Source organism: Capsicum annuum, chromosome 8 (genome assembly GCF_002878395.1).
Source record: "Capsicum annuum cultivar UCD-10X-F1 chromosome 8, UCD10Xv1.1, whole genome shotgun sequence".
Taxonomy (NCBI): Eukaryota; Viridiplantae; Streptophyta; class Magnoliopsida; order Solanales; family Solanaceae; genus Capsicum; species Capsicum annuum.
The window spans coordinates 58,945,563-59,017,651 of NC_061118.1; the positions used below are offsets into that span (position 1 = coordinate 58,945,563).

General features: G+C 35.6%; 1 protein-coding gene across 1 annotated transcript; it reads right to left on the reverse strand.

The window, feature by feature from the left end:
- Window positions 1–7,219: 7,219 nt before the first annotated feature.
- On the reverse strand, window positions 7,220–29,701 carry LOC124886596. The gene is made up of 3 exons (XM_047395431.1): window positions 29,039–29,701; window positions 11,501–11,633; window positions 7,220–7,410 (listed from the first exon to the last, which is right to left on the reverse strand). The coding sequence occupies exons 1-3, from the start codon at window positions 29,699–29,701 to the stop codon at window positions 7,220–7,222; spliced, it is 987 nt and encodes a 328-aa protein (XP_047251387.1).
- Between the last annotated feature and the right edge of the window lie 42,388 nt (window positions 29,702–72,089).

Consider the following 72,089-nt stretch of genomic DNA (forward strand, 5'->3'; position numbering starts at 1 on the left):
TCAGTGTCCTATTGGAAACAATAAAGACTTTAATAAAGGAAATTGGTTCTAAAAAACAAATAGAATGCCCGATAATCAAGCTATCGGTTCCAGCAAGTCATGGAGAAGATCTACAAGTGAAAATAAGCAGGAACACAAAAAATGACCTAAAGGGTCATTATAATATCCACTTCTACGAAACTTTCATCCCTAAAAGTTAATGATGAGCAAAAAAATACTTGAAGTCTTGAACAAATGAGGATACTGGGCTTGCATCTCGATCCTGATATCCCAACTGTCCTCCTCCATCGGGTTGTTCTTCCACTGAATCTTTTCTACAAGAATTTCCCTAGTATGTAGCCATCTTACATAACTAGCCTAAATAAGCATGGGCTCCTCCACAAAGGTCAATTGCTCATCTAACTGGAATAAATCCCATCTAAGTACATGAGATAGATCTGGAGTATACTTTTACAACATAGAGACATGGAAAATTGGATGAACAACAACAAACTCTAGAAGTAAAGCTAACTCATAGGCCACCTTACCAACTACATAAAGAATCTTAAAAGGACCAATATAGCGAGGGCTAAGCTTACTTTTCCTTCAAAATCTCATCACACCTCTCATAGGTGAAAAAAAAAAGAACACATAATCACCAACTCCAAATCTCAAGACACAGAGCCTACGGTAGCTATAGGCCTTCTGCCTACTCTAGATTGCTCTCAGCCTATCCTGAATTATCCTTACTCTATCTAATGAGTCCTATATAAAATCTATACCACGGGTTCTCACCTTGGAAGTCTTAAACTATCCTATTAGATAACGACATATCCTACCATATTAAGCCTTATAAGGAGATATCTCAATGGTCGAATAAGAAGTGTTATTATAGGACAACTCTTCCACTCCTAAGTGTTGATCCCAATGTCCTCCAAAATCCATAACATAGGCTTAGAGCATATACTCAAGAACCTGAATAGTCTGCTTAAATTAATTATCTATCTATGGATGAAAGGTTGCACTCAAATCCACTCGAGTACCCAACGCCTCCTATAATGCTCTCCAAAATCTCAAAGTAAATATAGAACCATGGTCTGATATGATAGAAATAGGCATTTCATGCAAATGAACTATCTCTCAAACATAAATTTGGGCTAATCTCTTAGCACTAAAGGTCATCTGAATAGGAATGAAATACGCTGACTTGGTCAAATAATCCATAATAACCCAAATACCATCATGACCACGGGAAGTATGAGGAAAACCACTAATTATTTGCATGGTAATCCTTTCCTATTTCCTCTTGGGAATAGGTAACCGTTTAGTCAATCCACCTAGATGTTGATGCTCGGCCTTAACCTACTGACTATATAGACAACAAGCTACAAAGTCTGCCATATCTCTCTTGATCTCACTCTACAGTAAAGTTGCCTCAAATACCTGTATATATTTGTTGTACCAGGATGAATGGAATATCTTGAATTTTGAACCTCATGGATAATTGACTGAATTAAGTCATCAAGTTGGAGAACACAAATACGACCCTGAAACCTTAAACTACCCTTAAAATCGACTATGTGTCTTCCTGACTCACTACTAGTCACTTGATCAAGAATAAAACACAAATTTATATTCTCATACAAACGATCACAATATTCTAAAATAGGAGGGATGATCTGAGGTTCTTTAATGTACCTTAGTGTTGTTATCCTAGCTTATTTAGCCTTATTTTGAGGGCAACTTGTGTGCTTAATGTGTTAAAGATGATATAAATAAGAATCTAAGTGTTTATATATTTTATAACAATGTTCATGGTGTCTTTCAAACAATTTTGTACTTAAATTTGTCACTTAGTGTTCAAAAGTGAAAACTAGTGTTACTAGCTTGAACTAGGTATTTGTCTAGTTGATCTCAATGGATTCTATTGTGTTTGATATGTTTATAATGGTATTATTGTGTCATTATATTTTTAAAGATTTGTTTATAATGTTCAAGGTTTAATGGAATCAAGCCAAGAGTCAAAACAATAAGTTAAATATCAACGTTGGCAAGCCCAGTTATAGCTTGAGTTTCTAGTTCACCATTCTTTATATTATGTTATTTTGAGCTCTAATCTGTGGTGTTTGATGATATATGATACTTGGTGATTTGATTATGATTATATATGAATGATATAAACGCTTTAAATTAAGTGAAAACAATACCACAAGTCTAGGAATGGATCAACAGAAGCACAAGACACAACTTCACAAAAAATGGGCACTTTGGATGTCACCAGTACAAGTAGGACCTTGACAAGGGTTGTGGGGTGCATGCTATACATTGGAAGATTACTAAGGACCCAATTTAGTGTTCCATCATTACGATCCCATTTTGAGACCCCATCCTGGCAGAATGACCCCTGCGACGCGCCCCTTGTCCCAGAAGGCAAAAAGCCTTATTCTATGAATAGAACACTTGAACTTATTGTTATTAACCTTGGACATATCTAATATTTAGAGAGGGGATTGTCAACACTTATTTTAGGGTTTATATATCTTTACTTTAACTTTTTGATGTATTATATCATGTATTAAAGAATCTTGATTATGGTTATGTCTATTAGTGGCTAAATGCCCCATTTTCGGGGTTACGACCAAGAACATGGTTACTTTTGCTTTGAATTGAGTTTTTTTGGGATTTATTATCAGAGTAGGTTGTTTTTTTTATCCCTTTTTAACAATTTAAAGGAGTATCTAACATTATAAAATATATATTATTGGCCTTGTTATCTCGAGATAGGGAATAAGATGATAAAACATAGGGATAAATAGATTAAGGTTCTTATTTTCTTATGAAATAAGGAATTTTAATTAGCCTCCAATATTGGTATATACCTATAAGCCTTACTTGGTTCACTATGGGGTAAAATATAAATGGGTTTAGCTTAGTTATCACATCCCGCTCGACGATGTAGTTGTGGGTCTAAGTTAGATAGGTCATTAGAGGTCGGGAGATAATGATCATAAAATCAACCTCTTGAATCAACAACCATGATAAGTAATCTAATGAACGAGGTTCAATAGTGTAGTATGATTGTTCATATTTCTTTAACCCTGGGCTTTCATACATTTATTTTCCAAAGTCTTTACTTTACCGCATTAGTTACTTTACTTTAAGCTCATAAACTTTATAAACACTTTTATTTATGTTTGCTCTAGTTTAATCTTAATAGTTAAACCAGAATTGGATAGTTGTTTAACACAAGTCTCTAAGGGATGGATATTTGGCTTATTCAAGGCCACTGTATTACTTAGTGAGACTACATACACTTGTGTGTACGCTTGGGCATAATCAAGTTTTTTGTGTCATTGTCGGGGACTAGTAAATATACAACTATCTTGTTTTCATTTTATCTATATTGAGTTGTACATAGCTTAGTAATTTCTCTTTTTAGTTTCTTTTACTTTTTTCTCTCTCTCTTCTTGATGTGTTAGATAGGATAGATGGTTTTCAAGTGATGATGATTTTTATTTTTTTTGTGGGGGACCCCATCGATTGGCTTTTTGTCCAGATTTTGATAGAAGTGCATGGATAGGACATTCACAATATGAGGTGGATATTTTCCTATCTGTGTAGCAGACTACAAGTTGGTGTACAATTTGTGGTAATATAGTCTTTGTGCAGCTATGTGTTCTGTCAATCCCAATTCAGAAATCTTTGTGGGATATGCTCAAAGGCCATATTATGTCAACACCCACAATCAAACATGGCAGACTCCTCAACCAATTCAATCATGGAACCACCAGAAACAATAATTTTAGCAGTAGAGGGTTCAAGAAAATAAGGCCACGACTCAAACTAGAAATATGGAAGAGATGCTGAAATAAATTTTAGAATCTTATGTAGAGTTGGCAAAAGACATGAAGAACCAATAGGTGTCTACAAAACAGTTGGAGAATCAGCTGGGGCAGATGTAGCATGAAGAAAATACCAGGACTCAAGGTGGTTTTCCAAGTGACACTAAACCTTCTAACCAAGTAGTGGAAATCACTTTGAGGAATGATAAAGTGCTGAATGAAGAACCTCTAAAGACAACTAAGGAGGTATATCAAGAGTTGACTCTCCAACCAGATACAAACAAAGTTACTGATAATTCAAGAAAGTTTGAGTACTCAAACACTAAAATTGCTGAACTGGTGAAGGAGATACCACCACTACCATCTCCACAGAGGCTGAGTAACGCAAAGAAGGATACTATTCACTATATGGAATAGACACACAAATCACAATCATTAAGTTGCCATCTTTATCTTGAGACTAAAATTAAGAAGGTGAATAGGAGTGAGGATGATTTGGATTGTGTAAATTTTGAAGTGGTATTGGTTGGGCCTCACTCAAAGAACTTTTCTACATTATGTTTAGATGATGTCTCATCTATCGAATCATCTAAAATTGTAAGAGAGTGTGAAGATGAGGCACATGAATCCTATATTATTGATTTTGCAATAGATAAGCAACATAAAAACATACCTCACTTCAAATCCAAATGGTTTACCATGCACCATCCATTACTCGGTTCCTTAATATTCATACCACCACCCTATGATCAAATCAAAAAGATGGATGTGAAGTTTGTGGTGAAATTTATATCTTAAAGATGGAGAAAAATATTAATTGGGCTATGTCGCGACACTGAATCAGGTATTTCTTAGGAGGCAACCCGAGTTAAGGTATGTTTTACTTTTAGTATTTTAGTTTTTACATAACTATTTTTTTTTTTGGAGTCACAAGTTGATGGGATATTTGAGTATTAGAAAACATGAGCTAAGAAGCATGACGAAGACTAAGTGTGGGGTCCCCAGACTCTCTTGATTTATAAAGATGCTACTAGCTAGGCGTAGAGGCCTCAGGATGTATTTTCTATCTCTACTTTTAAGTATTCTTTAGGGACAAAGTATATTTTTAAGTGTGGGTGGGAAAATTCCTATTTTAGGGTAAATTGTTAGGATTAAGTGAGATATTCTTGTTGGTGTTATATTTGATTGCATAATACAGGTATTTTAATGGTAAAAAGCATGTTGATTATATGAATTGCTACTATTGAGACTTCCAGCCTCAAGTTTATGACTCTTGTACTTGTTGGCTTAATTGGAATTAATGGCATTGTTTAGCTGAGAGTCTATGACGATCCTACTTGAGTTGAGCATGTGCCATGTGTGATGTGAGGTTGTAGTATATTCCTTATTGCATTTGATATCTAGAACTTGCCTGGTGTGTGTGCAGCATGAAATTAAGAGTTTGGGTTTGTAGATGATATCGTTATTTCTTGATGGCCATGTTTATACCTTTTTTTTTTTTTACCTATCCTTGTGTATTATCCTAGTTAACCCCATTGAGCCTTTAGCTTTTTCTTTGGAAGCCTTAGATGTTGCCTAATCCCTTCTTATATTGACCTTAATTAGATCCAAATCTCCTAATCACTTTAATGAAAAATTAGTTATGTTGAGGCGTTTGAAAGTCGGGTAGGAGAAAGGTGAAATTGAATCCTCAAGGTAATAGTTATTGGTGTGTAAAAATAGATGTCTTGTGTTTGTGAGTTGAGGAATTAAAAGAATAAAAAAATTTCAAATTAAATTATTTGTATTGAAAATACTCTCACCATAGTGTTCGTGAAAGAACTTAATGAGATAGGGAAAAACAAAAGATATGGGTAGATAGAAGTAGTGGAAGTTGGTTGTTGAAGGTTAATTAATTGTAACATGTGATGTATTAAAGCGCTTAGGGAAATTAGTCACTATTCTTGGCCAAAATAGTTCCTAGCCATCCCTTCGCCTACATTACAACCCATGAAGACATTTTTTATCCTAAGCTTCGACATTCTGATATTAGTGGAGTACTACACTAATGGCAAGCCTATGGTTCATTGTGTGCAACTTGTGAATTTCTTGTAAGAGTGAGCAGAATTTGATTCTTGTACCCATTTTGTAATAAATTTCATCTATGTCAGTAATTAGGGGTAACTCTCTTGTTGTAAGGGCATATGTTTGATAGTGATTGGGTAAATTGTATGATATCTTTGACTGAACAATTTGCATGAGTCTGCCAACTACGTGAGTCAATTCTTGAGGCAAGGATGTTTTGAAATAAAATTCTTGAGCTTTCAATTGTCTTTACGACATGTTTAGTGTTGAAAATTATGTTCTGTGTAGTCATTATAGTACTAGATTGAGTATATTGCATGTAATAGAAGTGTGGGGTTACCTCAGCTTATGATGCTTAGAGTAAAGATTTGTTTGAGGACGAACAAGGCTTTAAGTTTAGGGTGGTGATTTGAGGTGGTTTTATGCACCTTAGTGTTGTTATCCTATCTTGTTAAGCCTTGTTTTGAGAGCAAATTGTGAGCTTAATGTGTTAATGATGATATAAATAAGCATATAAGTGTTTAAGTATTTGATTACAATGTTCATGGTCTCTTTCGAACAAGTTTATACTTAAATTGGTCACTTAGAGTTCAAATGTGAAAACTAGTGTTACTAGCTTGAGTTAGGTGTTTTTCTATTAGATCTCGAAGGATTCTATTATGTTCAATGAGTTCATAATGGTATCAATGTATAATTATGTGTTTAAATTTTTTTATAATGTTCAATGGTCAATTGAATGAAGCAAAGACTCAAAACAATAAGTTAAAGATCGATGTGGGCAAGCCCAATCTTAGCTCGAGTTTCTAGTTCACCGTTCTAGATATTGTGTTATTTTGAGCTCTAATAAGTGGTGTTTGATGATATAGGATTATTGGTTATTTCACTATGATGATATGTGAATGGTATACAAGCTGTAAATCAAGTGTACAACACACCACAAGTCTGGGAATGGATCAACGGAAGAACAAGACACAACTTGACAAAAAATGGAGACTTTGGATGTCACCAGCTTTTGTAGGACCTTGGAAAGGGAAGTGGCGCGTGTTCTATGCATATGAAACTCCATAAGGGACTAAAAACTTTGTGACCTCAGTCCGAATTCTCAACTAATGATAATCAGACCTTAAATCTATTTTGGAAAACACGGCTGCGTGCTAAAGTTGGTTGAACAAATCACTAATGTGAAGCATATGACAATACTTCTTCACAATTACCTTGTTAAGTTATCTATAATCAATACACATTCGTATCGAACCATCTTTTTTCTTTATAAGCAAAATAGGAACTCCCCATGAGGACACACTCAGTCTAATTAAACCCTTAACAAGAAGATCTTAGAGAAGAGAGTTCAACTCCTTAAGCTCAGCAGGAGCCATACAGTAAGGTTCCATAAAAATAGGTCGGGTGCCAGGATCAAGGTCAACAACAAACTCAATCTCACAGTCAGGTGGCATACCAGGTAGATCGGTAGGAAACATATTGGGAAGCTCACAAACAATAGGAATATAGTCAAGAAACGAACTCCCTATATGAGTATCACATACATAAGCGAGATAAGACTCAAAACCCCTCAATATAAGCCTTCTAGAACAAACATAAGAAATAATCCCTATCGGTTTGCAGCTAACAGCTCCCTACCACATGATTAGGGGTACGTCATGGCTAAGGTAACGATCTTAGCAAAGCTATCCATGACCACATATTATTTGATAAACAGTCCATGCCCAGAATCACATCGAAATCCAGCATATCAAAATAAGTATCAATATCACTAACTGTCATAACAAATGATCTGAATACTTGATCCACTACTAAAGAATTACCCACGAGAGTAGATACGCACAATGGCACATATAATAAATCACTAGTTATGTCCAACAATTGTGCATAATAAGTAGATATATTAGAATAAGTGGGTCCTGAATCAAACTAAGCAAGAGATGATTTATGGCACACTAAAATTGTACCTGTCATAACAACATCAAAAGACTCGGCCTCGAGTCTAGCAGGTACTACATACAAATGACAACACCTGCTACCTAGCTGGGCACCTAACAGACCTCCTGTCCTACCTGTATGAGTACCACCTAGAGCACCTTAGTAACCACCCCAACGACCTAGCGTACCCCCTCTACTTGAGGGATAAACTACCCTAATAAGTGTAGCACCCTAGGCTAAAACAACCATCGTCGTATGACTAGGGAAATATTTAGAGAGATGACCAGGAAGCCTACAAGTAAATCAAGAATCACGAGTAGAACCAGAACTTACAGATATGGCCGAATCGGAGAAACTACCATATCTAGCACTGCCTACAGATGAACCTCTCAAAGACTGATCATCACCCTTACCAGGGCGACTACCAGTACCACACTAACCTCCATGTATGGTCTAAAGAGTTGTCTGGACTTGTCTACTAGTTTGACTCTGAGGCTAAGAAGATAGACGCGGAGGATGCCTAATAAAAGAAGTACAACCTCTAAATCAGGAACAACCACGGCTCCCACCAAATCTTCCCTGATAATTGGGCCTCTTATCACGACCCTTACAATGAATGTCCTCCACCACTCTAGTATGATCAGAAACCTCAGCAAAAGTCCTACCCGTAACAACCAAACTTTGAGTAGCCATCCAAATAGGAAGTCTCAATCATCTCACAAAGCAGCGCAGTCTCTCATACTAAATATCCAAAATAGAAATTGCATTCCTATTCAACTCATAAAAATGAGCCTTATACTCAACAACTATCATAGAACTCTACTCTAATATAGAGAAATAATCTCTCAATACATCCCTAAGACTGTACGGCATATACTTCTTCAAGAATATCTCGAAGAACTGAGTCTATGAAAGGAGAAAAGATCCAACTGTCCTCGAACTCATAAAACCTCTCCACCAGTGTTGAGTAGACAAATTAAATTAAAATATGATGTAATCCATACCACGAGTATCAACAAGGCCTAATCTATGAAGCCTAACCTAATAATCAGTTAGAAACTCAAAAGCATCCTCTCCAAAAGCACTAGAAAATCAAGGTAGAGTAAACCCCAAAAACCTACCCTGCGTCATCTACTACTCAGTAGACATGGTAGGATGGGTCAAAACTGGTTGAGCAACTGTCGGTAGAACAACTACTGGCATAGGAGGAACCTCAACTCTAAGAGATATAGTTGTAGGCTATACTTTTTCCCTAGTACTCTGTGAACCATCAATAATACCCAACTTATGAACTAAAGCATCTTTAAGCAAAAAAGAGGTAATGAAGCCTGTTAAGGCTTGGGCTGGTCCCTGGCCCACCACTAGCTATAGTGGAGGAATCTCTGGAGTGGATGTAGGAATGGGGTTTTGGGTAGGCCTATCCTGATCCCTAATTGGGGACGCATCTCGATGATATCCTTGAATAGGGCAGAGATCTCTAGGCTGGGTCTCAGGATCCTCATCACACATAGTTGCACCATGAGTCCTAGGCATCTACAAAAGTATAAAGTCAAGAAAATATCCTATAAATTGATTCAGACTCTTAGCTCGATATGAGTGAAAGAAGTGAAGGACTCCTAAGAATGTCCCATAGCCACCAAAAGATAAGAAATAGACGTCACTGTTCCCATCTGTTAGACTCTATTAGACCATTTCTCTTGTACCAATAATTCTGGTGAAATGTAGGCTCTAATACTAATTTATCACGTCCTAATTTTTGAGTCGTGATGGCACCTACTAAAACCCACCAGTAGGTATACCAATAATGTAACCTGGAGATAAGACCATGGGTTACCTTTGTAGAAATGTCCAACATGGACCCAATAGACAAACTTAATATAAGCTACAATATTCCACATAAATGAAGACAACCAATGTACAGATACAAATTCCTGTGATCTAGCAGTATTAGTACAAGAGCATCTAAGTTCGACAATAGGTGTTACAACTCAATGTCTAATTAGTCATAAATAGTCTTATACATTCATCTCAAATACAAAAGACAAAAATAATAATATAGGGGAAACAAGCGACTCAAACTCCAAGAGCTCACCAAGTGTTCAGAAGATTAACACAACACAATCTCAACTCAGTGGCGGCAACTAGTAATTGGGTCTGCATCAAAAGGTACAAAAGTGTAGTATGAGTACGAAAACACAGGCACTTAGTAGGAATCATCGTTCAACTAAGCTAAATTATGATATAAAGATGATATAAAGTAAGACAGTATTTATAAGTCAAGGTACAGAATTAAACCTGAATCTTCTCCAATATTACTGTATAAAAATAACTAATTAACTAGAACAATGGTGCAATAGCTCATATCAACACATACCACAATCGTCATATGAATGAGCAATTAATTCAGAATCATAAGAAACATAAATGAAATAACAATCACATAAATACTAAGTTCAACACGTATACTACCCTTGGATCATAAAGTAAACAAACTCACTATAGCTTCCTATACCACTGAGAAGTACACCTAAAAACAACATAAAGGAAAAGAACTCATCATGGCATCCCATACCTCTGAAGAGTGCATCAATAGATAAATCATCAATGTATCAAGGTACATATATATAACAAACTCAAAATTACCCACGATTTCCATATTTCCCATCTCTAGACCATTCACCAAGATCTATAAACATCCTTGATCATCGTAATTGAAATGATATATTCCAAAGTAATCATAACCGTAATCAAAAAGTCATTTAGATATCTAGGATGTCAATACACTATACGTAGTCCTTATTAACTAACCAAGACTCATCATTAAGCTACTAGTTTGCTAGTCATCATAAGGTCACCAATCATAAGCTTAAGCTATTACTTAATATCTTTCTTCAAGAAATAGCAACTAATTATTATTCACTTTTTAGCCAGCATTTACATATAGTAAAGACGCACAAATAAACCATAGTCATCATTTAGACAAAGTTCATCACTAGCCATCATAGGTGAACTAGTCCTCACATAGGAAGGAAACTACATATTATCAATACTATTATCTACTATTTAACCGATACTCTTTACTAGTTGGTACCATGAGTCTCTAAGTCAACTTTTAGGCCACCAACGACATTACATACTAGGCATCAATATCACTAGTATACAACAATGTTAAGTCCATTATCATCAGAAGCCATTTACAACCCCGATAATTAGTTACCACCTTTTGACTAAACAAGGTACACCAACTAATATTTTAGGCTTCTAGCCCTCAATTAATAACACCACGTTATATAATACTTAGTTATCACATAATCTATTTTATTAGGCGACATTCCATAATCTAACCATTTATGCAAGTCAATACATCCACTAGGTTCTTCCTTAGTTCTATACATGGTTACACTTACAAATTAGTCTTAACTCAATATTTGGCATATTCTACTTGTACTCAATTAGAATTAGCAATAGCCACATCACTTAAACAAGTGATTAATGAAAGAGAATTACAGACTACTTCCCATGAAAAAGTTATATCCTTAATGCGCATACAAGCATAATTATACAAGGGCATAGACAAACATATATATTTATCATTATATATGCCTACTATACATAGAATCACCATAACATCAACATATATCCTCTGGATTCACTAGGCATCATCATAATATTTATACCTCTTTTTGATTCATCGGGCATCATCATAATATCATTGCCTCTTTCGTAGTCATCGGGCATCATAGTAGAATTAATATATTCTCTAGCCTTGACAGGAACCAACATAACATCAATATCTCTTCTTGATTTATTCTGCATCACAATAACATAATTACACCATTCAAATTCACTGTGTATCATAATAGCATTAATATATCCTTCGGCCTTATCAACCAGCAAAATAACATCAATATATCCTCTAGCCTTGCTGAGCATCAACATAGAATCAATATATCCTCCAAGGAATAATATAGGCATATATGTATACAGGAAATTCAATATCAAATACGAGTCCCACAATAATAGAGTTTAAGAAAGTAAGGAAAGGGTTAATATGGTACCTCACAAACTATCATCAATATTTTATGATGGTAAGTACATAAACGTGCATATTCATATGGTAGGAACACTCAACAAATTACCGGCTTGAAATGATTATTAACATAGTCAATCATAAGTCATGGTCATACTTTATAGGATCTCCCTTACTAGGCACTAGTCATAATACTAGCAAAAATGGGGTTCCTTGACACAAACCTAAGTTTAGTCCTTAGACTTGAGCACAATATGAGTAATGGCATAATTTAAGATTCACAAAATAAACTAGCCTAAACTAAGTAATAGCATAGCCATAGGTTCAATTTACAAGACTTTCCAATGCTAACCAAGTAAAATAATAAGATATTCAATCATGAATGCACATGATTTCCAACATTAGCATCAAGAACAACCCACTTACCCAGTCTATCCACCATGTTACCAAAGCATATTCAAAGTGTTTATCAAATAACTTGGTCAGTAATGAAGTTATGTAGTTTAGTTTAAGGCAGGTCAAGTTCCGCTTCTAATATCCCAAATTATCTTCTTCTGGTCTAACTTATATCCAGAATTAAACTAAGTTCTCTAAGACATATCTCAAGGGTTTGTCAATCCACACTAGTTCTATAGGACAATTCATCCTTAAGTTTTATCTTAAGTCCTCCGATCACCTAAAGTCAATTTACAACTTTACAGGCTAGGCCAACATACTAATAAGGTGATTGAACAAAGTCACTCTCATCTAACTAAAGTATTCTCATGCAATTCATGAGACAACAAGTCCAACCAGCCAAGGTTCTAGGCTAAGGGTCAAATATCACACTTAACAAGTTGGATAGTCTAAATATCTCAGTTAATCCCAAGAATTTCTATTTACCATTTCAATATCTAAGACCCCTTCTCCCCACAATCATATCAAGATATCACAATTATAATACAATAACGCTCAATCTAACTATAAGTAAGCCTAACCTACCTTGAGTACCAAATAGCTCACAAACCAACAATCTTTGCTTTCTCTTTCCTTGAAGCTTCTTCTACGAGCCAAGCTATTAACAACATAATCTATACATTCTTGCAAGTATAACAACACCCATATTGCACCATTGTGCTATGGGTCTAAACTGACACTAAAAACCTCCAAGTAGATCCCACGTATAGAAAAATAAATTTTTGAGACCAACCCATTGTTCAAATACCATTAGGGAGTTATAACCCTAAAAAATTAAGCAAAACAATCATATTTGGGGTTAAGATAAAGCCTCAAGCGATTTGGGGTTTTAGGTATAGAAAATAAGAACACTAAAACTTGAAGTAATATTACCTTGTATTCATAGAAAACAATGATTACCAAAGCTATTCAAGATCCCAATTAACCCACAAGACTCACTTTAAGGATTTTACACTCTATTAGGGTTTTAGAGATCAATACGGAGGAACTAATGACCAAATTCTCGATTAATACAACATTTAAATAGGACTTGCCTAAGCCTCGAGAAGCTTAATCATGCACACACTCTAGGATGCGATCGCGACTCATGCATTCACACTTATCCACCGTGATCGTAGTATCTCTTTCTATGACAGGCAATAGCTGAAGCTTGGAATTTGGTTCTGAGCTTTAGCCAATGCCTCGGGATACATACGGAGTTTTATACATGCAAATGAGATCTACAACCATATGGAATTTGACATTCCAAAAGCACTAGAAAAGTCAGATTTTGCATTCATGGTTGTTTTACAAAAGTTTTCACTCGGTGGCCAATGGGAACCAAAAAAGATGTCAAAAAGGAAAAATGGTTTGAAAAAACAAACAGGTTGTTAAGTAATCAAACTATCGATTCTAGTAAGTCATAAATGACTTTGGGCAGCCATGGAGAAGCTCTATTAGCAGAAATAAGTGGGAACATGAGAAATGACCTGAAGGGTCATTACAAATAGTTCTAAGGTAAAGGTCTTTCCCTAATACAACACCTAACTCAACCATAATGACTAAGGCACTTCCATCAATGTAAGAAACTAGGGTCAACTCACCCACAATATGAGTGACAAGGCAAAGGTCTTTCCCTAATACCACACCTAACTCAACCGTAGTGACTAAGGCACTTCCATCAATATAAGCAACCAGGGTCAACTCACCCACAATATGAGTGACAAGGCACTCCTATCTAGCTACAGCAATAAGAGCATCCTAATGTTAACCATGAGACATAAAGTCAAATTCACCAAGATTCTAGCATATAAGCCAAATAATCAAATCTATGAGTTCAAGAGTCCCAAATGATTCAACTAAACCCAAGTCTTACCTTTCAATATTCCAACTCCTAAAATCCTATTCCAATCTAACAAGATATCATAATTATACTATAACATAGCTCAATGTAACAAGGAACAAGCCTAACCTACCTTAAATCCAAAGAAAGATTGCGAACCGCTAAACCTTCACTTTTCCCTTCTTAGAAGATTTTCTCGGTGTAAATCTATCAAAAACACAATCTACACATTATTACGAGAACATTGATACCCATATTGCACCATAGTGCTTCGAGTCCTAAAATGATACCAAAAACCCCAAGTGAATCCAACTAATCAAAAATAAGTTTTCAAGGTCAACCCAATGTTCATACACCATCAAGGAAACATAACCATCAAGAAAAAGGTGAAGACTAAGCTTTAGGGCTAAATCAAGCCCTCAAGCTATTAGGGGTGTTAGTCAGGAATTCAAGAAATTCAAGCATGACTAGAAGTATTCATACCTTAAATACGATGTCAATCATGAAAATAAATGTTAACTAAGCTCCAAAGATACTTCCAAGATACTCATAATACTCAATTTAAGTTTATCACACCATTTTTGGGTTTTTTGGTCTTAAGGAAGAGTGTAAAGTGCCCATACCGCGGCCTACAGGGCCTTTATATTACATTTTAGGCAAAGAGATTCTGCTATCACACGCCGTAGAATAGAATCACCATTGTGTGATCACTATGGCCTTTTCCGCAATTTCCATAATATGATCATGCTTATCCTTGTGCAATCTCCATTGCAACAAAAACTTGGAAATTTTTCCAAGTTTCAAATGACACCTCGAGTCTCATATGAAATTTGATGTATACAAATAAAATATGTAACAATGCTAAATTCAATGTTTTAAATATGTTGGTAAAGTTAGATTTTCCATCATAGGTAGTTTTGACCAAATATGGGTCCTATACCCAAACTTTTAATTTTCCAACTTTCTGACCAATAGGTTGAATTGAGCTCGGATGCGTTGGGACCCAAACCAAAGGTATACCTAGCCTAAAATTTATATTGTGGAGCTATAGCCATAGTCAAAATTTACATCCAAGATTGTTTTGCTAAATTTTTTCTTGGTGGATATTTGGAACTAGCAAAGACTACTATATAGGGAATTGACTCTAAAACCAAATGAGCTACCTTGTAACCAAGCTATAAGTTCTAGAAAGTCATAAACTTTGGGCAGCTATGGAAAAGCTCTAATAGAAAACATAATCAAAAATATGGAAAATGATCTAGAGGGTCATTATACCTACGGTTCGTAGGTGCCACCTACCGCCCATAGGTGGCCTAGTAAGTGGCCACCGACCTTGATTTTTGTTTATTATTTGGGAATAGTTTCCTAGGGTTTCCTTATACTCTATATATACCCTTTTTATTTTTTTAGTTATCTTAAGTACTCTTGATACTTAAAAATATATATTTGATTCTGAGATCCGATTTTGATCTTAGGATTCCTTTGTTCTTAATTTTGGTTGATAATTCAGTCGAAGACTTTGGGTTTTATTCATTGATCATTGTGATATTTTTAATGCTTTTAATTATAAATTCCATTCATCGTTTACCCATAATGAGAAGCTAAATCCCTTAGCTAGGGTTGTGGAAACCCTAGTAGACCAACAAAGTAGGAAAGTTCTAAATTATTCTAAATAGATATTCTTGCATGTATTATGGTTAGCTTCATTTTAATAGATTTCTTAGCGGTTGAAAACATCAGGATCTCTCTTAGTATGTCAGTACTTACTTCATAAGAAGAGTAGGGATTAGGAAAAGATAATCATAACAATAATTTGAACATTAATTATCTATCCAGGCTAATTAACATTATCTACTTAAGACCGTTACCATTCATCTAACAACTTAAGACTCAAAAGGTAATAATTAATTGAGATCTACGATAAGGTTTAGTAATGAAACACCCTAATACTCAAAAGGTAAAGGGTAAAATCTGTCAATGAGTCCACAAGACAGTTGATGGTACATAACTTGTCAGATTCTACATGCAAGATAGCTGGATAGTCAAACAAAACACGATAAACCTACTGCGTTGAGGAGCAGTGGGAACACAATCCTAGTGTTTGTCTACAATTGATTACTACTAAAGTTAGTTCTATTGTTGTTGATTATTCGCGACTACAAACCCCCCATTTACTTTCTACACTACCTGTTAATTCCAGTAAATAGTAGATATAATTCCATGTATTCCCTTGGGATTCAACCCCAAACTTTATGGGTTAATATATTTTGCTTCAATCGTTTTAGTCTTGATTTGAGGCGTAGCATTGGGCGACATAAAAGTTTAGCCCCATTTCAAAGAAATAAGGTGTTGAGTCATTGATTGAAGTTGCTGAAGTTCTTGGGTTTTTGTTTTCTATTTTTAGTTGGGTGTACGTGTGTGTATGTCTAACACCAGGAGTTAAGTCATTCTCTTACTCCCACCAAATTCTAACCTGGAGAGAATCTTACAGCCTAATCATATAATGATAAAACAAGTACATATAGTCCATCTTGAAGTTGTTTTGGATGATCCTAATGCCATATCTCTACCTCCTTTAGAAGGAGTTTAGGACATTGTTGATCAGCAGCTAGAGTAGTTGTTAGCAGATGCAACTGCTAACTAGAGAACAAAATTTGAGGCCCGTCATATAGCTCAGGAGGCTGAGCTAGTGAGGCAAAGACCAAAGTTGATCATCGAGCAACACTTAATGGTAAAAGAGAAAGAGTTTGAGGTGATCAAGATCAAGTCATCCAAACGTACCAAAACCTATAGCCATATGATAATGAAAAGGATATGGGATATGTTGAGTCAGTTGAGACAAGAGCCATCATTTCTCCCACTCTCGAATTTAAAAAATATGTTTGCAAGTTTGGCTATAGATGACACAAATATGTATCTTGCTAATTTTATTGGGATCTAAACTTGTTATACTATAATGAGGTAGATTAGTAGTCACTCAAGCTGAGGTTGTTCCCTTTTTCATTGACTGTAAAAGCTTCATTATGGTTTAGGGAACTTCATAGAGGATCAATTACTCCAATTAAAAAATAAGATATATAACTTCAGGTAGTTACATTTTGAGTCAATATATGAGGGTTGGTTATGGTTTAAGATAAAGTTAAGTGTGGAACCCAATCATTGCATTTTAGGGATGAACTTTCTTAAAATATTTTATACAGCCTCAAAGATCAGTTCTAGAGCCATGATATATACAATCACTAGAGGATATTTCATGTATTTATATTGGGAAGTAGTATCTGATATTCTATACTAGATCTCTCTCACCAATATTGGAGACATAGAGAAGAGTGATAGAATTATGCTATTAGGGATTTCGATAGAAATAGAGTAGTGATAATTCTATAGCACAAGATATTTTGTAGCTTAGAACTGACATTGTGTTACTGATGAAGTAGTTCATAATAGTGAATTCTAAGAAGGTAAATACAGTAGGTTCATAGGGTGCAATCTCTAGATCATATGTGTATGACTTGAAAAGGAGGATAAGTATCTTTATCAATAATTGGTAGGTTTTTGAGCCGAGGGACAAGAAAACCAAGGTCGAAACTATTATGAAGATAGATACAGAGATTATAGTATAGAGTGTGATGGTGACTAGAGAAAAATAGATAACTAAAAGGAGAAGGATGACATATATGTTCTTCCTGGCAGCTATGATACTGAATCAAGGATGGAGATGATATTTTCCAAGCTTGTTAAGGTTTAGAAAAGTTAGGAAACTTTCCTTAAGAAGAATAGGGAAGATATCTCAAGATTGACTTAACTGATGGAATCACATGCAACTGTGATAAAATAGTTAGAACAATAATTAGGGCAGATATTTATAACTTTGAATCAGAAGTAGCAGGTACCCTTTCAATCAACATAGTTTAGAATCCCACAAACATCAATCATTTTCTAGACATCACCACAAGAAATAGAGCTACTATTGTTGATCTCTCTATGCCTACAATTGAGGAGTTTAGGAATATTAATATTGTAATTATTTAAACATTGAGTTAGAGTCTAAAAAGTCAACAAGTATTGATTGTGATTTTTTGAATAATAACAGTAAGGAAAGGGTTGATGAGCCCAATGATAATATGCACTATTGTAGTGAAATTATTTCCATATCCTTAGTAGAGAACAAAGATAACAATGGAGCGTTCACTGCTCTATGTTCTATTGGGCCCTTAACCGCCAGATATGATTTGTGTGACTTGGGGGACAACATCAATTTAATGCCCCTAGTTGTATACAAGGTTTTGGGCATGGGGGCACTAAAACCTACATCCATGAAGTTGTTGATGACCAACCTATCTGTAAAGAAACCTATGGGTATTTTCTGTGATGTACAAGTAAGATGGCATCCTTTATGTTCCCAACTGACTTTATGATTCTTGACTATAAGGTAGACTTTCAAGCCCCTATTATATTATGTAGACATTTCCTAGCCATGGGTAGGGCACTGGTTTATATATAATTGTGGCAGATGATGTTTAGATGAAATGATAAGCAAGTGATTTTTGATATGTATTAGTCAGTGGAGCAGCCAACTGATATGTAAGTTGTGTCCGTGATAGATACTATTAAAGATGATGTAGAGGTTTTGCCCATTAAAGAGAGACTTAGGGTCAAGGCGATAGCAACGATAATCATAAATTTGGATAGTGATGGTATCGAATAATATAAGAAGGTGGTTAACATATTGCACGGTAAAGGTTCTCATAATTATGCCCTAAAAAGATGGACCTTAATTTCAAGAATAAAACCACGCCTTCTACAAAACCATCCATTGAGGAGCCACAAGTTTTGTAATTGAAGACTCTCCCATCTCACTTACAGTATGCATTCTTGGGGGATAACAATACCTTACCAGTGATTATTGTTATAAATTTTGTAAGGTTAGAGGTTAAATCATTGATATTAGTGTTGCAGAGGTTCAAAAAAGCAAGTAGATGGACCATAACAGATATCATGAGAATTCCACAAGGTATTTGTACTCACAAGATAAAGCTTGAGCCAAAAGTGTATTCCCAATATTGAATATTAGCGTAAATTGAATCCTCATATACAAGAGGTTGTGTTTATGAACTAGTTAGATGCTTGAGTGGTTTACCTCATTGCTGATAGCAAATTGGTTAGCCAGTTAAATGTGTGCCAAAGAAGGGTGGAATCATAGTAGTTTCTAATGAGAATAATGAACTTGTGCCCTTGAGACCGGTAATTAGTTAGAGAGTTTGCATAAATTATATGAAGTGAATAGTTAGTCCCTGAAGGACCACTTCCCTATGCCTTTCATGGATTAGATGCTTGATAGAGTAGCAGGTCGGGGTTTGAATTGTATACTTAATAGGTACTCAGGATACAATTAGATTGTTATTTCTCTTGAGGACCAAGAAAAGATGAATTGAACTTACCCTTATTGGAGTTTTGCATTCAAGAGGATGCAATTCCGATTATGCAATGGTACTACCACCTTTCAATGATGTATGATGTTTATATTTTCTAACAAGGTGGAGGACAAAATTAAGGTCTTCATGGATGATTTTTTGGTAGTTGGGGATGATTGTTTAGCCAATCTGGCAAACAAACTGCAGTTATATGAAGAGTGCAACATGATGTTGAATTAGGAGAAATTCCATTTTGTGGTCAAGGAAGATATTGTTCTCCGGCATAAGATGTCAAAATAGGGTATTGAGGTGGACAAAGAAAATATTAAGGTAATTAAAAAGGTGTCGCCACTAGTCTCAGTTAAAGGTATACAGAGTTTTTTGGGCTATGCAGGCTTTTATTGGAGGTTTATCAAGGACTTATCTAAAATTTCAAATCCACTATGAAAGCTTTTATAGAAAGAGATGAAATTTGTATTTGATGATACCTGTCTTAAAGCCTTCAAGTACCTTTAGGAGCGGTTGATTTCAACTCATATCATTAAGTCCCATGATTGGACTGCACTATTTGAGGTCATATATGATGTGAATGGAGTTACCTTAGGTGTTTTCCTAGTCTAAAGGAGAGTGAATATCCTTTATCTAATTGATTATTTCAAGCAAAACGTTAAACCTCACACAAAAAACTATACAATTACTGAGCAGGAGTTGCTTGCGGTTGGTTTTGCCTTTGAAAAGTTTTGATCCTATTTGATTGGGACCAAAGTCATAATCTACACAGATCATGTGGCTTTGAGTTACCTAAAGTGGAAAAAAGATGCAAAACCAAGGTTGATACATTTGGTCCCTTTGATTCAAGAATTTGACTTTGAGGTCAAAGACTCGAAGGGCTTAGGAAACAAGAGCACTTGTCTAGCCTTGAGGAGAAGAAATGCAGAAATTATGGTATGAGCTTGACATTTATGATACTTTTCCAAATGATTAGGTCTTGGTAGAATACAACACATAATTCTCTGGTTTGCTTATTTTTCCAACTATTTGGCAAGTGATCTTATCCTAGAAGACCGATTTTTCCAACAACGCAAGAGATTTATGATTGAGGTGAGGAAGTTCTTTTAGGATGAGACATATCTTTTTAGAGTTTATGAAGATTTTGTTATTAGAATATGTATCCCTGAGGTTGATATTATAAGCATTCTTGAAGCTTGTCATTCATCACCTATTGGAGATTATCAAAGTGGTACCCACACAACCCAAAAAATTCTACAGTGTGGATTTTATAGGCCTATGATTTATAAGGATGCTCATGATTTTTCACAAGCCTATGTCTAATGTCAGCTTCAAGGAAATATTTCATGATGCCATGAGCTCCCCGTGACAACTATCTTAGAGCTGGAGTTGTTTGATAGATGGGGAATTGATTTCATGCATCCGTTAATAAGCTCCTATGGCATGAAGTATATTTGGTAGTAGTTGACTATATTTTAAAATGAGTGGAGGCAGTTGTGCGTCCAAATAATAAAGTTAGAAGTGTCACCATATTGTTGAAGAAAAAACTTTTTTCTTAATTTGGCACTCCACGAAAAATTATTAGTGATGGTTGGTCTCACTTTTGCAATAGTCTATTTAAGGCCCTACTTGATAAATATGGCTTAAGGCATAAGGTGACAACACCTTATCATTCTCAGACAAGTGGTCAAGTTGAGGTCTCTAATAATATCAAGTCCATATTGGTGAAGACTGTGAATGCCAACAAAACTGACTGGTCTAGGAAGTTGGATGATGCATTGTGGTCCTAACAAATAACTTATAAGACTCCCATAGGTGCCTCCCCATATCAGCTCGTATACATAAAGGCATGCCACATGCCGGTCAAACTCAAGCATAAGGTACTATGGGCATTGAAAAGGCTAAATTTTGAGTGGTGTGATACAACAAAGTCGATATTGAGAAAGGTCAATAAGTTGGATGAGTTTTAGCTTTGAATTGATGAGAGTTCATCCATATACAAATAAAGAATGAAATTGTATCATAATAAGAAAATCAAGAAATGAATATTTGGGATAAGTAATTTTTTTTTGTTATATAATTCATGACTTTGCTTATTCCTTAGAAAGCTGAAGTTTAGGCAGTATGAGTCATTCACCATGGTTTGGATACTCCCATATGGTGCTATAGAATTATAGTGTGATGGTGAATCCCCATTCAAGGTGAATGGGCAGTGGGCGAATCACTATATGGGAAATATTGAGGAAGTGAAAGTATGTGTTGATGTGGACCTCAGTGAAGTTTGAGTAGCCAAGGTCTCTAAGTCGTACCATGATGGTAAATCAGGAATTGCTTAGGAGGAGACCAAAGGTAACTTTTTTTGTATCATGAAATGACCACCTAGTGTGCCCCAAGTATGTCCTCTTTACCTTGTTTTAAATTATTTACATGCACTAGGGATAGTGGATAGTCTTTTAGTAGGGGCTGGGGCATCCAAAACTATTGCGAGTTTTAGTTTACATGCTTTTTTTTTTATGTCAGCGTGGTTTGGTTTTAGAAATGGAATGTCTAGGTTAATTTTTGTGTCGTATTATGTTTTGTTTTGTACTGTGTTGTGTTTTTTGTAATTAGGAAACTTTTGAGTATCTAGGGCAGTTGACTTGTTTTTGTTGATTTTTTAGAAAAATGATACGCCTCTAAAAATTTGTTCTAAAACTATGTGATAAGTATATATATGTGACCATTGTGGATCTTGTTATGGCATTAAGATTAAGGACATGATAATCATTGCTAACAAAAGGCATGAAACATATAGGTAGTATCTTGTGATGTGTCCCTGTGTCATTTGTGTGTGAGATACTACTTAGTTTTATTTGCATGTTAAATTCAGAACTTGCCTAGGTTGTAGGATAGTAAGATAGGAAAGGATCATCGGTTGTTTTTTATATTAGTCCATTTTTATCCTAAATAACCTTCCTTGTGTGAATAAGTATCCTTTGATCCTAATTTTTTAGCCTTATAGCCTATTTTTCTTGTTACACATTTCACCTTCCCATTTATGTTATAATGAGCCTATTTTTGCCCTAGTCCTCCTTGGACATTGTGCACCTCAACTCAGGCAAATTGCCTATATTGAGGGTGGCTATCATAGGGGTGCGTAATGTAAAGTGGGTATAAAGAAGGGTAAAATAAGAGAAAACTAAAGTAGGATTGGGTGAGTTAGAAAAAAAAGGAAAAAGAAAAAAAAAAAAAAGAAACCACACCCATCTTGAATGTAGAATGAAAAAATAAAAAGGGAGAAATAAGGGCGGAATTAAAATAAAATTGGTTGACAAGTGGAACCCAAATTAAGTGTAGTGCCTAGGAGGCTTAGTCACTAAATATAACCATATGTACCATACCATCCCCCAAGCCTGGATTACAAGCCGATAAAGTCCTATAGTGATCCTAACTTAACCATATGAAAACTATGATAAAGAAAAAAGGGCAAGCCATAGTATTTGATGCACATTGGTGGAACTTCTCTTGTAAGTGTGAATGTCTCTTAACTGTCTCTGTACTGACATCCATGATTTCATATGAGTTATTGGGACTTCTTTATTATAAGGGAACAAGGGCTGCACTGCTAGCTATTTACTTGTTTGGGTAGTGCAACTTGTATATATGCATAAGTGTTAGTTGCTAATGGAATGTCATATCTTGATTCCATTGTGTCATATTGTTGTGCTTCATGTATACACTGAGCTGGGTTTTAATTGTTGAAAAAGGAGGGCTAATATTCTTAAGCTTAAAATGATGATTGACTGTCATACGTAGTGTAGAGTTCTCCTAGTAAAGCACGTTGTTTATTTTCTGTTGTGTTGCCTGAGGACATGTCAATTTTCTAAGTTGAGGGCGTTGATATGCTATGGATTAATATGACTTTTGATGCTTAAAATGATGAAATTATGAAAGTTTTTTAGGTCTTTTTGTTAGTTATGATATGTTTTGTGTTATGGTTTGCGGGAAATCAGGTTTTGAGACTATTCTGGAGAAAAAAGAGTGAAAGTGAAGTTTTAGACCACTGAAGTAGGAACCTACAGCCTGTAGGTACTACTTATGGGTCATAGGTTCTAGAGTATATGACAGAAAGTAAAGTCCAGAGGCTCAGAAGTTGAGAAAAGGAGACTCTCTCATTTACGGAGGACACCTACGGTCCTTAGGTGACATAGTAGGTTGCAGAAGGGCAAAGTCTAGAGAAGGATGCAGAAGATTTTAGGCTAGGGCCACCTACAGTTCGTAGGTGCTACCTTTAATCGTATATAACCAGTAAGTGGCCACCGACCTTGATTTTCCCCTTTTGTTTAGAAATAGTTTCCTAAGGTTTCCTAGTACTCTATATATAGAATTTTTACATTTTTTAAGTTAGTTTACAAACTCTTGATATGTACAAACATATATTTAATTTTGAGATCATTTTGATCTTGGGATTACTTTGTTCTTAATTATGGTTGATAATTCAGTTGAAGACTTTAGGTTTTATTCGCTGTTCATTATGATATTGTTAAATGCTTTCAATTGTGAATTCCATTGATTGTTTCAAAAAATTGAGCAACTAAAGCCCTTAGATAAACTGGTGGGAACCATGACAAATTAAGAAGTAGGGGAAGTGCTAAGTTGTTCTAAACTGGTATTCTTGCATATATTTTGGTTAGCATCAGTTTAATAGATTTCTTAGAAGTTGAATACATTAGGATTTGGCCTATTATATCACTCCTTACTTCACAAAAGGAGTAGGGATTAGGAAAAGATAATCATAATTGTAATTTGAAGATTAATTGTCAATCTAGTTTAATTAGTATAATCTACTTACGACAGTTATCTTTTGTCTAATAACTTGAGACTCAAAAGGTAATTGTAAACTAGGATCTAGGATAACGGTTAGTAATGTGACACCATGAGACTCAAAGGTAAAGGGTGAAATATGTCAATGAGTCTAAAAGACAGTTGATGGTACATAACTTATCAAATTGTGCATGCAATATATCGGGTTGGTTCAACAAAGAACGATAAACCTACTGAGTTTAGAAGCCATGGAGAACATAGTCTTAGTGTTCATCTCCGATTTATTCCAATTAAAGTTGTGTTCTATTGTTGTTGACTTTTTAGGAATACAAACCCCCAATTTATTTTCTAGACTGCCCATTTATTCTAGAAAAGGAGAGATACAATTTCACATATTCCCTTGGGATTCGACACCAACCTTTTTGGGTTACTATATTTTGTTTCGACCGCTTTAGTCTCGATTTGAGGCATAGATTTGGGCAACATTAAGAAGCACCGAATAATACTTAATGATGTAGCTTCCATTCCTATGGTAAACTTTTAGTATTGAAATATGAAATGTCGGATGGACTCCCAACAACCCCGCCAGTAGAGCTAACTAATATGCAACTTGACAAATTTTATCAATAATTTTGAAGGGACCTATTTACTGAGAACTGAGCTTACCCTTCTTACAGAATCTCTTGACTCTCTTCACAGGAGACACCTTGAGCAAAACTTGCTCACCAACCTTGAATTACGTGCTCCTCATATTACAATTCACATACTCTTTTTGTCTACTTTTAGCAGGTAACAACTTGGATTTTATGAATCTTACCTTCTCTCGAGCATCCTTTACAAATTTGTTCCCAAAGACTTAACATTTCATTACTAAAACCATCCAATTGGTGACCTATACTTTCTTCCATAAAATGTCCCGAATAGTCCCACATCAATATTGGAGTGATAATTTTTGTTGTATGAAAAATCACATAATGGAAGAAACTAGTCCCAATGACCATCGAAATCCTTCGCACAAACCCTCAATATGTCCTCTAGTACCAGAATCATCCTATCTTACTGCCGATTAGTTTGAGGGTGAAAAGTTATGCTAAACATGAGCTTGGTGACCCACTCCTCATGTAACCTATCTCAAAACTTAGAAGTGTACTATGTATCTCTATCACAAATGATAGTAAGTGGAACCCCATAAAGTCTCACAAACTTCTTGATATAAAATTTAGCTATCTGTTGAGAGTTGTTGTCTACCCAAAATGATAAAAAGTGAGCTGACTTCATCAACTGATCTACTATAATACAAATGGAGTCATACCTCCCTAGATTCTTAGAAAGTCCCACTATAAAGTCCATAGCAATATGCTCCCACTTCCTCATGGGTAAAGGAATCCTTTAAAGTAACCCTACAGGCCTTTTGTGATTATATTTTTACCTGCTGAGAATTTCGACACTTGGACACACAATCCACTATGTCCCTCTTTATCCTGGGCCACCAATAAATCCATCTCAATTAATGATACATCTCACTTGTACCTGGATGAACAGAATAACATGAGCCATGTAACTCTATAAGTACATCATGAATCAAATCACCAACCTAAGGAACACATAATATTCCTAAAACCTCAACACCCCTCCCGTATTAGAAGTGGCGTCCACCACCTTTGCATTCACCACTTTATTCTGCAGTACATTGAACATCTTATCCTCTAATTTCTTGGCCTTAATCTGCTCTAATAATATTGACATTACCTTTACACTGGCCAACACAAACCCTTGTCTGAGCCAAATGATACTATATACTCATATAATATTTCTTCAACAATGCCATCCATCTCCATTGCGTTAGGTACAAATCCCTTTAAATAAACACATGTTATAGGCTACTATGATCTGTGAAGACCTCACACTTGACACCATAAAGATAGTGTCTTCAAATATTCAACACAAACATCACTGTTGCCAACTCTAAGTCATGGGTTGGGTAGTTCATTTCATTAGGATTCACCTACCTTGTAGCATAACCAATGAAATTCCTATCCTACATCAACACAACACCCAAACCTATAAGTGAGGCATCAAAAAACACTATAAGTTCCTTACCTTCAACTAGCAATGAAAGAATAGGTGTTGTAGTAAAGACTGTCTTAAGTTTTTTAAAGCTCACTTCACATTTGTCTGACCAAACAAATGACACTTCCTTCTAAGTCAACCTTGTCAAGTATATTTAATAGATGGAAAGTTCTTAAAAATCTACCGTAATATCTAGAAACACCCATAAAACTTGTTACCTCGATCACTAAACTAGGCAGATTCAGATTCTTTACTGTCTCAATCCTATATAGATCCAGCAACGTCCTTTTTTTAAAAACCACATACGCCAAGAAGGAAATAAAGCCAACCAAAATTCACACTTTGAATAATTAGCAAATAACCGCTTATTCCTTAGAATCTCTAAAACTATGCGAAGATGGCCTGCATGCACTTTCTTACTTTTAGAGTACATAAGAATATCATCAATAAATACAATAAAAAAAATAATCCAATAACAGCTTAACTATCCCATTTATTCAACTCATAAAGGATGCAGGTACATTAGTGAACATTAAAGACATCACCAAAAACTCATAATGGCCTTATCGAATTCCAAAACTTGTCTTTTGTATGTCCTCAGATCTAATTTTCAATCGATGATAACCCGACCAATAATCAATTTTTAAAAACTCTAAGAAACCCTATGACTAATTAATCAAGTTACTATACGAGGCAAGGGGTATTTTTTTTCTGATTGTAACCTTACTCAGCTGCCTATAATCTATGTTGAGTTTGGATGAATAAAACCTTTGTTGAGTTTTGAGCTCCCTCACTTCTATTAGAGCCATTCAATAAAGTAGAATACAAATAGGGTGAGGGTTCAACTCTATGTCAAAGTAGAAATTGATATCCCTTTCTAGAGGCATACTTGGTACGTCTAAAGAAAACACATAATGAAATTCTGAAACTATAAAAACTGACTCTATAGAAAAGGACATTACATCTACATCCTGAAGATGAGCTAAGAATGTTGAACACCCCTTTTCCACAAGCACGCTATACTAGAAATATGATATACAATATTTATTGGTTTGGCCTTATTCACTCCATAGCACTCTAATTCCTTCATACCAGTCATAGCTAGAATAACTTTTTTAGTATTATAGTTTAAAACAACATGATATGGAGATAACCAGTTCGTACCCAAAATTATATAGAAGTCCAACATATCCTAAACAACAAAGTCTACCAAAGTCTAAAAACCCATAAATAATATAAGAAAAGAACGATATACATGGGTACGGACAATGCCCAAGTGCACACGCAAGTGTACGTTATCTTATCAAGTAATATAGTGGCTTCAAGAAAGCCCAAGTATCGATCTCATAGGGACTTGTGTTCGCCGCCTATCTAATTTTACTCTTACTAATTGAGAAATAATAAATAAGAAGAAAGTTTGTAATTTTGTAATTTAAAAATAAAATAAATAATGTATAAAAAATAAAATTCTTGGGACAATCAATGGAAGAAAACCCAGGGTTAAAGCACTTTCAATAATCATACTATGTTTTTGAATTTCATTTGTCAACTTGCTTATCGTGGTTGTTGATTCATAGGGTTAATTGCATGATCATGGTTTTCCAACCTATAATCTTTTACCTAATATGGAAATTACAACCACATCATAGAGCGGGGATGTATTAATTCAATTAAGTTAATTAAAGCTATCATCCTACGTTTGAATCAAGTAAGGCATCTAAGTACATCTTTATCTTGTACGGTAGGTTTAATTCTTTATTTTATACAACAACAACAACAACAACAGGCCTAATGTATTCCCACAAAGTGAGGTCTGGGGAGGGTAAGATGTAGGCAGTCCATGCCACTACCTCTGAAGAAGTAGAGAGGTTATTTCCGATAAACCCCCAGCTAAGAATCTCAAATAATACACCAAGATCGTATTGGAACATGTAACAGGAAAGGTTGACATGCAGATATAAGAAATAATAGAAATAAATATCAGTGAAGTCCGAAATAAGAGAAATACGAGTAATACGAAATAAGAAATAAGAACTAGGACACCCACTTACCCACACCACCCAAACACACCTAGCTAAAGGCTCTTACTCAAAGACACAAGCCTGGGATTACAGCCCCGATTTGCACTCAGTCTACTAACACCTAGCCACAATCCATACACTCGACCTAACCTTCTACCCTAATTCGTGAACTCTACACCTTCCTGTCTAGGGTCATGTCCTCAATGAGCTGCAGCTACTCCACGTCATGTCTAATCACCTCCCTCTAGTATTTCTTTGGCCTACCTTTACTCCTCCTAAATCCATCTATGGCCAGCCTCTCACACATCTGAACTGGGGCATCCGTTCCCCTCCTCATCACATACCCAAACCATCTCAACCTTCTTTCTCGCATCTTATCCTCCACCAAAACCACTCCCACCTTCTCTCGAGTAGTCAGATTCCTAACTCTATCCCCTTTAATAAGTCCACACATCCATCGCAAAATTCTTATTTCTGCCACCTTCAGTCTTTAGATGTGGGAGTTCTTGACTGACCAACACTCCACTTCATACAGTATGGTCGAACGGACTGCCAGTCTGTAGAATTTTTCTTTAAGCTTAAGGGGCAACATTCTTATCACACAACACTCCCAAAGCGAGCTTCTCACGCAACATTCTTATCACTTTGTAAGCCTCCCTGTTCACCCGTTTCTCCTTTTTATCTTTACTCTCGATCATCTTAACATATGCCTCCTTCTTAGTCTTCACTTTTTTCTTAACTTCTTCATTCCACCACCAGTTCCCCTTATGTCGACCTATCTGACCCCTTGAGACACCTAACACCTCTCTAGCTGTCTCCTTGATGCAGTTGGCAGTCGTATCCCACATACCATCTATGTCCCCCCTACACTCCCATGGCCCCATTCCTGCCACCATCACCCTTATCTTCAGCGCACTGACTGGCGTCAAACTACCCCACTTGATTCTAGGTTGACCCTCTCTGACCCTACTCTTCCTGCTCTTTTTGATAAACAAGTCCATCACTAGAAGCCTGTGCTGAGTCGAAAGATGATCACTCGGAATGACTTTAAAGGTTTTACATAGAACTTTATCCCTCTTCCTAAGAAGCAGAAAGTCAATCTGAGTCTTGGCTAAAGCGCTTCGGAAGGTAATCAGATGATCCTCCTTCTTCAAAAAGCTCGAGTTCACAACTACCATCCCAAAAGCCCTCGCAAAGTCCAACAGGGCAACCCTCTCACCATTTCTATCGCCGAAACCAAAACCTCCATGCATATCATTATAACCTCCCAAACACGCCCCAATATGCCCATTGAAGTCCCCCAGTATAACAATCTTCTCCGAGCTAGGAACGTTTCTCACTACCTCGTCCAAAGCCTCCCAAAATCTCACCTTCACCACTTCATCCAAGCCTACCTGGGGTGCCTAAACACTACACACATGTAGTGTAAACCCCTGAACGACCAACTTAACCGTCATCAGGCTATTAGTGATCCTCTTAACCTCCACCACCTGCCCTCTAAGCTCCTCATCCACTAAGATGTCCACTCCATTTCGATGTCTGTCACTACCTGAGTACCACAGCTTGTACCCATCCACATCTCTAGCCTTAGACCCTACCCACTTAGTCTCCTGCACACACATAATATTAATCCTCTTCTTCTTGAGAATCTTCACCAACTCAATGGACTTACCCTGAAGGTTTCCAATATTCCAAGACCCTACCCTCAACCTATCACCTCTCGCCTCTTTCCTCCGTCTCCCACCCCTCATTGAACCAGCCCGAACACCTAGCCTTGAACCCACACCCATCTCTACCCTTCCCTCTCTACCACCTCCCAAAATAGGTCCCACCCCCAATCCCCTCAACCCCCTCGGACATGACCCTATTCCATTATCAACCCCCTCAGCTACTACTCAACAAACGAAACACAAACCAAAAAAACTAGCATCAAACAAAGCAACAGTAGTGAAAATATTATCAAAGCAACAGGCACATACCTGAAAACAACAGGAAATAGCAATATGATGAAACTATACTGTAAAGAGTAACTAAAATAATAGGTTCAAATGTTACCAAAGTTCTCCTGCTTTGCTAGTTGCGGAAAACTTGTTATCAAAAATATTGCCGGACTTGAGTCTTCAGAAAGATTCTGTCAGGGCCTCGTTAGAAAGTCACCGGTGCATCTTATTGTTGTTACCGGTAGCTGATCGCTGGTTGTCGTCATCACGCACTATTTTAAACCCATCTATGGCCGGAGCTGCAGCCTACGCCATCGCCAGAGTCGAAACAGCGGAAACCCTAGATTCACCGTCGATAGCTCTTCAAATATGAATTGAATATCAACAATATTGATGACAATTCTGGATCAAGAATCCATGATGATTTTTTCTCCTTTATATTTTTTACAAAATTTTTATTGGGGAAAAGGTCAAAAAGGTAGGAAGCTGAGTAGATTATTTGTTTTCTAATATTTTAATAAATAAATTAGTAATAACTATGAATTTATAGTTATGATATTCCCATAATGTGGGCCGTTAGATCTTGTGCAAGATCTATATAATTAAGAAAAAAATAAATGGAAGTACAATCAATTCTTTATTTTATAACAGAATAAAAACTCAAACTTTATTTATTCTTATGTTCTATCTCCCTATTTTCTCTCCCGAGATCAAAAGGTTGACAATATATGTATTCTAAGGGTCGCGATTCCTTAAAATAATTAAAACAAGAATAAACAAACAACCAAATATGATAAGCAAAAATTAATCAAAATTAATCCAAAATAATAGTAATCATACTGTTAGCTTTAACCCCGAAAGGAGGGTTTTAGCTACTAATATTCATAATCACGATCCAAATAATTGAATACATGATATGAAAAAATAAAAACTAAAAATAAAATTTAAACCTAATAAACCGTGTAGGATCTCCTCCGTATTTTGTACAAAACAGTGTACCAGCCGTCCAATTCGTGTCAAAAGTTGACCGTTTATATATATTCTCCAAAAGCTGTCCAAAGTTTTAACAAAATAACCCTTATGTTGCTGTCCAGCTCTACCCCACTTAATATTGTTCCCTTTTTCTTTTTGCACATAATAATAATATAATATTGAATCCCAAAAGGAGTGGAATTGAAAAACCACTAAAGCCATTGGTCCGCGTGACTTTTTAACTCAAAATAGGACACTGTCCTGTCCGTGTCGGTACTTTAAATTGACCAGGCATAATTTTAGCAACGCGATGCATCATTTAACACGTTGGAACATTGAGGCAACGCGTTGATTTCGCATCGTCTCCCTGGAATTTGCATTAAAAAATTTGGTTAAGTATGGAACATCCTATCTTTTGTCCATGTCTTTTGATGTGTATTTTCAATAAATTTTGATCCTTTTTATCATCAATATATCACCGTATTTACCATACAAAGCCTCCTACAATATTATACACCATATATCAAAAATCAAAACAACACAATATTCTTAACAACAAATCAAAACAGAAGATAAGATAAGGCAAATTCGCAATGATCTAGCACTTATTATTTCGAATCTTGGCTTAATCAAATTAAACTTTGCACATTAAAATCAAGTTATTCCACATAAAATTACACGTTTAAAATATTTGGAATAAATTAAACACATTATAATCCACCGAGACCAACTAGACGCGTACCTAGCTCAAGCTATTAAAACTAGTTTTCCGGGTTGAACTCTGAATTACTCAATTAAGCACAAACTTGTTTGAAAAATACTTTGGACATTGTAATTACATACTTGGACACTTAATTTCTTATTTATATCAATATGAACACGTTAAGCACCATATATGCTCTCAAAACAAGGCCAAAAAAAGTTAGAATAATGATATCGAAGTGTATAAAATCAGCTCAGATCATCTCCGCACACTTAAACTCTTGTTCGTCCTCGAACAACTCTTTACTCTAAGCATAAAAAACTGAGGTGACGCTACATTTCTACTAAAATAAAGACACTCAATCTAGTACTACAATGACTACACGGAATGCAAGTTTCTACACAAAGCACGTTATTTACACAATTGAAAGATCATGAACACTACTCCAAAACATCCTAGTCTCAAGAATTGACTCACCTAAGTGGAAAACTCATGCATATTTCTCAATCAAGAACATCATACAAATCACCCACATTCATCAAACATATACCCTCACAACAAGAGAGTTACCCATAATCATTCACAATAATGCAATTTATAACATAATGGGTACAAGAATCAAATTGCGATCACTCTCACAATGAATTCACAAGTTACACACAATTAACCATAGGCTTTCCCTTAGAGTAATCCTCTACTAATAGTCGAATGTAAAACTTAGGATCAATTAGGACTTTTTTTGGGTTGTAATGTAGGCTAAGGGATGGGTAGGAACTATTTGAAAATAGTGACTAACCTCTCTAAGTACTTTAATACATCACTTTTTACAATTAAAACCAATCTCCACAACCAAATTACATTATTTTTGTCTACCATCTCTTTTATTTTTGCTCCATCTCTTTTAAGCATTTTCACAAACACTTGGTGAACGCATAATTTACTACTACAAGAATTAATGTTTTTTCTTTTTTTTACAATTATGACAATATTTTTAGCATGAATTATATCACATCAATTGTAACGCCCCGAAATCTCATCCTGAGACGTCACACGGTGCTTAAGGCTACAAGTAGTCCTAAGCTAACCCTTTGAGCCTGTTACTAATCCCAACACTTACTTTAGGACAATTATATCAAAACAAGCATACTGTCATATCATATCTCAACTTGAATACCCAAAAAATACTGTCCGAATAGCAACATATTGAAAAGTCTCAAACATTACTGATAGTCTAGTCTGACAAAACCTCTACTACTCAAACTAGAGAGCCATTGGGACAGACCCCCAACTGACTCAAATTGATCTAAAAGTAATGCTCAAAACACTATGAAAGAGAAAAAGCTGCAGATATAGGTCCTCAAACCATGAGGACTCACGAAAGATAAAGATGTAGATGAGATGCTCACTGTCTCTACTGAGACTGAGCACTTGAACCTACTTTATGAGACAATATAGCACACAAACGTATATGTGTATTAGTACTTTGAGGATGTACTGAGTATATTGGGGTTTATGCAATGATTAAAAAAATAATATCATCAATCTTTATAGAAATCGTGCATGCTGATACAACTGACTCACATAGCTTCAATAACTCAAAAAATGTAAATCTCATCCATTATGAATAATGGGATGCATAGTATAAATCTCGTAAGTCAATATACTTATTTCTGAAATCTGTAGTTCTATTCCCTTATCATTGCAAGCCTTTTAACTTCATTTCTAAACCCTTGGGGAAACGTACTTTTAAAAGCTTGTCTTGATTAATAGAGAAAATAACTCATCTTGAGGGAAATACTTTAGGAACTGATTATTTACTTTCACTAGTAGGGAGGTTCTCTCAAGCGACATACACCATGCGAGCTACATGGAGTCCAACGTCTTGTCCTCCTAAGAAAGAAACTCACATTAAGGAGAGGCGTCATACTTTTACCAAGGAGTATAATCTCAACTCAGTGATCACTATCTCAGCCTCAGGCCCATAAATCTCAATCCTATAATAGCACATAGTTTTGGGTATGAAATCGTAGTAACTTACTCAACTCGGTGCTAAATACTACTCCTTTTGATTAACTACGCTCATTTCATGGAAATCCACATTAAAGCTCATATAAGGGTTTACTGGAAACCAGTTATGCATTTAATAGTATGAGAATAACTCTGAGATGTGGATATCAAAACTCATGTTAGGATCAAAAGATCGAATACTGTTTATACTATTTAATATCAATGTATCAACTCATATAAATGCATGGCAAATCATCATGCTTTGTAAGTTTTTCTCAAAATTGTACCATAATACCAAAATGATAGCATCAAATCACAATCTCATACTTAATTAAATGGAAAACTATAATCAATGGCTCAAATCATGCTCATGATATTCAAAATCATAAAAGAACATTCTTTAACTCAAAGAAACTATGAAATTTCATAAATCAATCACATCATGCTCAAAATTTCTCAACAAAATACTATGGGTATAAAATTCAATATTTAAAATCATAGGTAATCCATAAAAACATAGCTTTTGGGCACAAGGGCGAAAAGATTACCCTTGTTCAAACCCCACATACCTTAGATTAATAAACTTGGATGAACAACTTGCCTTTGAGATGTTATTGGAACTTTTGAATGCCGGTTCTTGAAGTTTTTAACTTGGGAGTATTGAATCTTGACTCAATTTAGAAAATCTATGATGAACCCCTGAGATTATTGGAAGAAGATTTGTTCTTAGGGTTTTCGGTTGAGGAAAAAGTTGAGAAAAATATCATATGATGCTTGTAGTGACCTTAATTCTGATGTTTGTAATATTTAAGAGGCTTGGAAAAAGTCCAAAGTTTCCTTTTTAACTTCTGTACGAAGCTGAAAAAATTGTACTGGAAACCCGACTTTATGGGCTACCGCGATGTGCCACTATTGTGGTGGTTCGCTGGAAATTGACAAATAGGAATCTAGGAGTCACCGCGACGCAGAGTCATCACATTGTCTTACTGGTTGGAACTTGAAACTTCAGCGTGACGCGTCACAATTGCGCTAGGCCACGAGAAATTAACTATTGAGAAATTAGGATCCTCCACGATGCGCCACTATCGTGGAGTTCTACTGAAATTTGACAATTGTTAAATAGACCCTCTCCGCGATATGCCAAACACTAAAATGATGGTATTTTACGACTAGAACTTAAATTAGCCATAACTTCTTGCTCGGTTATCGGATTTGGGCTGATCTTATATCATTGGAAAGCTAATTAAAATTTCCACATGATAAAAAGTTGAAATTAGAGAAACTCTGTATGGTTTAAACGTTACTTTCTTAGAAATTCATTCCTTAACCTTCTAGAGACAAAATTAGGCTTAGGGAAAAGTTTGGGGTATTACATCAATCCACCACACATCAATTATCAACACCAATAACTATTATCTTGGGGCATCAATTTCACCTTTTTCTTCTTCAATTTCTCAAATTCCTTACTAATTCAATTCTTTTAAAATTAAAGCACTTAGGAGCTTTTGGATCAAATTATGGTCTATCAAAGAAGGAATTAGGCTACTTATGTGGCTACCAAATAAAAAGCTAAAGGCTCAACAGGGTTTAACTAGGATTATGCACAAAGGTTAGGACAAATAGAAGGTATAAAACAAGGCTATCAAAGAAATGCCTATATCATCTCCTAAATCCACATTCTTTATTTAGCTCCACACACACACCGGACAAGTTCTAGACATCATATATAATAAGGAATATACAAAAATCTCACACTCACATGGCACATGCTCAACTCAATTTGATCATCATAGACTCCCAACCAAACAATATAATAAATTCAAAATTAAGCCAACAAGTACAAGAGTCGCAAACATTAAGCCTAAGAGTCTCAAAAGTAGAAATTCCCTCAATTAACATGCATTTACCAAATAAAACACTTGTATCATGTAATAAAAAATACTACCAATAAGAATATCTCACTTATTCCTAACCTAAAAATTTTAAATTGAGCAAAAATTTGAGAATTTTCTCACCCCATACTTAAAAATCTACTTGATCCCCAAAGTGAATTTAAAAGTAAAAAGATAAAAATATTCTCTGAGGCCTCTAGGCCTAGATAGTAGAATTTTCACATGAATGAGATCCATGGGATCCCACACTCAATCTTTGCCATTCTTCAAGCTCAAGAATATGGTTCTCAGACTTCTCACTAATCTGTGACTCAATCAAAAACAAAAACTACGTGAAATAAAAACTAAAACTGAAAAAGAACATGTACCTTAGATTGGGTTGCCTCCTAAGAAGCGCCTAATTTAGTATCGTGGCACGATCTATATCAACTTTTTCCTCCACCTTAAGGATATAAATTTCACCCACAACATCGTATCCATCTTTTTTCCTGCTCATAGGGTGGTGGTATAAAGATTAATGAACCGAGTAATAGAATATGCATGGTAAACCACTCGGTCTTAAAGTGAGGTGTATTTTTATGTTGCTTATCTGGTGTAAAATCAAGACTATAAAATTCTTGTTCCTCATCTTCACACTCTTCCATTATTTTAATGATTCCACAGACAAGACATCATCCAAACATAATGTACAAAAGTGTTAGAAATGCGGCCCAACAAATCCTAGTTCATAATTTACACAATTTACTACACACTTACTTTTATTCACCTTCTCAATTTTAGCCTTAAGATTAAGATAACAATCGAGTGGCTGCGATTCTTGTGTTTGCTCCACACATTGGCTAATATCCTCCCCAAATATTTCTTTGCTTAGCCACTGTAAACATGGTGGCAGTGGTGTCTCCTTAATAATTTTCACGATATTAATTTTTGAGTACTCAGACTTCCTCGAATTATTTGTATCATATGTGAAGGTCCCTTCCACAAACTTTCATAAAAATCTAGAAAATAAGGAACAAGGTGGTGTCCTCCACAAAAACAACAAGAATTACCATAACTCGAAAACCATCTATCCCAGACTGACATCTCGAGAAGAGTGTGAGAAAAATAGATATAAAGGAAATTAAAAAAAAACTAAACAAAAACTATTTACAACTCAATATAGAAAAACTAAAAATAAGATAGGTTCCTAATAACAAGTCCCCGGCAACGGCGCCAAAAACATAACAGAGCCCAAGCGCACACGCAAGTGTCCGTGGTCTTATCAAATAATATAGTGGCTTCAAGGAACCCCAATTATCTATCTCACAAGGACTTGTGTTTGCCGCCTATCTAATTCTAGTCTAACTATTGAGAAAAAAATAAACAAGAAGAGAGTTTGTCATTTTGTAGTTTTAAAATAAAATAAATAATGCGTAAAAAATAAAATTCTTGGGATAATCAATGGAAGAAAACCCAGGGTTAAAGCACTTCGAACAATCATACTATGTTTTTGAATTTCATTCGTCAACTTGCTTATCGTGTTTGTTGATTCATAGGATTAATTGCATGATCATGGTTTCCCAACTTATAATCTTTTACCTAATATGGACATTATAACTACATCGTTGAGCGAGGAAGTAATAATCCAATTAAGTTAATTAAAGATATCATCCTACGTTTGAATCAAGTAAGGCATCTAAGTGCATCCATATCCTGGATGCTAAGTTTAATTTTGTATTTTATAAAAGACTAAAGACCCAAACTTTATTTATTCCTATGTTCTATCTCCCTATTCCCTCTTCCGAGATCAAAAGGATGACAATATATGTATTCTAAGGGTTGCGAATCCTTAAAATAATTAAAACAAGAATAAAGAAACAACCAAATATGATAAGCAAAAATTAATCAAAATTAATCCAAAATAATAGTAATCATATTCTTGACTTTAACCCCGGAAGGAGGGTTTTTAGCCACTAATATTTATAATCACGATCCAAATAATAGAATACATGATATGCAAAATTAATGACTAAAAATAAAATTAAAACCTAATAAACTATGTAGCAGCTCCTCCATATTTCTCCAAAACAGTGCACCAGCCGTCTAATTCATCTCAAAAGTTGACCCTTAATATATAGGGAAAAGGACACTCTATGACCTTTTTAAAAAATAATAGTCCTAGTATAGCCCAAGTTTGGCATTTGGACAAATAATGTCCAGTCGGCTAATCAAATGTCATTTTATGGCCATTTCCTAATCTTTTTCAATTTGGGTCATTTTGATCCGCATATTCCATATACAGTCCATATACGATATTGATACAGTCTATATACAATACTGATACAATATTCAACTTAGGCAATTCGGCCCTTTTAAAAATATTTAAATTTTTTTTACTATAAATTTTTAAATTGATCAAATTTTCTACTTTTTTTTATTCTTTACAAATAATAATTGAATTATATAAAAATGAGATAATTATTAAATAGAATATGAATCTATATAAGATATATGTATAGAAGTTGTATAGTTCTATCAAATATGTATATGTACAATATATAGAAAGTGTATACAAATTATATAATTGATGTATAAAACGTGTAAAAAAAGTACAGTTATTATATAAATTATGTATCAAAACTGTATAATTTCCGTATAGAATATTTATGTATAAGATTTGTATAAAACCTGTATAAAAGTTGTATAAAAATGGTATAGAACCAGTCAGTAAATCAAAATGGCTAGAAAGTGGAATTTAAATTCCATGGCAATTTTCAAGAAAATAGTTTAATTTGAAGTGCAAATGTACAGTTATTATATAAATTATGTATCAAAATTATATAATTTTCGTATGGAATATTTATGTATAAGATTTGTGTAAAACTTATATAAAAGTTGTATAAAAACAATATAGAACCAATCAATAAACTAAAATAACTAAAAACTAAAATTTAAATTTTATGATCATTTTCAAGGAAATAGTTTAATTTGAAGTCTCTTTATGTCCTTTTCCCTAATATATATTCTCCAAAAGCTGTCCAAGTTTTAACAAAATAACCCTTATGTTGCTATCCAGCTGTACCCCACTTAATCATAATCCTTTTTTCTTTTTGCACATAATAATAATATAATATTGAATCCCAAAAGGAGTGGGATTTAAAACCCACTAAAGCCATTGGTCCGCGTGCTCTTTTTATTAAAAATAGGACACTATCCTATCCGTGTCGGTACTCTAAATTGACCAGGCATAATTTTAGCAACGCGATGCATCGTTCAATGCATTGGAACATTGATGCCATGCAGACTTCGCGTCGTCTCACTGAAATTTACGTTAAAAATTTGGTTAAGTGTAGAATATTCTATTCTTTATCCATATTTTTTGTTGTGTATTTTTTATGAATTTCGAGCCCTTTTATCATAAATATATCACCATATTTCCCTCAAAAGCCTCCTACAATATTATACACCATATATTAAAAATCAAAACAACACAATATTCTTAACAACAAATCAAAACAGAAGCTAAGATAAAGAAAATTCGCAATGATCTTCCACTTATTATTTTGACTCTTGACTTAATCAAATTAAACTTTACACATTAAAACCAAGTTATTCCACATAAAATTACACGTTTAAAATATTTGAAATAAATTAAACACATTAGAATCCACCGAAATCAACTAGACACACACCTATCTTAGGCTAGTAAAACTTGTTTTTCGGGTTGAACTCTAAATTACTCAATTAAGCACAAACTTGTTTGAAAAATACTTTGGACATTGTAATTACATACTTGGATACTTAAATGCTTAATTATATCAATATGATCACGTTAAGCACCCGAATTGCTCTCAAAATAAGGCGAAATAAGCTAAAATAATGATACGAAAGTGTGTAAAATCACCACAGATTAGGTACTATCACTGACTTACCCACCAGAGTAGACACATAAATAGGACAATCAAGTACATCACAAAACAGTTTTAGACATTTCCTAAACTGGACATATACATAGAAATAAGTACACCCTAGATCAAATAAAATTGAAGCCATTTGGCCGCAGACAAAAATTGTACCTGTGATCACTACATTAGAAGCCTAGACATCAGGCTTTTTTCAAAATGCATAACAACAAGCTCAGTCATTAATCTAAGCTAATTCTTTTCCCAATTGCGCTACTCCTTCGGTGGCACTATTTTATTGACAACCCCAACCACCTGTCTGATTTCCCATCTTCCTTGTGGATGACCCGTACTACTATCTCCCCTCCTTTACTAACTGGGAATATAGATCGAGTCTTTTACTACATCTAGGCATTAATCTACCTCATGGGACACTCCCTCTTAAAGTGACCAACCACATCATAAAAGTAATATCCCTACCTAAGAACAGATGTACTAGTAGAATAGTAAGAAGCCCTTTGTCCCATAAAAATCTATGCCTAAGAAGAACTCTTAGATAGAACCACAGTAAATGCTATCAACACTTACTGAATAGGATGGGCTGAATAGGAATGCTGAACATGGACTTTAGAGTAAGACCCAGTGAAATTCCCAATATTTGTAGATTTCTTAGCTAACATCTTAGCCTGACCCGCTTGGGTAAGCCTTCTAACTTCTTTATATAGTCAGACACTTTATTAAATCCCTTTTCAGTTGAAGTCATATAGATAGACAATAGATGAAGGTCATAATTCAAACCTTTAATGTATAGGAGAATCCTTTCCAACTCAGAAGTCAATAGTTGTGTAGCATTGTAACACCCCATATTCAAGTACGTGTATTGGCGTATTCAAGTACGTGTATTGGTCTTATTTATATGGAATTTATTTTATTTTATTTTATTCATACCGGAATTTGCCCGTCGATGATTCCATACGAAGTTTATTGAATAAGCTTTCCAACGATATAAAGATTTCCAAAAATGGATAGGTTTCAGATATAATCGAGCACGTTCGAAACTATAAAACGGTGGCTGGGATATTTGGGAATAGTAAATCTACAGGAAAATTTCCTGCACACAAACTACTGAGGCCAGCCAATTTTTTGGGTCAACTTTGAACAATCATAACTCCCTTAATTTAATGAAATGGGAGAGCTGCGACCTATGGAAAGAAATATATTTGAGTCTTCTTTCCAATGAAATTGGTTTCATCCAAATCCAACGTCTGAGTAAGGATTTATACTCGATTTACTTCAGCCTCTCAAAACAGATTTTTAGGGTCAACTTCAAATGACCATAACTTCTTGTACAGGACGAACTGGGTGGCCTACTTTATATGAAATGAAAGCCCTTTGAATTATATTTCCAACTATACCAATTTTACCTAAATCCGATATCGTATCAAAGAGTTATGGTCGATCTACTTTAGCTTATCAAAACAGTCCACCAAAGGACAGATTGACATTATTTAAATTTTAAAGGCATTTTGGTCATTCCCTATTATATTATGGATGGGAATATGTGTATATATACATGTATATGAGTTCAAAAAATCATTTTCATCATCAATCATTGAGAAAGAACAAACCCTAGCCAAATTTGACCTTTAAATTACTTTTGATTCAACCATAGAAATTTCAAAGTAATCCAATAACTATGTTTGTCATCTTGAGAGCTTCGAATGGCACCTATTATTTGTGCAAACAGGATTGCATAATCTAGAGGTGAATTCTAAGGTATGAATATTGTTTGCCTTTTTTCTCTTCCATATGTATATGTGTGATAGAGGATTATATGTATTGGTTGTTATTGAAAAGTGATGAAAATATGGTTATGGACTATTTTGCATGGTTTGATTGTATTGAATTATGGAAGGTGGATATGGTAATTGAGTTATGGAAGGTGGATATGGTGATATACTATTGAATTGATGATTATTTATGTTTATGGCTCAGTTTGGTTTAATGGATTGGTTGGAAGGATAAATGAATCAAAACTTGATATTGGAGGATGTTGTATGAATATGCGTGGCATGTGAACGTAATTGGAGTATAAGAGGGTTAAAGTGACACCCTTTATGGTGTAATTAATGCTTACTACTTAACCACTAATTTGGTGAATTCAAATAATTGAATTGTGACATTTGGTCGCTAATACTAGATTGCTATATATGTTCATTGTAGATAAGTAATCAGAAAAGACGAGAAGTTTATTTGGGACTAGTATTGAAGGTTGACAGTCAGGTATGTAAAGCATACTCTATGCCATATCTTTGGCATGAAAGTGAACAATTGTTCTATTAAGAAAGTTTCCAAAGTTATTCAGTAACATGTGATCCATAATGATTTTGTATGATGTCCTACGTTACCAATGAACTTGTTTCCACCCTACAAGGGGTCAAGACATTCCAATACTTACTTGTTTTTCAAATCTTACATATTTATTGCACTAATGAATGTCAGAAGGTATCCGGTTACTCGAACAAGATCCATGTGCTATTAATGACTCCAAAACATTTCGTTGATATACCAATAAGTTCCTACTTCATTGTTATGGCATTGATGACTCCAAAACACTTTATTGATGTGCCAATGAGTTCTTACTTCATTGTTATTGCATTGATGGTCTATTTATATGTCTCTTATTGATGTATCATTGTTTCAAAGTATCAAAAATGCGGTGGCGACCGAAATAACAATCTCAAAGATTAATTGAACTAAGTGATAGAAGTTCTCTCTTATCGGGTGGTATCCCAGGGGCATAAGCCTATTATGGGTCGATCCCTAGTTATGTGTTTATGGGTGGTATCCTAGGGGCATAAGTCTATCATGGGTCGATCCCAGTTGATATGTACTGGAGGTAGCCTAATGGTAACAGTACAGTATAGTAATGATTACAAAGATGATAAGAACAAAGGTAAAGTAATTGAATAAATACAATGTACAGGTTGTCATAAGTTCTAGTAAGTGTGGTCCACTCTTATTATGATTTATCCACTTATTTCTGATTTCTATTGAGCTCCTATATAATATGTGATTATTTACAGCTTTACATACTCAGTACATATTTCGTACTGACATCCCCCACGGGGACCTGCATTTCATGCTGCAGGCACAGGTACCTCAGCTCATACACCGCACAAGTAGGAGCCAGGATACCCTGCTGATTTTGGTGAGCTCCAGTTTGCTTCGGGGCTTTCCGTGTTATATCCAGTCACTTTTGGTATTGTATAGAAGTTAGTTATATGGCGGGGTGTGTCTCGACCTTAGTTAAACTCTGTGTATTATCTAGAGGCTTCGTAGACCTAATGTACAATCAAGGTGGTGTTTTGTTAATAGACGTGATGGCTCCAACGGCCAAGTGTTGTGTATACATATATATGTGTGCTCGAGCTTATACAGTTGATTATTTTCTTTTATATATGACATGATGCTATCCGAATTTTGGGTTGTCATAGAGGTATGCATGGAAAGTATAAGGTTATGAGCTGGTTCTCCCGGGCCTCCTTGGTTACTGGTGCCAGTCCGCCCTAATAGGATTTAAGGCGTGACAAAAGTGGTATCAGAGAAGTTTGTGCTAGTGAGTCTACAAAGCCGTGTCTACGTAGAGTCTTGTTTATTGGTGTGTCCTGCACCGCATCTATAAATAGAAGGCGATGGACATATAGGAATTGTTTCTTTTCTTTATGTCTTAGATCATGAGATAGAGCCTATATTGTATATGAAGTCATAGTTGACCACTGAATCTATTTGTTTCTCTTATTATAGTAATGATGTCGGTTACCAGAAGCAAGAATACCGGTAAGCAAGTAGATGTGGCTGCCGGAGAGGGGACTAGTAAGTCACCCACTATACTAGCTAATCAAAGTGAGGCTCTAGCTGAGCATGCATCAAAAACTTCTTCCACTCCAGAAGAAATAAGGGGGAGGAGAACTATATCCCCAGAGCCACCTATTAATGTTGTTGATCAAGATCTTAGAAATATAGTGCAACTTTTGACTCGTATAGTTGCTGGGAAAGCTCAAGGGCAAGCCATTCCTACCACGGGTCCTAATGGTACAGATAGGGCAGCTAGCCTTCGAACACAGGATTTTCTTAAGATGGATCCTCCCACTTTTACTGGATCAGATCTTAACGAGGACCCATAGGACTTTATTGATCAAATTCAAAAGGCCTTAGATGTTATGCATGTAACGGGTAGAGAGACAGTGGAGTTAGCGGCGTATAGATTTAAAGGGATGGCTATATATTGGTACGAGGATTGGAAACGATCTAGGGGTATTGATGCACCCTCAGCTACTTGGAAAGAGTTAAAAGAGGCATTTCTTGATCATTATCTTCCATTCGAGATTCGTCAGGCCCGTACAGATCATTTTTTAAATCTTCGTCAGGGAAATATAAGCGTGAGGGAGTACAGTCTACGATTTAATTCCTTGTGAAGATATGCTCCTAATGTTGTAGCTACTATGGATGACAGAGTTCATCAATATGTGGATAGGCTAGATCTATATCTAGTTAGAGATTGTACTATTGCCGCTTTGAACAAAGATATGGACATAGCGGGGATCCAAGTTTTTGCACAGAAAATGGAAGATCAGAGATAGAGGAGAAGAACACAGGAATCAGAAAGAGAATATTCCAAGAGGTCCAGATCTACAAGGCAGTTCATGGCATCCCAAGGAGGGTTCAGACCATAGTTTTCTGCTAGACCACCTAGGCCATTATCTTCTTGTTCTGCAGCTAGTGCCCCACCACAGTTCTAAGGGTCCAAAGGAAATCAATTTGGGCATAGAAGTGAGAGTCAGAGTTTGCAGACAGTGGGATACCAAGGGCAAAGGAATATGAGCCAATCGAGACCTCCTCGAGAGCCATATAATAAATGTGGAAGGTATCATTTGGGAGCATGTCGGATGGGGACCAATGTTTGCTTTTGGTGTGGTATGTCGGGGTATATGATGAGAGAATACCCACGAAGGGGCATAGGGGGTATGGCCAGACCTACGGGGTCATTTGTTGCATCATCATCATCAATGCCTTATTCAGGAAGGGGTACACAACTAATGGGTCGTGTTAGAGGTGATAGAGAAGCCAAGAGTTCTAGCGGGGCTCAAAATCATACGTATGCTCTAGCGGATCGACAGAATTTAGAGGCTTCTCCAGATATGGTTACGGGTACGTTGTCTATCTTTTCATTCGATTTATATGCCTTAATTGATCCCGGTTCTACATTATCTTATGTTACTTCATTGGTTGCTGGAAATTTTGAAAGAATACCCGAACTGTTAGTTAAGCCATTTGAAGTGTCCACACCGGTTGGGGAATCTATTATAGCTAGAAGGGTTTATCAAAACTGCATAGTAACTGTTTGTGGCCGTGATACGATGGCTGATCTTGTCGATTTAGAAATGGTAGATTTTGATGTTATAATAAGTATGGACTAGTTGGCGTCTTGTTATGCCACAATTGATTGCTGCACGAAAAAGGTATATTTCCATTTTCCAAATGAATCAGTCCTTGAATGGAAAGGTGAAATTAGCGCGCCAAGAGGTAGATTTATTTCTTATTTTAAGGCAAGAAGAATGATTTCCAAGGGATACATATATCATTTAGTTAGAGTAAGGGATGCAGAAGTGGAGCCACCAACTTTTCACGCTGTTTCGGTGGTAAATGAATTTTCTAATGTAATTCTTGAAGATCTTCTAGGTTTGCCTCCTGAACGAGAAGTAGAGTTTGGTATTGATGCAATACCAGGCACCCAACCAATCTCCCTTCCTCCGTATAGAATGGCCCCAGCAGAATTACGAGAATTGAAAGAGCAATTGAAAGATTTGCTAGAGAAGGGATCCATATGGCCTAGTATGTCCCCCTGGGGAGCACCAGTGTTATTTGTGCGCAAAAAGGATGACTCGCTGAGGATATGTATTGATTATCGTCAATTTAATAAGGTGACTATTAAGAATAAATATCCTCTCCCAAGAATTGATGATTTATTTGATCAGTTACAGGGTGCCAAGTACTTTTCTAAGATTGATTTGAGGCCAGGTTACCACCAAGTGAGGGTCAAAGAGAAGGATATACCTAAGATTGCTTTCCGAACACGGTATGGTCATTATGAGTTTCTAGTTATGTCATTTGGGCTAACAAATGCACCCGCAACTTTTATGAATTTGATGAATAGGGCGTTTAAGCCATTTCTGGATGTATTTGTGATAGTTTTTATAGATGATATTCTAGTTTATTCTAGATCAGAAGAGGACCATGCCAATCACTTACGACAAGCATTACAGACTCTTCGTGATTGTAAGCTTTATGCAAAGTTATCTAAATGTGAGTTTTGGTTAAAGTCGGTGGCATTTTTGGGTCATATTGTATCTAGTGAAGGGATAAAGGTTGATGCTCAAAAGATACAAGCTGTGACGAACTGGCCAAGGCCCACAACGCCTACGAAGATTCGTAGTTTTCTCGGGTTGGCCGGTTATTATAGAAGGTTTGTTAAAGTCTTTTCTTCCATTTTAGCACCCTTAACCAAGCTAACTCATAAAGCATCCAAATTCCAATGGAATGATGCCTGTGAGAAAAGTTTTCAAGATTTAAAGAACAAGTTGATTTCTACACCCGTGTTGGTACTTCCAGAAGGCACCGAAGGGTATACAGTGTATTGTGATGCTTCCAGAATTAGTTTAGGATGTGTATTGATGCAGCATAGTAAGGTAATAGCATATGCTTCTAGACAATTGCGGCCACATGAGAAAAATTATCCTACACTAATCTTGAGCTGGCAGCAGTTATTTTTGCTTTAAAGATATGGCGCCACTACTTATATGGGGTTCATGTTGATCTTTAATTAGAAGGATCTAAATTTAAGGCAGCGGAGATGGCTTGACATATAAAGGACTACGATGTTGATATCTTGTACCATCCAGGGAAAGCAAATGTAGTAGCTGATGCGTTAAGTCGTAAGGCTATGATGGAGCCTATAGAAAGGCAAGGGATGGTTAAAGATCTTCACCAGTTAGCTAGTTTGGGAGTTCGCTTTCTTGAAACTCCGAATAAAGAGCTTATCGTACATAATGCTGCAGAATCTTCATTAGTAGCTGAAGTGAAAGAAAAGCAATATGCAGATCCTATTTTATTACAGCTTAAGGAGAACGTTTAGAGTGGTGCAACTGATACGCCCAAATTACAACTCTCATTAGAAAGTACAAGCGGTCGCTGTCAAATATAGAACCCAACTGGGTTGGGTGTCGAATCCCACAGGGAATACTATGATCACTAAGTATTGCGATTATTATTAGACTGTTGATCGAAGGTTCCAAGGTAAGGGGGTTTTAGGTTAAGTGCACAATAATATTATTAGTGTAACGATGAGATGATATGTGTAATAATATTTGATCACAGAGAATGACAAGTTAGGGTTATGTCCACCTTGTAGCTACTACTTCTCTATTAACTATGAGTAATACGGATTTTATACATGCATGCACTTATAGAGAGACGTATTCTAATTCTAAATCTAAGTGTTTTTCAACCATCAAGGATTTGTTTACCTTAGTTCTCTCGAATCCAAAGTATACAATCAATTATACGAACTCTCCTAGAAGTTAATCCTACTAGGGCATTAACGTGTAAAATAGAGGTTGGAATCCCTATTTTCTTGTCACACTTTCTTTTCCAAATAGTAACTTTTCTATCGAACAAGTTATTGCTATAATGGCGCATTCCCTATGTTTGCAACCACGAGAATTCAATCAAAATGAAGAGAGTAGTGATATAAGTGGATTAACACATCATAAATTCACAAACCCATAGCAATAGAGAGTGTACTACAAGGTTTCCATAACCCTAACAAATAACTTAGCTACTCATGAATAAAACGAAAATCAAAATAGACATATTCATCATACCAAAACTTAGAACAATCTTGGTGATAAAGATGACTAGCGAAAATAAGAGAGAAACGCGTTTCTCTCTCTCCGTCCTCAAGCTAAGCCGTCCGTTCTTGTGTTCAAAATAATACAGAATCTGAATAATCCCTGAAAATTCAGCCATAAGGCTTTTAATAACATCCTTCTCTAATAAATTGCTACTGCATCCTTAACTATTTAAAAATATTGAGTTTGCCCGGGAAAAAGTTCCCATACATCACATTCAGTCCAAAAGCTGCTTTCCTTTTTATGTGAAGTTTTCCTTTGCTGTCCACAGGTCCCCAAAGTGCTGTAATCTTTCTCATTAGTACCTGAAAAGTAAGCTAATCACATAGGTCATCTCACTTAACTGAAAATAGACTAAAACTGCAAGACTTATGTATTTTATTCTCAAAACTTAGCTAAAACATGGGGAAGTTATGGTGCTTAGACGTATAAATACGCCCAACATCAGCGACCAAGGCATTTGAGCTTACGCGAGAAGAAGTACTTCAGTGCCAAAACCGATTGTGTGTGTCGGATGTGGACGGTCTAAGAAAGAAGATTATGACAGAGGCACATTTTTCAAGGTATTCCATTCATCCAGGATCAACCAAAATGTATCAAGATTTGAAAGATATGTATTGGTGGAATGACATGAAGAAGAGCATTGCAGAATTTGTAGCTGAATGTCCAAATTGTCAAAGAGTTAAAGTTGAGCACCCAAAACCCGGAGGTTATATGCAATGCATTGATCTTCCAAGCTAGAAGTGGGACATGATCAACATGGATTTCATTATTGGTTTGCCTCGTACATCCTGGAAGTTTGATTCTATATGGGTGATTGTTGATAGGCTTACCAAATCCGCATATTTCCTACCAGTTAAGACCACTTACACAGTTGAAGAGTATGCGAAGCTGTACATTAAAGAGATAGTCCGATTATATGGAGTGCCAATTTCTATTATATCAGATCGGGGAATCCAATTTACCGTAAACTTTTGGAAGTCTTTTCAGAGGTGTTTAGGAACAAAAATGAAGTTGAGTACAGCTTTTCACCCTCAAATAGATAGACAAGTAGAACGTACCATCCAAACACTTGAAGATATGCTACGAGCTTGTGTAATAGATTTTAAGGGCAACTGGGATGATCATTTACCTCTTATTGAGTTTGCCTACAATAATAGCTATCATTCAAGTATCAAAATGGAACCATATGAAGCTTTATATGGAAGGAAGTGTAGATCACCAATAGGATGGTTTGAAGTGGGTGAAACTCTTTTGTTCAGACCGGATCTTGTTTATCAAGCCATAGAGAAGGTTAAAGTAATTCAACAATGACTGAAAATAGCCCAAAGTCGATACAAGTCATATGCGGATAGTAGAAGGAGAGGGCTAGAGTTTTCTATAGGTGATTGGGTATTTTTGAAGGTATCACCAATAAAAGGGGTAATGATATTTGGCAAGAAAGGGAAGTTGATTCCACGTTATATAGGCCCGTATAAGATCACTCGAAGGTTTGGACAAGTTGCATATGAATTAGAGCTACCCCAAGAGCTCTCATCGGTACATCCGGTATTTTATGTGTCAATGCTTCGAAAGTGCATCAGAGATCAATCACATATCACTTCTACTGAGGATGTCCAAGTTGTGGAAGATCTTACCTATGAGGAAGTGCCTATTGCTATTCTAGATCGCCAAGTTAAGAAGATAAGAAATAAAGAGATAGCATCGGTAAAAGTACGTTGGAGAAATCGTCAAAAGGAAGAGATTACATGGGAAGCTGAGGAAGCAATGAAATCTAAGTATCCTCATTTGTTCAAAGATAAAGAGGTAGTTTAAGAAACGGAGTTAGAACATTAACAAGTAAGTTTATTTTCATATGTGCATAGTATTTATGTGATGATGTGAATGTTAATGATGGACTTGAACTTGTTTTGGTTGAATAAATATGCTAACATTCGAGGACGAATGTCCTAAATGGGGGAAGGATGTAACAACCCGTATTCAAGTACGTGTATTGGCGTATTCAAGTACGTGTATTGGTCTTATTTATATGGAATTTATTTTATTTTATTTTATTTAAACCGGAATTTGCTCGTCGATGGTTGCATACGAAGTTTATTGAATAAGCTTTCCAACAATATAATGATTTCCAAAAACGGATAGGTTTCGGATATAATCGAGCACATTCGAAACTATAAAATGGTGGCCAGGATATTTGGGAATAGTAAATGTGCAGGAAAATTTCCTGCACACAAATTACTGAGGCCAGCCAATTTTTTGTGTCAACTTCAAACGATCATAACTCCTTTAATATAATGAACTAGGAGAGCTGCGACCTATGAAAAGAAATATATTTGAGTCTTATTTCCAATGCAATTGGTTTCATCCAAATCCAACTTCTGAGTAAGGAGTTATACTCGTTTTACTTCAGCCTCTCAAAACAGATTTTTAGCGTCAACTTCAAATGACCATAACTTCTTGTACAGGACGAACTGGGTGGCCTACTTTATATGATATGAAATACCTTTGAATTATCTTTCCAACTATACCAATTTCACCTAAATCTAATATCGGATCAAAGAGTTATAGTCGATCTACTTTAGCTTATCAAAACAGTCCACCAAAGGACAGATTTGACATTATTTAAATTTTAAAGGCATTTTGGTCATTCCCTATTATATTATTGACGGGAATATGTGTATATATACATGTATGTGAGTTCAAAAACTCATTTTAATCATCAATCATTGAGAAAGAACAAATCCTAGCCAAATTTGACCTTAAAATTACTTTTGGTTCAACCGTAGAAATTCCAAAGCAATCCAATAACTGCGTTTGTCATCTCGAGAGCTTCAAACGGCACCTATTATTTGTGCAAATAGGATTGCATAATCAAGAGGTGAATTCTAAGGTATGAATATTGTTTGCCTTTGTTCTCTTCCATGTGTATATGTGTGATAGAGGATTATATGTATTGGTTGTTATTGAAAAGTGATGAAAATAGGGTTATGGACTATTTTGCATGATTTGGTTGTATTGAATTGTGGAAGGTGGATATGGTAATTGAGTTATGGAAGGTGGATATGGTGATATACTATTGAATTGATGATTATTTATGTCTATGGCTCAATTTGGTTTAATGGATTGGTTGGAAGGATAAATGAATCCAAACTTGATATTGGAGGATGTTGTATGAATATGCGTGGCATGTGAACTTAATTGGAGTACAAGAGGGTTAAAGTGAAACCCTTTATGGTGTAATTAATGCTTACTACTTAACCACTAATTTGGTGAATTCAAATAATTGAATTGTGACATTTGGTCACTAATACTAGATTGCTATATATGTTCATTGTATATAAGTAATCTGAAAAGACGAGAAGTCTATTTGGGACTAGTATTGAAGGTTGACAGTCAGGTATGTAAAGCATACTCTATACCATATCTTTGGCATGAAAGTGAACAATTGTTCTATTAAGAAAGTTTCCAAAGTTATTCAGTAACATGTGATCCATAATGATTTTGTATGATGTCCTACGTTACCAATGAACTTGTTTCCACCCTACAAGATGTCAAGACATTCCAATACTTACTTGTTTTCCAAATCTTACATATTTATTGCACTAATGAATGTCAGAAGATATCCGGTTACTCGAACAAGATCCATGTGCTATTAATGACTCCAAAATGTTTCATTGATATACCAATAAGTTCCTACTTCATTGTTATGGCATTGATGACTCTAAAATACTTTATTGATGTGCCAATGAATTCTTACTTCATTGTTATTGCATTGATGGTCTATTTATATGTCTCTTAGTGATGTATCATTGTTTTAAAGTATCAAAAATGCGGTGGCGGCCGAAATAACAATCTCAAAGATTAATTGAACTAAGTGATGGAAGTTATCTCTTATCGGGTGGTATCCCAGGGGCATAAGCCTATCATGGGTCGATCCCTAGTTATGTGTTTATGGGTGGTATCCTAGGGGCATAAGTCTATCATGGGTCGATCCCAGTTGATATGTACTGGAGGCAGCCTAATGGTCACAGTACAGTACAGTAATGATTACAAAGATGATAAGAACGAAGGTAAAGTGATTGAATAAATACAATGTACAGGTTGTCACAAGTTCTAGTAAGTGTGGTCCACTCCTATTACGATTTATTCACTTGTTTCTGATTTCTATTGAGCTCCTATATCATATGTGATTATCTATAGCCTTACATATTCAGTACATATTTTGTACTGACGTCCCCCACGAGGACCTGCATTTCATGCTGCAGGAACAGGTACCTCAGCTCATACACTGCACAAGTAGGAGCCAGGATACCCAGCTGCTTTTGGTGAGCTCCAGTTTGCTTCGGGGCTTTTCATGTCATATCCAGTCACTTTTGGTATTGTATAGAAGTTAGTTATATGGCGGGGTGTGTCCCGAACTTAGTTAAACTCTGTGTATTATCTAGAGGCTTTGTAGACCTAATGTACAGTCAATGTGGTGTTTTGTTAATAAACGTGATGGCTCCGATGGCCAAGTGTTGTATATACATATATATGTGTGCTCGAGCTTATACAGGTGATTATTTCCTTTTATATGCGACATGATGCTGTCCGAATTTCGGGTTGTCATAGAGGTATGCATGGGAAGTATAAGGTTATGAGCTGGTTCTCCCGGGACTCCTCGGTTACGGGTGCCAGTCCGCCCCAATAGGATTTGAGGCGTGACAAGCATTGAAAGCCAAGTCATGGAAATTGGTCTTTCAAACCGCAACTGACATGTCACCCTTCTCTAATGACAAAAACTCATCCTTTTTGAGGTCATAGAGGGCATGTGGAACAGATTTCACTAAAAACAAAGTGCAGAACTGGTCCCGAGTCAATGTAGGCAAAACCAATGGTCGAAATTCACCATATGCTCTTCATCATTTCTTAGCATCTTTCTCAAGCAAAAAATTCACAAACTTAAGTCCATGTTGCTTAACAAACCCCATATTATGTAACCTCTTATAGCAATCAATAATTAACTCAAAGGCATCTTCAGACTAAGTACCCTAGAATATTGGAGGTTTTATTTTCAAAAATTTTATCAGCACCACATGTTCTATACCAGTCATCACTGAACCCAATATAAGACGAGGAAAAATATCAGTCCCTAAAGCTTTATTATAGGATCCATGGAAATATTAAGATGAAGAACTGGAGCCTGATAAATTGGTATCATGAGTTTAGCTCTAGTCCCAGCCAACTCACTCAGAAAAGTTAACACTTATTGAACAAAGTTAATGGACATAGGGGATAGCCCTGCAACCCTAACTTAAGTTGCTACCTCAGGATCCATACCCTATTCCTCTACTACCTCAATATTTTTGTTAGTCAAAGCTTTAGATCTATCCTTGGCAAGGGTAGCTCATTCTCTCCTTGACCTGCCTCTTTATCTTACTCATCCTCTTACCCTTCCGACTGGCTCTGCAACTGGAGTGACCGGCGCAAGAGCTTTTAGTCATATTTCATTGGACCTACTATTAACAGTCTGCAAACAAAAGAATGAAAAAGATTAGATACCAATTTGGATTGCCAGATACTAACTTGAATCAAGTGATAGCACAAAATAAAAAAGAATGACGGATTTTCTAAAGTCCTATAGCCTTTTGAAGAAAACTACACACTCAGTACCATTCCATGAGATTCTACTATACCCATTTTAGTTCAACGAGATTGATGAACCTAGTCTCTATAATACCAATGTTGTAATGACCCAAACACATCGTGAGTGAAACCCAGGCTACTCATCCCCTAGGAGAAACAACTCTTTCGAATAATAATCCCATAACCAACACTTAGAAGAAATATGTAAAACTAATCCATTAATATATCATCCAATCTAAAACCAATTCATAAGTACAACTAAAGGCAGAAAAGTACTTATGCAAAAACCATCCGTACGACCCAAAATTTATTTGTACAAAAATATCTAAGAATATAAAAAAGGGGATACACCCCATAATTGAAATACAATATAAGTTTAGAATAAGAGAACTATTCTAATACTGAAAGATTCCCTAGTATCTCGAATATGTTTCTCACCTTAAAATATGGAGTCAACTACTCGAATCACAAGTGAGGTCTCATATAGGCATCTGGAATGTATGTTACACTTATAAAAAAAAATATAGGTGTAGTATTAGCCCATAAGAACAACAATGTTCTGGTAGGGTCATTTGTCCAACCCAAGAGGAGAATATACACATACACTTAATATAGCAAGCAATAATGAATAATTAGAAATCAAACAAAGAGGTCAACATATTGTCACAAAGTCAAGTTTTGTCAAGACAAGCCAAAAACAAGTTAGGAAAATTTATCAAGTATAAAAATGTATTTTTCTAGTTCACTCATAGAACCATCAAACTCACCTGACCCTCGTGCGTACATGCTAAGGGGTATACAACCACGCTCAAGTCATGCCTATAGGGGATAATTACCTCCCATGTATTAAAACTCCAAACACAAGTTTCTACTGATAATGCTCAACTTACATGTTAATTTAAGTGCAAGATGATCATTGTCAAAATATTTACCTAACGTTGGAGTTGAGGTCGAATCCACGAGGAACAATGTGAGTGGAAATCAAATTAATTCAAAATTATAGATATAATTTAATTTCAAACAAAATGGTATAAAAGATAAAATAGGGGAGATTGGTTCCTACACTAATATTTCTTTTTGGGTTTTTACATTATAAATTTGGGTTATGAATAATTAGAATTTTTACAATCAAACATAGATCTTTGGATTGTACACTACTAAGGGAGTGACATGTGGCTGTTAATCATCAACATCAATATAGTAGATCAAATATTGGTATTCTTGGCTATATATTTTGATGATAGTCTTTCAACAAAACACCAAACTTTAACTCATCGATTCTTTCGAATACCTAAGAGGTGTGTTCAATAATTAGTAACCACAACCTAAATCTAGGCATCCCTATTTCTAGGATGATACCCATGGCATGATTGACCTCATATTTACCCTTATGTCTAAGATAGTGAAAATTTAGCAAACTACACATATAATTGTTTATCACTGCTTTGGTCTCCACATCTCTCTTTCGAGGATCATATGGATTCCTATAGTTCACCCAAAACCCTTCTTTCGAAGATGGTCTTACAATTTCTAGAGCTTGGGGCTTTCACCCTTCAAATCCCAACAAAAAATATCATAGCAATGATAAAACTCCTAAACATGAGCTACCAAATAGACGCTAACAGTAACAACCCACACACACCTAAACCCCTATTCACATATAACCCCAAGAGAGAGATTTAGCTACACATAAAATAAATAAGCATAGATATACCCATAATATCCATTGAAATAAATTGTCGAAGAATTAATCGAATGTTACTGCATACTTGGATCTTCCATAATATCAACAATGGAAGTGAGCAAATCTTCAACTTAGAAAGTCTCCAATATATTCTTCGCCAAAAATTTATACAATATTTTCTTCTCCAAAAATAGAGGCTATGAAATACACAAAACTAAACCGCAATATTGGGGAATATGAAATTATGTTCTCTAATGATAGGGTTTGAGTAATTTTGCTCAATTTGGGATTAGGATGTGTAGTTATAGATTTTCCCTTGGGTTGAGTTCCGATGCTAGGCTGCGATTGCGTAGGTCTGGCTGCGACCGTGGTTAAGAGACCACATTTAATCTCAACGACCGCGATTGTTTGACCATTATTGACTCCTGCGATCGCGGTCAGAAGATCATGACCACGGTACCTGAGGCCCTTCTTTTTTCAGGTCTTCAGCTTTTTCTCGCTCTTTTTTTATCATTCTGAGCTCCAATCCACATCTTTCCAACCCATTAACTCTATGCTTGAAAAAAGTGGATATTGGTCCATCTAATCGCAATTATGTCTTATTTATTTATCTATATCAAGGTAGTGTGCACGAACAATGAGTGCTATTGCGTGGTAAACTCACCAGTCATCAACATCCCCAACATAAAGCATTGTCTTTTCCTCAAGAAATACTATCTCTAGTTATAAGACACAAATATTTAAGCCCAACCTTTATGCCTTAAAGATAACAATGACCTCAACTTTAATCGCAACAACATATGACTCATTACACATGGTCTAAGCTAACTTCGCTAAACCTGTCCTTATAAAATAATAAAATCAAGGCTAATAGGACTTCAAAGAACAACCAAGAAACCAAAAACAATTACTCTAGAAATGACTCCTTTTTTTACCATAATTAAGCTATACTCCATTTGCCTCATTACCAGAAGGTGATAAAATCACCCACCTCAACTTATTTCACATGTCGTCCTCACAAGAAAGAGAATTTCTCACATCAAGCAACAAAATATGAAACAAGGAATTTTAAGTGCACAAACTCTCTCTCTCACAAAAGAAATCTCAATGCAACAAGCGTTATACCATAGGCTTGCCCCTATTTTCAATGGCCACTGCAAAGAAAGTAAATGGTTAGAGATCTCAAAGGACTTTCTAGGCTTGTAATGTAGGTTTGGGTTAGGGTAGGATATTGTTTGGGAACAACATAGCTACTCCCTTCCTTGAACGTCAACATCACGCTCTTCAATCTTTCTTTTTAACTATTGGCCACTCTTCTTTGTTTTTTCTCTTTTCTCATGCCTAGAATTGCTTCCTTTGTTCACCACTTTTATTTTATCTATTTTTCTTAAACCATTCATTCAATTATATTCTTTATTGGATCCTTTCTTTTTCAAAACATTTGCTTACATTACTTAGGCACCTTGGCATTATACTAACACTTCGTTGACTCCAACTTCTTTCCATCAAATTTACCATCCCCAACTTAGGAATTTTGCATCAAGTTGTATTTTCATATTCAACGAGGGAATAGTTCAAAAGAGAGATAAAAAACATGGTTCATGGCTTGTAATGCGTTTGCCAAAGAAAGGTCCAAAGGCTCAAAGTGGGTAACTAAGGGTAAAATTCATATTTGGGTAGGCTTTTAAGGATAAAGTGACTTCCAAAATCACAAGGATGGCCTAAGATCATTTCTCTAACAACATACAATCAAAACTAGCCTTTAGAGACCAACGTGGAAAGTTCTAGATAACATAAGTATATGAGAGATGAATGAAAAAAGCTCGCCACTCATGGCATACAAAAACTTGCCAAGGAAGCTCAATTTTCCCTTCTGCGATACGAAATTGGAGAATTTAACATTATTTACAAGTCAACAATATGCGGAGCCACAAAATGAGAAAATGATTTTTTACAAAGTCACTCACATCTATGTTATTAATTTTTTAAAAAATTTGGACTAAGGGGGTTGTTTGTTTTACATTAGCACCACACTCAATTTGCTAAACTATGGCAACAACCAAATCATTAGTCTCACATTTAGGCTCAACATGGGTAAGCTAACCATATGGCTACTCAGACTTCGCCAATAGTGTATAAAGTGACCCCAGTTTAAACAAAATAAAATACCACAGGTACTCAGACTTCCCTTGCATCCATTCCTAAAACCCAAACATGATGATTTACCCTAAAGAATGTCATCACTCAAACCGTCATAGGGCAAAGCTAGTCGTGCATCAACTAAATCAAAATAAAATCAAATCAAAAGAATACTAAAAATAGAAGAAAAACATGATAATCCATAAAACATGGGCACCATAAAAGTGCTTCAACAATGTAGCATCCCCCAAAATAGAATAAAAATAATATCCAAAACATCAACCAAAAATCACAGTAAATATCTAGAGGCACCCCTAACCATAAGGATGCAGTGTCCTCACTATAAGTGAAATCAAGTAAAAGTAAAAGGCTCTCTCGGAATATTCATCATGAGTTGCTCTCTCCTGCCGACTCTGCACCATCACCATCAGTATCATCAACTGACCAATCGATAGGGGCCTCATCTTCACTATCCAACCTCGGTGAAGGTGGTCATTTATTGGGATTGAGCACCTTAAAGATGCCCTTTACCCCGTTCCACAGCTTCTTAAAAAATTTATCTCTGTTTTTTTTCTTTCTTCACCATTTTCTTATATGACTTCTTAAGGTCCCCCTGTGATCCTGCCAAGGCTAACTAGGCTCTTTCTAAACTAGAAATAGTGGCTCCTTATTTTTTCTACTCCTCATGATATTTTTCATAATCTGATTGAGTCACATATAAGTGAGGAGTGGTGGATAGATCTCCTGGTCTCTGAGGCAATTTGGACACTAGCTCCCTAACCTCCCTCATTTGACCTGAGAGGTCATCGAGTGGGTCGACTGGCAAAGGTCTTCAAGAATCTATGTCCTCTTGGACTGATTTGCCCATTTGTGCTTTCCTCTTATTACTTTGATCGGGGGCACCCTCACCTGTGAATTTGAGTAGGTAGATAAGGGAACCTGGATGTACTCAAGTATCTGCAGCTTATTATACTACTCATTCCCTTTTACATAACTCAGTAATAATAGAGGGAAAGGGAAGATAAGTACCTCTATGGGTTTAAAAGTACTGCCATTATGAATTCACAATCTCTCCTCCATTCAGAGTGATGCTAGATAGAATACATGCCACCATCCGAGACCCGATGTCTGTGGCAATGTTCATATGAGTGAAACAAGAAACCCTGCTACATATGATGTTTAGTTATAGCCTTACTTCAGCCTTGAAGTCATTCAATGGAATTAATCTTTTGGTGATAGACCAGGGGACTACTATTCTCAGACATAGGACATTAGGTATCCAGGACCTAGGCTCATATCCTTTAGCATGAAATTTCCCCATGTCAACATTGGGGAGCCCATACACTGCATTAACCTACTTAGCTCTGAAGTTTACCTATTTACCTTGAATTTTCATCAATGGGTTTGTGAGACTATGCTGAGGTTTCCATAAAACTCACGCACCCACTATTCATTAGCATATCCATCGGGTAGCAGTGAGACTGGCGTGGTTCTGGAGCAAAGCATATCCATCGGGTAGCAGTGAAACTGGCGTGGAATTCTTGGAACTTCCCCTCTACCTTATGAAAGCTTATACCCCTTTTAGGGAGTATCTTTTTCTAGTGGAAATCATTGTAGTTTGAGTGTTGGCATTGTGCGACCATGAATTATATGTTGTCAAAATCTCCCATTATTGACTCTGAGAACCTCTAAGCAATGCAACTTATGCCAATGTTAGTGGTATCATATAAAAATATGCTAGAAAAAATATATAAGTTCATGCGATGGTGTCGTAAAAGGTTTTGGAGGCAGCTAAAGTGTTGGCAGAAATTATGATATTTGTCAGAACTAGCCCTCAGTTATAGCGATTGCAGGTCTTTAATCGTGATATAGGTGATGTAACCGCCGTTATAAGGACCACGATCGCGATACCTAGGACCAATTTGACAGTTTTTGCACATTATTAAGAAATGCAATTTTAACCCCAATCCTATGTTTTTACTAGGCACAACAGCTTTATAAAGATTTTATTACAACCCATAATGTGTGATCACAACCCCTAAACTTGAAAGAATTAGAATTGGATTCATTGGACCTTAAATCAAACACATTGTGCACACGATTTCTTTAACCGCTTAAAGCGTAAGTTTGGGTACTCAAGGCTTCCCCACCATTGTGTACACCAACTACAACAGTAAACCACAATAATTACGACAGGTAAGCATATATCTAGCATTGAAAACACCACTTCAGGCCTTTCATCTACACCACAATTCCTAAACAAGTGATGTCATATGAAAACCAAAGGGAGTTCAACATCTTACCGATTAAGAGGATGCAGACCGATGAATATGTGCTTTGATATGTAAAAGAATATCCAAAAAGAGGAGAGAATCTTGAGAGAAGATGAGAAAGGATCGTGGGGTAGGGGGAGATGGGTAAACAGATGGCCATTTTAAATTGATTAGACCGCAATAACGATCATAGCCCCGGGATCACAGTCACTCAGCCTTCGTAACCATGAGGACATGGGCAGCAGTCGGAGTAAATGAGACCAACAAATAGATCTCTTGTATGCTCTGCTTAGTCAATTTGCCAAATTCAAACAAAATGCCTCTAAGCACCAATATTTTATGGATTATGCATGCACAAAAACAAGAATAAAAATTAATTCTACTCTATCTTGCAATAAATAAAAAGGATATGTTCTACTTTTCATGGCATGATGGGTTGCCTCCGATCAAGCACTTACTTTAACATCGTAGAATGACGCCTCTATTCCTTCTTTTATGTCTCCACTTAGAAAATTCAAATCTCCATCCCAACTTTCACTCAATATGCAATAAGCGGCAGAAGGATAAAAAATTCAAATCTTCCAAGTGGGAACTTGGAAGATGTGATAAAATGGCAAGCAAGCTTCGATCTTGCCATTTTGAAGGCTTAAACCTTTTATCAGAATTCACATCAATATTATGGATTGGCTCCATAGGTAAAAGAGTCTACATCAATAGGCCATTCCTTATACTTCCGAAGTTCAGTATCTTGGTCTTTGATGGATGCGATTCCATGTGCTCCTTTGGAATGACTAACTCCAAAATATAAGAGTTGGAATCCACCTCCCCACAATCCTCTATTTGGTCGAAGGGATGGATCCTCATCATATCCTCTATGCCTAATGTTGAAAAGTGGGTTGAACAAGGTCCAACGCCTAATTTCGGGTTAGCCTCCTTCAAAGCATTTTCACCCCTAAATGAGCTAGAGTCATTATAAGAGGTTTGCTTTGATTCTTCTCTTGAATCTAAGCTCATTTCTTTTATTTTGGCTTCTTCTTCCTCATATGAGTTAGATTGTTGGGAAGCCTTTGAGGATTCTTTGCTACCAAGGTCATCATCGTAGCTTGGTTTCTCTTCTTGACATATTTTCTCTTGGGTAATAGGAAAGGTGATGATAGTTTAAAGATTTTCTTCTACGCCCATTACCGCCTTCTTAACACTTGTATATTCTTGATGGATATGTTCTAGGCCCTCCTTCGTTTCTTCCAACTGATCCAAAAGGGCTTGTAACCTTGGGTCATGACTATTGGACTTGGTATCTTGCTCTTTCTTCTTCTCTTCATCATACCTATCAATCTCACAAGAAGAACTAGCAACTCGGTTAGTATAATTGAGGGAAGGAGCAAGTGGACGATCACTCCAATGTCCATCTCAACCACTATATAAAGAGCACCTATACTACCTATAGGATTGGGATGGTGAATCCATCTCTGTTCGGGGAGCATAGTCATAATCGCTCATTAAATATGGTACATTGTGATAGGGATATCAATTTTCAAGATAGAACTTCCAACTACCAACATCATATTTGTCGGAAGATGCCATAGAAAAATAAAAATAAATTAAGCTCTACCTATAAAAAAGTCACAAATAAATATATATATGCTTTAATTCAAGCAACTAAAATTCCAACTTAATATGCCAAATTGTTCCCAGACAATGGCCCCTTTTTTGATAACTCTCAACTTACACATTAATTTAAGGGCAAGGCGGTTGTCATCAATATATTTACCTAACTTTGAATTCGGGGTCGAATCCACAAGGAATAATGCTAGTGGCGATCAAATTAATTCAAAATGATAGATACAAGTTAAATTAAAAAAATGGTACAAAAAGATAAAATAGGGGAGATTAGTTCCTACACTAATATTTCTTTTTGGATTTTTCTAGTATAAATTCGGGCTTACGAATAATTAGCGTTTTAACAATTAAACACAAATCTTGGGATTATGTACTAATAAGGCAGTGACATATGGATGTTAATCATCAACATCAATTTAGTAGATCAAATATGAGTAGGCTTGGTTATAGATTTTGATGCTAGTCTTTCAACAAAACATCAACCGTTGACCCATTGATTCTTTCGAATACCTAATAGGTGTGTTCAATAATTAGTAAACAAACAACAATCTAGGTATTCCTATTTCTAGGATGATACCAATTGCATAGTTGACCTCACATTCCCCCTTATGTCTAAGATAGTGAAAATTTTGAAAACTACACACATAATTGTCTATCATTACTTTGGTCTCTACATCTCTCTTTCGAGGATAATATAGATTCCTATAGTTTACCCAAAACCCTTCTTTCAAAGATGGTCTTGAAGTTTCTAGAGCTTGGGGCTTTCACCCATCTAATGCCAACCCAAAATAGCATAGCAATGATAAAACCCATAAACATGAACTACCAAATAAATTCTATCAATAACAACCCCCACACACTTAAACCCTTATTCACACATAACCCCAAGAGGAAGATCTACACATAAAATAAATAAGCATAGATATACTCATAATCTCTATTCAAATAAATTTTTGAAGAATTAAGCAAATGTTACTTCAAACATAGCTCTCCCACAATGTCAACAATGGAAGTGAGCAAATCTTCAACTTAGAAAGTCTCCAATATATTCTTCACCCAAAATTTATACAATATTTCTTCTCCAAAAATAGAGGCTATGAACTACAAAAAACTAAACCTCAAAATTGGGAAAGATGGAATTATGTTCTCTAATGATTGGGTTTGAGTCATTTTGTTCAATTTGGGATTAGCACATGTAGTTACAAGTTTTCCCTTGGTCTGAGTTCCCCGGCTAGGCCGTGATCGCATAAGTCTAGCTGTGACCATGGTTTACCTCCACGACAGTGATTATTTGTCCATTCTTTACTGCAGCGACTGCAGTTGGCATATCGCGACTACGGTACTTGAGGCCCTTCTATTTCAGGTCTTCAGCTGCACTTTCTTTCTCTCTTTTTTATCATATAGAGCTCCAATCCACATCCTTCCAACCCTTTATTTTTCTTCCTACAAAAAGTGGATATTAGTGCATCTAATCGCAATTATATCTCATTTATTCATCCATAACAAGGTAATATGCATGAAAAATGAGTGCGATTGAGTGGTAAACTAACCACTCATCATCTACCAACTGTGTTCCACCAAAAGCCCATAAGAATATCTAAATACCTAGAATTCCACATTAAGCAAGTAATATAGGTCAAATTCATATAAAAACCGCAAATCATTTGAAAAAACCACACTAAAACAACATGCACTAAAAATCCATAATACAAAGTAGTTAACATGCATATATAGTACACATTAGATTAAACAACAAATACTATCACCTACCTCATATAAAGTTTGTACAACTCCTCTGTGCTAGAGCTTTTCCCTTTTATTTAATTTCCGCTCGATCAAGGTTTAGAAGATGTATATAAATACATAATTAAGAAAATAACCAAACATGTCGGGATTCATAACTCACACTCAACTCCCAAGGAAAAATTTATGTTCATTCCCTTCCTGTTCTAGAGATTTTTTATTCTAGTTCACTTAAAACTACCAATTTCATGGATAAATTAGTGAATTAATAGAATGCATAGATAAATTAAATGTTCATAATCAGAACATATTAACTTATTCCTTAATTTTACCCCTTTCTCCAGCAACTAACCAAAGTCTACCCTAAAATACTCCCTAAACATCGTGAATTAACAATTCTAAGGCTTAATAATTAAATACGAGTTAATGGTCATGAATTATTTTCCTTAAAGAAGCCAAAGAAAGAAATTCTAGAGTGTTTCTCCCTAAATTGCCTTTATTTTACCCTAAAATGAGTTTTAAAAAACTAAATTTTTGGGAAAATATTTTAATAAATCTCTAATTTTCACTACTATAGTAGTACCTGATCATTATAGCGGTCGTTGACCACCTTTGACCACCACTATACCGAGAATCCTCTGCTATTGCGCTTATCACTATAGCAGTTTACCGATTGTTATAGCAACTTTGATAGGAGAAAATGTATGCAGTCACCCTAAAATCCCATTTTTTCAAGATACCTTAAACTCGGGACATTTCAAACAATGCCCTTTACGCTAAGACCAATTCCGAGAGTTCTACTTTACCATATTAAATTTCATAAATTTCTATTATTTCCTTATCGTCTTAGCTAAATACAAATCAAGACAAATACCACTAACCCTCTCCAAATAATTCTCATATTTTCCTAAGCCACACCTCAATCAAAAATCAATCAAAACTCTCCTAGCCTGAAATTTGTAACTTTCATATTGGGAAAAATTTGGTCATGAGATTTTAAATGTAGGACTCCTCCTACGCAATAAAGTTATAGGCTTCCTCATACTTAGAGTACATCAAGATATCATCAATGAACCGAAATAAAAACTAGTAAAGATACAATCAAAACACCCAATTCTCAACTCCATAAACATCGCTAAGGCATTATTCAACCTAAAAGACAGTACTAAGAACTCATAATGGTTATAATTCATCCTGAAAGTTATCCTAAGAGTATTTGAAGCGTTATTCTTTAATTGATAATACCCAGATCATAAATCAATCTCCAAAAACATTGAAGCACTCTAAAGCTAATAAAAAAAGTCTGTAATGTATAGTTAAGGATACGTATTCTTGATGGTTACTTTGTTCAATTTTCTATAATCGATAAAATACTTATACGTTCATCTTTTTATTTCACAAAAAAAATTAAAGAACCCCAAGATAAAATACTTGTGAGGCCTAAAACCTCAATAGTCAAAAGATGTTAGTGGATGATTACGATACCAAGGCTAATTTACTATATAATTGATTAAATTCTAAATAGTTAATTAAATATGATGTATCATTGATAGAATTGATTCCATGCGTTGAATTCCTTGTTTTTCATCATTATGATAGACATCAATCACCGGATATGATAGGTACATGGAATCAAGCCGGGGATAAAATAGTGCAAATCTGTAAGTCTATTGTCCAGAGTGAACTTCAGAACTAAATCAAAATGAAAGTGTAGAAAGGGTCAAAATCTCTCAAGACCAGAGTAATTAGTAATATCAAATCATAGATCAGAATTTGTCTCTATCACATCTTTTAAACATGATTATTAATCTCTTTTACATATAAGTCATTTAGTAAGACAATCATTTATTATTGTGAAGAAATCTATTTTGAATGTAGAAAGTAGGTTTTAACCCTTATTTAGTAACAATAATAATAAGATTGTAATCTAATTGCAATCATATCAATCATCGATGGAAAGATGATGATTGTACCTAATCTATGCATGCCATCACCAATATTCAAATAATGGACCATAGGCATTAATATATCAATGAACTACAATGATATCCTTTATAAGGATGAACACTTCCCCGATGGTCAACTCATATCATAAGACGACCTTGGTCCAAATAATGTCTCTGTAATAATTACAATATCGTAATCACAACCTTCAGCCCACATGCATATCTGAAACTCATATCCGTAATCATGTCTATAAATAATCTCATATCTATAAGACATGGTGAATTCATGAGGCAAAATATCTAAATATGCCATAAAACATATAGATAATCATCTCACATATAAGAGGAATATTACATCTAGGAGGCATAATATATCAAAAAGTGTCTCACATCTAGGATGCATCTCACATCTATGAGGTATAATATCAATACGAATCTCATGTCTAGGAAGCATAAAATAAATAAGGCATCTCATGTGTATAGGCCATATATCATATCTATGTCTACGCCTATGTTATCAAGCATATAAGAAGTTTGGAATGTCATAGCATAGCTACAATCTATAAGTCATAATTCAGGGAAAGCCGTTATAATGTATTAAGTCATAAAGTAACTTTATTCTAAAGGATTAATAGTCTCAACTATGCCTAACATCTGCAACTAAGACCACAAATTTTAACACATGTCTTAGCCTAAGGTTGGCCGAAAGAACTCACTTCTAATCCTTGAACTTCAATAATCAAGATTAAGTCATCCTACCCATAAACAATCTTAACATTCATATTCACATGCAATATATAATATGCATTATCTTATGAAGAAGAGTAGACAGAAGTGTACCTCAAAGCCGAATTACAAATCATAATCTCAAAATGCCATTATTCTATCAAAATCATAATCTACTTGTCAATATGAGACTAACGATACCCATATTGCACCACTGTACTTTGGGTTAAAAAATGACACCAAAAACCCCTAGTGGGTCCAATTTATAGAAATCACATTTTCGAGGTCAACCCAATGTTCATACATGATCAAGGAAGCATAACCCTAAAAAATGGATGAAAACCAAGCTACTATGGAGCTAAAATCAAGACCTCAAGCTATTTGGGTTTTGGGTCAAGAGCTAAGAAATTCATTAAGAAAGGGATGAAATCTTACCTTAAATCAAAAGATAATGACAATTATTGATGTTAATCAAGCTCCCAAGTCACCCGCAAGACACAATTTAAAGTTAGTATACTATTTTAGGATTTTTGGTTCTAAAAAAAATCATAATATTAATTTGGTGATTAATTTTCAATCTAGGCTAATTAGAAACATGGACATAAGGCGATTATCTTTCATCTAATAACTTGAGACTCAAAAGTTGATAGTTAACTATGATCTAGGATAAGGGTTAGTAAAATGACACCCTAAGACTCGAAAGGTAAAGGCAAAAATTTGTCAATGAGTCTTCAAGACAATTGATGGTACATAACTTATCAGATCCTGCATGCAAGGTATTGGAATAGTTTGACTGGCATGATAAGTCTACGAAGTTAGAAGCCATGGGTAACGTAAGCCTAGTGTCTGTCTAGGAATGTTTATAACTAAAAGTATCCAAATCTAGTTACTTTTACTATTTCAACAAATCTCCACTTTTACTTTTCTGCACCGTCTAGTGATTTCAATAAGTTTGATAAGGACTTCTAATATATTCACTGTGGGATGGACCCCAACCCAGTTGGATTACTATATTTTGACATCGACTACTTTATACTTCAATTGGAGGTATAGTTTGAGATACATCATGTAATACCCTGAATCTGGTATCCAAAACGCTACATGGTGCCCATGACCTTGAAGGATCTCAAGCCAACCTATGACTGATATCTATAAACTGAGCATTGAATAATAGTGATAATATCATAAATGCAAAAACATAAACTGAAAAGACATAAGGGTCAACACTAGTACATAACTGAAAAGTATGGTATAACAATACCAAAACAACTGAGATAATGGTCTGAACATATTGTAGTCTGAAAGCCTATAAACTTTCTGAATAAGTTGTTGATGGGACATGTCTCCAACTAACTCTAACTATTAAAATAAATAGAAAATTAAAAAAGTAATGTGATCATCATGTCCTCAAAGGATTAGGACTCACTGCTAACTCTGCTTGCTGAAATGGGTGCTACTGGTTCTCTGGAGCTCGTGCTTCTAAACCTATGGTATAAGACACCATAGCTCAAATGTGCCAGTACTTTGAATGTAATGGTATGCAAGTAAGGTAGGCTGAATACAATAGGTTCGTACACATGAATAATACTAACTGACTGACTAACATGAATATGAGAATACATGCATACATACGTAATATAACTGAGATCATGATAGGACTGAATACTGAGTTTTGACTACTACGTCTACTGACATTGACATCTGAGTCACTAATGAGTGAGAGACTAATACAGTATTACTGAATACTGAGGGACTGATACTATTATACTGATACATGGATAACTGTGTCTGATAGTTCTGATTATGAAGAACTGTCTGGTTGATTGTATCTGACAGTCTTGAAGCTGAATGCTAATCACATAAGTTCTGATTAAATGATATAATCGATAACATGAGTAACTGTACCTGACAGTACTATATCTAAGTAACTGAATCTAAGATCAGTCCTATCTAGCAAGTGATCTCTAAATCTAATAATACCGTTATTGATTAACCATAGTTGAGATCAGTCCTATCTTGTGGGTGATCCCAGATTCTATTTATAATAACAAGGAGTGATTGTATCTGACAATCCGAAATCTATACTACTGATCTAAATTGACTGTATCTGACAGTCCAAATTTTGAAAATGAAACTATGGGATGTATTCACCTAAGCGACATGCCTCATACCATGTGATTGGTAAAGGCAACTTCTGTAGAGCCAGTCCTAATCTAGCGGGTGACCCCTGCGATCAGTCCTATATATTTAAATATGCTAACGGGTGATCCTTAAGTATGCCAGCCCTATCTAACGGGTGGCATCTCTTACCTATGCTGGCTACGTAGTTCTGGAACTTAGGGATTAGTTCTAGAGATCTCAGTCCAATCTAGCGGGTGATTCCCCATCCCTAGGCTCGCTCGATGCTGAATCCCACTTCCATTTAAAAGACACTAAACTGATTAACTGATTTGAGCTGGTTAATTAAATTGAGCGTATTCTAATGGGATTGTTTAGCAGAGCTAAAGTAAAATTACTGAGATCCATTGACTGACAGAATGTACTGAGTTTTGAGGACTGATTAAGAGTACTGAAGTTACTGAGATTGACTGGGAAAACTGAGATTACTGAGAGTACTAATTACTTAGATCACTGAGATTACTGAACTACTGAGATTACTGAGATTTTTGATATTTTTGGGTTTTCTTAAGTCACATGACTACCTGAGTTCTATGAATCATAGCTTCACTGAGAGTATCTTGAAAATATGACATGGATTTAGGCACACAACTAAATTGTTGAGTACAAGTACCCCTAGGACTCGATGGAAAGAAGTTGACATAGCATTACTTACTTGAAAACATGACCAAAAATACAATTCATAATTCATATATTGAAGCACTTCATCAAACATGTGATATGCATAAGCTTGTACATACATGGGTATTTCATGATATCATACTAGTTGGGGATTGTTCCTTCATCAAGGCATTTAATCATACACATGGTAGGCATAGCACATGTAGACAACATTATACAATAATCAAACATCATGATTCATATCTAATTTCATCATCCAAGGATTTTAATCCTAGGTTGACATGAATCTACATCTTTACTAGTCAATTCCATATGAAATTTATCACCAAGCATAGATTAATACTCAATTGGTCATTATCAACACGAGCAACACACACCCAACATGGAATTCATACAAAAATCCATACACTTGAATTTGAAAAGAGATTCTTGGACTTCATGGACTAAAGGAGTCCATGAATGAACACTATACATACCTAGGATGTGATTTCGTGAAGATTGTTGGTGGGAATTCTAGAACTTGAATCTTCTATGAAAGACCCTAATGTGTTCTTGAGAGTATTTTGAGAGAATAGAGTATATTTTGGGTGAAGATTGACTAAATCACGTGTTATTGGGTATATATAGGGGTAGGAAATTAACCCTTTTAACCCTGGACGTGTCTTTAATTACTGAGAAAAATTTCCAATTTTCATCCTTGGCGCGACGCGCCACTATCACGCCAAGTCACTTGAAAGTGACAAATGGGAAATTGCACGATGGTGAGACGAGGAGCTATCGCGTTGCCACCTTGTCTATGACCTAAAAGTTTGGTGTGACGTGCCACTATTTGGAGCAACACTGGAAATTGACAATTTCCATTTGAGCTATCTGTGCGATGCGCTGAAGGATCAGGTGATTCACTGTCTCACTGAAAAGGCTCTAACTTTTCATCCAGGTGTTGGATTTGGGAGAATTTGGTATCGATGGAAAGCTTATTCCATTCCCCACATGATAGAAGGTGAAAATATTGAAAATAACACGTGTACAAAAGTGGATTCTTCTTTTAAAGAAAGTTTCTAACATTCTCAAAAAACTTTTCAAGCTAGGAAAAGTATAGGGTATTATAATATATCCCCCTTAAGAACACACATCTTTGAATGAGACTGAGTGAGAGGGAAAGAATATAAACTGACGTACATATTGAACATGAATAATTGGAACATGATCTCATGAATGACATGACTGATGGGTGAATATAACATACTGAACATGCATATCTGATGCATGACTAATAAGCTGAATTCATACATATCTGATGCATGAATGATAATTGACTTATGAGTACATGACTGAATATTCTGATGAACTAAATTTCTCATAATGAGAATGCATGTCTAATGGATAATTACATACCTGAACTGATATATGAATGCGTGGCAGAATATATAAGGGTAGTTAGTACATGACTGAATATTCTGATGAACTAAATTTCTCATAATGAGAATGCATGTCTAATGCATAATTACATACCTGAACTGATATATGAATGTGTCGCAGAATATACAAGGGTACTTAGTACTAGCTTGTGATGAACACTTAAAATGAAACTGAGTAAGACTAAGGAGAACTGTTATCTTAACCGGAAATGCTAATGAATCCGAGATCATCTTACTAAACATGCATGAGAATAAATACGAGAATATAACTGAGTCTGGTCTGATACGTGACATATGAACTTAACATAATGAACGGAACTGTGCCTTTGAATACTTGGCCCAAGGCTGAGGTTGGGACTTTGAGGGTCAACTTATAAATACCCTCTACTCTAAACTGGATTCTTTATTCGAAGAGAAACTTTATTAAGGCATCAGATCTTTGGGGAATACTGGGGTATCTCCCCCTTTTGATACTACGTACCTCTAAGAACGCTCACCTTACTAAAATACTGGGGCGATGCACAGGGCATCAACTTACTGATTCATGACTGAGAGTTTAACTTTGAGCCTATTCTCACTAGCACGACATAAATACAGAAAGAAGGGAAACTGTTTCTAAAACATCTCATAGCCTCCTACACATAAGTGTGGTGCAAAACACACGCATGTACAAGACTCTACTAGATATGACTTTTCAAACTTCCTACGATACTATTGAACCTTCGACTCTAATACCAAGTTTGTAACACCCCAAATATGGTACCCGAAATGCTACACGTTGACCATGAACCCGAAGGACCATAAGTCAACCCATGACTGATATCTGTAAACTGAGTACTGAATAATAGTGATAACATCATAAATGCGGAAACATGAACTAAAAAAACATAAGGTTCAACACTAGTACATAACTAAAAAGTATGGTATAACAATTCCAAAACAACTGAGATAATGGTCTGAACATACTGTAGTTTGAAAGACTCTAAACTTTTTGAAAAATGAGTTGATGGGATATGTCCCCAACTAACTCCAACTACTGAAATAAACTGAAAATTAAAAGAGTAATGTGATCATCATGTCCTCGAAGGATGAGGACTTTCTGCTAACTCTGATTACTGAACTGGGATGCTACTGGTTCTCTAGAGCTCGTGCTTTTAAACCTATGGTATAGGGCACCATAGCGCAAATGCGTCAGTACTTTGAATGTACTGGTATGCAAATGAGTTAGGCCAAATACAATAGGTTCATATACATGAACAACTAACTGATCGACTAACATGAATGCGAGAATACATTCATGCATACGTAACTATAACTGAGATCATGATATGACTGAATGCTAAGTTCTGACTACTGAATCTACTGACATTGGCATCTGAGTCACTGATGAGTGAGAAACTAATACTTTATTACTAAATATTGAGGGACTGATACTATGTTATTGATACATGGATAACTGTATCTGACAGTTCTGATTATGAAGAACTATCTGGTTGACTGTATCTGATAGTCCTAAAGTTGAATACTAATAATATAAGTTTTGATAACTAATATAACTGATAACATGAGCAACTGTATCTGACAGTCCTAAATCTGATTGAACTAGCTGAGTTTTGTACTATATCTGAGGAACTAAATCTGAGATCAACCCTATCTAGTAGGTGATCTCTAAATCTGATGATACCGCTACTGATTGACCATAGTTGAGATCAGTCCTGTCTAGTGGGTGATCCTAGAGTCTATTTATAATGACAAGGAGTGACTGTATTTGACAGTCCTAAATCTATACTACCGAGCTGAATTGACTTTATCTGACAATCCTGATTATGTAACTAAAACTGTGGGATGTATTCATCTAATCGACATGCCCCATACTAAGCTAAATGGGGTCTAAGCTGAACTACTGAGATTACTAAGATTTATGAGATTTTTGGGTTTTCCTGAGTCACATGGCTCACTGAGTTCTATGGATCATAGCTTTACTGAGAGTATCTTGAAAACATGACATGGCTCTAGGCATACAACTAAATTGTCAGGTACAAGTACCCCCAGGACTCGATAAAAAGAAGCTGACATAGCATGACTTACGTGACCAACAACATAATTCATAATTCATATATTGAAGCACTTCATCAAACAAGTGATATGCATAAGCTTGTACTTACATAGGGATTTCATGATATCATACTAGTTGGGCATTGTTCCTTCATCTAGGCATTTAATCATACACATAGTAGGCATAGTACATGTAGACAACATTATACACCAATCAAACATCATGATTCATATCTAATTTCATCATC

Bases quoted from the DNA above. Each gene is read 5' to 3' on its own strand.
- LOC124886596 (XM_047395431.1), bottom strand. From the start codon at position 29,701: ATGCATGGAGGTTTTGGTTTCGGCGATAGAAATGGTGAGAGGGTTGCC. The intron at 11,634-29,038 runs GTTGCCCCTTAA...ATTGTGATGCAG, and splicing joins GAGTGTTGTGTGATAAGAAT to AATAAATCAAGAAGAGATAT. The intron at 7,411-11,500 runs GTATAAATATTA...ATACTCATATAG, and splicing joins GCCCGATGAATCAAAAAGAG to GGAGTTCGTTTCTTGACTAT.